Raw genomic sequence first — 71,910 nt, forward strand, 5'->3', positions numbered from 1 at the left:
TAACAACCTCTGAGAAAATTGTCATTCAAGTATGAAGAAAGGTAAAATACAGATTTTTCCCCTCCTGAGAACATATTCTACTTTGGAAATGGGCCTTTTAAAAGACTGTTTCTCTTTGACTATCAATCTAGCAATCAAGCTGTTTGGTATTTTCCCAAAGGAGTTGAAAATTGATGTCCATGCAAACAGCTGCACATGGATGTTCTAGCAGCCTTATGCATAACTGCCAAAACTTGGAAGCAACCTCGATGTCCTTCAGTAGTGTGTGTGTGCGTGCTAAGTCATTTCAGTCGTGCCTGACTGTGCAACCCTGTGGGCTGTAGCCCGCCAGCCTCCTCTGTCCATGGGGTGCTCCAGGCAAGAATACTGCAGTGGGCTGCCATGCCCTCCTCCAGGTCCTTCTAGTAGATGAATGGATAAATAAAGTGCAGTACCTGCAGCCAATGGGATATTATTCCGCACTAAAAGGAAATGAGTTATCAGGTCATGAAGACACATGGAGGAAGCTTAAATGTGTGTTACTAAATGAAAGAAGCCAGTCTGCAAAGGCTATCTACTTTGTGAGTCCAACTATCTGTCATTTTGGAAAAGGCAAAACTATGCCAACAATAAAAAGATCAGTAGTTATCAGGGTTTGGGAGGGATGAACGCGTGGAGCACAGAGGATTTTTAGGGCAGAGAAACTACCCAATATGATACTATAATGATAATACATATCATTATTATATATCTGTCCAAACTAATAGAATATATGGCACCAAGAGTGAACCCTAAAGTAAACAATGGGGCTTGGTGTGGTTATGATATGTCAATGTAAATTTATCAAGTGAAACAAATGTACCACTCTGCAGGGCTATTGATAGTGGAGGAGGCGCTGCAGGTGTGGGGACTCGGGGTTTACGGATAATCTCTGCCCTTTCCTCTTAACTCTGCTGTGGGCTTAAAACTGCTCTAAGAAATAGTCTTTATAAACAAAAAACCAAACATTAAAAGATGATTTCTCTCAGGAGAAGCAGACCACGCCCTTCAGGCAGGGGTAGAGCATGGGTATAGTATACCTTTTCCTTCTAATGAGCTGTGGGGGTGGGGCATGCAGGACCCAGGACCCAGGGAGAAGGGTGTGGGTGACCCAAGAGAAGGGTTGGCCTGTTCCTGGCTGGGCACAGTTCCTGATGGCACAGGTGTCCCTGCTGAACGGGGTCCAATGTGGTAGCCACTAGCCACAAAGAGTTACTTAAATTTACATTAATGAAAACAAAACCTGACAATTCAGTGCTCGCCAGCCCTATTTCGAGTGCTTAGCAACCTATGTAGCTAATGGCTACTGTACTGGACCACACAGATTCAGAACATTTCCATCATCTCAGAAGGTTCTACTGGAGAGCGCAGCTCTAGACTCGAGGCAGAACGGGACACTGACCTGGGGATGGAGTAAAATCACAAACCCAGAAAGCGAGTGGTCCACGCCCCCCAGCCCCAGATCCTGAGTGACATCTGAGCGCAGGACACTGCTCCTACTGGGGCGATATCAAAAGGCGGGGGCCCACGCGGGGCGGGGTGGGGAAAGGCCTTGCCAGGCGTGTTAACTGAATCAGTGCTTGAAGAGCAACTTCTCTTTTGCAACTCTTGCTGGTCTGACAGGCTCCTGCAGAATTACATCACTTCCTAAAAAACAGGCAAACACCTCTCCTTCAAGTTAGCACCGACCCAAACAAGCAGGAAACAGGAAATGTTCACGTTTCAGTGGGACTGAAACTGCGCGCAGCAGCATCACGATGCCGGGGCGCGCGCCCCCCGAGGCTCCGCGCGCCGCCCTTTTCCTCGCCGTGGTCCTCGCGTCCCTTCCCACCCGCCCGGCGCAGGGTAAGCACCCCTCGGCTTTCCACTCCCGGCTAGGAGGACGAGGAAGGCTTGTCTGGTACCCGAGGCTACAGAACTCTGCCGGGGAGCGTAACACTTAGAAAAACCTAAGCCTTACTGTGAAAAAAGTGGAGGAAAGTCTAGCTGTCTTTTTGTGGGGGGAGGAGGGTGGAGGGACTTGGCTTCGTTCTCTGCCGGCTGATCCAGCTGCAGCTCGCTCCTGGAATTTAAGCTCCCCGCAGTCTTTGTTTTCCAAGATGTAATTTACCGGTCCCAGTCATTTACCGGCTTTAATGGGCATATAAAGAAAATGATCAACTCTTTGGCAGTTCCTGGAAAAGACCGTTTCAATCAGCTGAAACAGAGAAATCATGAATTAACTTTTAGTAATGTGAGCCGAGAAGTCTGCTGGTTCCAAAAAGTCCTGGAAAAACTGGGCTATGGAAATTTAGGACTGGAAAGTAGACTAAAGAAACACCATAAGTTTAAAAAAAAAAAAAAAAGTAAGCAGGAAATTGTCTGAGGAATCCCCAGGCATCCATTCCAACTTGTAAGGGCTTTCATCAGCTTTCCTTTGATCTTGTTACCTTGGGAGAGATTTTCTTTGCGTTGATTGTGACTAATGAAGCTTTGTTTTTAAAAAGTTATGTGATTGTAGTGAATCAAAGGTATCAGAAAAGACAAAGCGTTAAATCTCATGCTGTTGAGCTAAGAGAAGCAGTTGCCAGTTGCTACAACCAGCGGAGTCCCCTGCTTCTTACCCTTGTATGGATTTGCTCTTGGGTAAACGAACTGGTTGCAGGTGCTTCCTGTCAGTGGACACCTCCTGCTGCTAGCGTAGAACAGTATTGGACCCACAAGGAAGGTTCTCAAGCTGAGGTTCTTTAAATAGGATGTGGGGAGGGGCATCAGACACTACCTACCAGACAAGTAACCTCCTGGAGATTAGAAGTCAGCACACAACCACCCCACCCTACCAATCTCCCTTTCCCTGGGTGTTCCCGGCGTGGTCTCTAGGGTTCCAGGTGGAGACTGGAAAGGCCAGCCATTCCAACTGGAGAGATATTTGGTTGAAATTGAGGGTCATGTTCAAAATGAGTTTGGGGGACACTGTGTTTTTTAATGCATAAAGTTTTGGAGCAGGTGTGCTGTGCGCTTAGTCTCTCAGTCCTGTTCGAGTCTTTGTGACCCCATGGACTTAGCCCACCAGGCTCCTCTGTCCATGAGGATTCTCCAGGCAGGAATACTGTGGTGGGTTGCCGTGCCCTCCTCTGGGGGAATCTTCCCAACCCAGGGATCAAACTCAGGTCTCACTCATCACAGGCAGATTCTTTACTGTGTGAGCCACTCCCTTCCCCATTTGGAGCAGGAAGGGAGCTTAAAGATGATGCTCAAACTGCACTGAGTGTTTACTGTGCTGGACGTGCAGCTGTACTGGGGTACAGATGAAGAAACAGAGGAGAAAGGTAAGACCCACCGCCAATCAGCTTTCCTGACGTGGACTCCAGGGTCTTTCCTCTGCAGCCAAGGAATCCACCATGCCCTCTGCTAAAACCTCTGGGCCACATTCCTTTCCCTGACAGGCATCCCTCAGCACCCATGGGAGCAGGGCCCAGCTATCGTTCTTCCCCGCTTTTAACTCTCACTGCTACCACACTTGCCTCAAACAGGCTCCTGAGAGTGATGTTTAACCTTAGCTGAGTACTTTTCTTGAGCACCTGAAAATGATGGGATCAAAGTGTCTGCAGTCCAGGAGCTGCCAAAGGGCTAGTGAAGAGACTCAGTGCAAGGCCTCCCTCTGGGCTCTGTATGTGATCAGTGGCCCTTCCCTTCACAGAGGTGGCTCCTCACTCGTGGCCCCTGGCCTCTCCCTGCAATCTCCTTTCCACAGCATCTCCTTGAGTCTCTCCTGCTCCCCCGCCGCAGCCCCTCAGTCACACGAAATGGAGCGTGTGTTCCAGGCCTCTGTGGCTTTGGCTACAAGTGATGACAGGTTCCTTTTTTTTTTTTTTTTTCTTACAAGTGGATGCCTATGTAACCTTAAAAGGCTCAGACGGAATGTAACCTCCTTGCTGGTGTCTGTCTCACTGCCCCTTCTGTGGCACCCTGCCTGTTGTGCCCCCATAGACCTGCTGCTGCTGCTGCTAACCACTTAGAATCATACCCAGGCCTCCCTCCAGGCTGTGAGCACCTCCAGGAAAAGAAAATTCCCTTTTGTTCATCTTTGATTTCCTCAAATCTTGTAAGGGGTCAGCATAAATTAGGAACCCGGTGGTTGTTGAGAAATAGTGAAATCATCCTAGAGTGGGTGTGAGACTGATCACTAAAACCGATGAGCTCCTGAAGGCAGGTAATGTTAGGATGTCAGGAGAAGGACGAGGTGAAAAGCTGCATTTGAGGGGAGCACGGGGCTTGTCTAGGTCAGCCCACCCTCACTGGGCTCTGTCTCCATTCTCAGTGCCTGAAAATGCAAAAATGCCCACTTGCAAGCAGCTGGATAATCAGAGCTTATTACTTTGAGATTAGCCGAGGGAAAGGCTGTTCTTAATTAAGGACTGAATGAATATACATTGTAAAATTAAGATATACATCCTTTTGAGGGGCTTCCCTGTGGCTCAGCAGTAAAGACTCTGCCTGCCAGTACAGGAGACGTGGGTTCAATTCCTGGGTTGGGAGGATCCCCTGGAGGAGGAAATGGCAACCCCCTCCAGTATTCTTGCCTGGAGAATTCCATGGACAGAGGAGCCTGGTGGCTACAGTCTATGGGGTTGCAAAGAATCAGGCACAACTTAGTGACTAAACAACAACAACATATCCTTTTGGGCTAACGGTGTCTAAGTGTCACATGCGTGCATGCTAAGTCGCTTCAGTTTTGTCCAGGTGATTTTCCCGACCCAGGGATCAAACGTGCTTCTCTTGTGCTTCCTGCATTGCAGACAGGTTCTTTACCGCTAGCACCACCTGGGAAGCCAAGTGTCATAGTTATATCTAAGTATTTCCTTGAATTCTTCAAAAAATATCACGGAGGTGTTTGGTAGAAGAATGCAGTCTACCCAACAGGCTGACTCCTCTTTGCAAGCATAACCCAGGTTTATCTCAAATCACAGGGGCGACATTACCTAATACCTGCAGTTACCTGAGACCAGCATCATTACTGCTGAGTCAGCATCTTTAAATCTTTTGCTTTATATAGCTATAGAGCCTGGTACAGAATGGATTACTATCTCAAGAGAAGTCATCCGCTTAGAAGTCACCAGGGGAGAAATGAGAAAATAGCTTTTCTGGGATTTTGACCAAACAGATGAGAACAGTTACAGTATAGCTCTGGGCCTAGGGATCTTGGCCCGTGTCGGATGCTAAGAAAGCTCAGAATGAAGGCAGCGTTCTGCCTGTGGGAGGGAGGCCACCTTGTTCCTTATCCTGCGTCCTGCCAGTGTGAGCGTAACACTATCAGAAAGTTCAGAGCAACTTCCCAGTTACCAAAAGCATGGGATTTATCAGCTGCTAAAAGCAGAGTGGTCTGTGGAAAAAAAAGAACTGAGAGGCGTGAGGCAGGAAGAAGGCAGCTATCAATGTTCTGATGGCCAAAGGTAAACACTGGGTTTGATGGAGAGGACTGGGAGGTTTTCTGGGCTGTTTCAGAAGAGTAAGGATCATGTAATGATTGGATGAACCTTGAGAAGGGGAGAAAGAATAGAAGAAAGTACTAGTTGCATAAATGAAACTAAACTTTCTGAAACTGCTCTTATTTCAGTGACTGTGGGGCTGCCATGTGCTATTTCCCGGGACAGTCCCAGTGCTAATAATGACGATGGCCAGTAGAGATAGCGCTCAGTATATGCCTGTTCTGAACACTGTACATATACCAGCTCATTTGAGTCCTTTAATGAATGTTATATAGTGTATACTATTATTGCTGTTTTTCAGAGGAGAAAACTGAGGCACAGAGGGGTTAAGTGACTTGCCCAAGGTCACACAGCTAAGTAGTGTATCTGAATAAGATTTAGCCTCATGAGTCCATGCTCTAGCAAGACGCCATATTGCCTCTGGTTTTGAGGCTCTGCCAGGCTGTGTGTGTAACTTTCAGGTTTGGAGAAATCTGTCTCTGGTGCCTTCCTGCCTGTAGGTGCGTCACATCAGCTGTTGTCTGGGCTCTAAGACTGTCACACTTGTGGCCGTGTGTGTTTGGTTGGACTGGAGGCGGGCTCACGGGAAAAGGGACAGAGGAGTTCGGTTGAACTTTGGCCTGTGGAAGGGAAGGGAGGGGCCGAAGGGTACAGGGTAAGCAACAGAGAATCTGAAGTGAGTACAGTTAAGACCAGAAGCAGGAAAAGCAGAATGTTGAAGGCACAGGGTAAGAGGCTGCAGGGTGTGGGAGCAGGAGAGGAAGCGCAGCCTTCATCCGGCGCCAGGTGGAGTCACGGGGGAGAAACCTGCTGAGATCTGACTCCCAGGAGCCAGACAGCCCTCGGGGGCAAAGAGAGGAAAAGCAGGCAGAGAGAGATTGATTAAGGCTTAAAGCCCTTCTGTGTCTGAAGGCAGACCCAGGAGACCAGCGGAGGGCAGGACCTTGGCTGGGATGGGCCCAGTTCTGTAAAGCAACAATGCAGCCTGTGATCTGCCTGCCTGTGTGTGCTTTGCACCACCCTCAGCTGCTGGCAAAGGTGTGGAGAAGCAGGAGCCCTGCGCTGCCCGTGGGAGGGTAGATTAATGCAGTCATCTCGTGTCGCCTGCTGCTGAAGCTTTTCATTCCAAGAAAATTCGAGAATATAGAATATTCATAAATATGTGTATATATATATAGTCTTGGCTTTATTTTTTATATTCTTTATTCCTTCTTTTATGTCTTTTAAACATATTATTAACTATTTGACCATTTTGGTCTGAAGTTTATGTAGATCTAATCTTGTATCTGTCAACTCTCATCATGATGGAAATCTGGGGGGCCCTGAGGGCAAAACCCAGCACGCAGAGCTGGGCCCACCCTATTTAACAGAACTTCAACTTTTCTGATCCATCATCAAACTACTGTAAATACTTTCCCAGCACAACCACAGTCCTGTCACCACAAAATAGGGTTTGGAAAAACTCAGACAGGGATGTGCTTGGGGCTTGAGGAGAGTGGGGATTTGGACCTGAGGCTTAAACCCCAGCCCTGGGGTGTGGAGGGAGCAGCCCCCAGGGGTCGGCCTCCAAGAGCTGTGTGAGGTGCCAAAAGCTCATTAAAGGGGCAAGCCAGTAACCAGAAGCAGGTGACCAAAGTGAGCAAAGAGACTGCCAAGGAGCACGAAGCAGACAGAACCAAATTCACAGCCGGGCCATGGGCCAGGGGTCCACAGTGTCAGGATGATGGTGAGGTCAGCCTAGGGGAAGCACTCCTGACTTTGACCTTTGCCAGAATCATTGCAGCTGCTTTTCTTTTTTTCTTTATTTTTTACAACCATGACCTGGTGTTTAAGCTTTAACTTTTGACCCAGTGGGTGGACTGGAACCCCTGAAAGCACTATAGAACCTCTGATATCCCTATGGGGTTCTGGGAAGTCCCCATAGGTAGGTAGGTATGGCTGTGAATTTAAATTTCCTCTACAAGCTGCTGTTTTGCTTTCTCCATGTTTTCTGGGCCCTGGGGATTGCCTTGCTCTCTTGTGATTTCTTTGTACATTCAAAAAGTTTCTTATATAGTCAGTCCCCTACGTACAAACCTTCAAGTTGCAAACTTTCAAAGATGCAAACTTGAGTTCTGTCATCGTCAGGCATGAGTGAAGTTGCAGCTTGCTTTCCGTCTCCCACTGCTGACAATCCTTCAGCTCTACCATCTTCCACCTCCTCTCCCTCCTCAAATCTGCCTGTTCACTGGATACCAGCTCCTGTATGCCAGCTGTTGTACTGTAATGTGAGATTAAAACCGTTTTCTTTATTCTGTGTTTGTTTTTTATGTATTATTTGTGTGAGAAAATATTATAAACCTATTACAGTAAGTGCTATATAGCTGTTTGTGTTAGTTGGGTACCTCAGCTAACTTTGTTGGACTTATGAACAGATAGGACTTATCAATGTGCTATTATCAATGAACAAGAATGCTCTTGTTTATATGTAGGGGACTTACTGTATTTCATTTGTATCTCTAGGTGTTGCATATTGGGAGAATTTTTCAGGTTACGTACTATATGAGATTATTGGAAATGGAAACTTTTCCATACAACCATTCTAGAGAACTATTTGGAAACATTTAGCCAACTGAAAATGTTCATACCCTTACAGCTTCAGCAACCCACTCCTAGGCATATACCCCAGACCACTCACAAAAGTATAGCAAAGAAGTATGGCTAAGAATGTGGAGTGTAGCCTTGTTGATAAAAATGGAAAAAACAGAAACAGTCTCAATATCTATTAAAAGAAAAATATAAAGAACTTTATATAGAATGAGATATCATAGAGTAGGTAAATTTAATAAACTGTAGCCAAATGTATAAAGATAAATCAGTCTCAAATGTAGTGTTGACCAAAAAAAAAGAAAAGTTGCAGATTATTATGCACAGAATAATTATATTTCTTTAAAGTTTTAAAAACACTCCAAATTCTGCTTCTATGGCTTAGGGACACAGGCATATTTGAAAAGTATGGGATTGATACAGGCTGACTTGAGGAGAGCAGTTAACTTGAATGAGATCAGGGGAAGGAGGGCTCCAACTATATCTACAATGTTGTGTTCCTTTCAGAAAAAGCATGGTGGTCCGGGGGCAGCAAACCAGGTCTCATGGCTCCAGTTCAGCAATCTTCCTGTTTTTTTCCAACCCTCGAGCTAAGGCTGGTTTTCATATTTTTAATGGTTATATAAAAACAGATAATAGCCTCTATTTGGCCTCTTGGCCCACAAGGTCTAAAACCTTCGCTCTCTGGCCCACTAAGAAAAAGTTTGCCAACCCCTGTTCTCGTCATTATGGGGAAATAGAAGAGAATCGGGGTGGGTCCCCTGTTATTTATTATACTTGTTTCTGTTCTCTTCGGTAGGTGAATGTTCATCATGAAAAGTGAGCTCTTTTCCAGTTCTCCGGGGTCCCTGCTGGCTGTCCGCCCTGTTTTCTTTCCATGGCTTCCAGTCTCTTTGAAAGACAGCCAGCACGTCTTCATTTTCTCCCTCTTCCTTCGTCTTCCAGCCCCCTGTGATGCGGCTGCCACGGCAACACGACACTCAGCCGCTCTGCCCGAGTCAGCAGAGCCTCCTGAGAGCTGAACCCAAAGGGCCCGTTTCCGTCTTTATCTTCGGTTTCTCTCTGTAGCCCTTTGACGTAATTAATCAATTATTGAAACCCTCCTCTTCCTTGGCTCTTATGAGGTCATTTTCTTCTTGGTCTCCTGTGAGTCTGGTTGTTCCTTTCAGGTTTGGGGTTGAGATCTTTCTCTTCCACCTGTTCCTTTCATCTTTTTCTTTTCTCTTCTCACTCTTTCCATCATTTCAGGGCCATGTCTTCCATTTTCTTGGCTTCCATCTCAGTCCTTGGCTGATGACTTGCCCCGTATCACTTCCAGTCAGGTCTGAAGGCCCAGCCCCAGTCCTGCATCTTGATCATCTGTCCTCCTTGGAGGTGTCCCAGGGGCCTTGGGCTCAGCCTGGCCAAAACAGAACTCTTCCTCTGCTCCCTGCTGGTTTAGGCCCTTCTTAGCTCTCACCTAGGGTACGTCATCAACTTCTTAACCAGTCTTCTTGGCTTTGTCTCCTGTCCAACTGCATTTCTTATAACCTCCAGAGTGATGGTTGTCTAACAGAAATGTGATGATTTTTCTCTTGTACTTATCCCTTCAGTGGTTTTGCATTTCCTTTGGATAGACTCCAGTCTCCCTGGCGTCATCACAAGGCCCTTAGTAAGCTTGTGCTGAGCTCCTTTCCTGCTGGACCCTTCCCACTGCACATCCCGTGATACATGTACTTGAATGTGCCAAGCTCTGTTGGGCCACGGAGTCTTTCCACGGGGGCATTTCCAGCTGCAATGCCTTTGCAGCCATCATTGCTTGATGAATCCTGAGATTCAATTCAGTGATCACTTCCTCTGTGAAGGTCTCCTGAATCCCCCACCCCTAATGCAATGAGTGTCTTCTCCTCCCCAGTCCTCATGATGTTCTGTACCCAAACCTGTTACAGCTTTTATGAAAGTGTCATGTGACTATTAATTTGGATGCCGTTGTCCCTACTTACCCACCGCTTCTCCAGGAAATGGTCTCATTCACCTTTATGTCCCAGAATAGGGCCTGGTGCCTAGCAGGGACATGAATGACATGAGATTTATTCAGTGGCCCAAGACATACTTGTGTTTCTGACAAAGTTATAATCATTTCAGTAATACAATGTGGTGAAAACTGGATGCATGTGATTTTTTTGTTAATCCAGTTTTATTTTATTCTGAAATGTTAACTCTCTCAAATCATTTGGTCCGGAAATAGTTCAGTTCTGGCTCCTCAAACCAAAGAGGCCACAGCCATTCCTCCTCCTCCCGCGGAGAAAGCTACGTGGCTGCATCCGTGAGTAGTTTCGAGAACGTCTTCTGTCCACCTCCCTCTCAGAATATGGAGGGAAGTTCAGGAGAGAAGCATTGAGTGGCATGACAATTTGCAGAAAATCCAAGTAGTTACAGAAGTACTTTTGGAAAAAAAAATGGAGAATATAAGTTTCATAGACATGAAATTTCAAGCCAGTAAGAACTGATTTGAAAACTTGAAAAAAAGAATTGTAACATAAAAAGGATGGAAGAGTCTGTTCAGGTGCTGAGGACATCACAGAAGGACTTCCTGAGAAGTTAAAGAGGTGCTTGGAAAGGAGAGCTGTCCACCAGAGTAGGGTCTGATGGGCGGTAGTATTTTTTTTTTTTCCCATAAAACAAAACCAATTAATCTAGTTTGTTTTAGAAATCTGAATTTTTTATATATTTCTTTATTTTATATGAATTAAAACCATCTTTATTATTTCCTATTTCCCCATTCCATTGTGATTTTCAGAAACAGGAGCCCAGTAATTAATAGGGTTTGCTGATCCCCCCCCAACATCACTGTTTATTAATTTAAAATCTATTTATTCTTTTCTAAAAATTTAAGCCTAGTGGTAAAAAAAAATTCACCTGCACTGCAGGAGATCTGGATTCAGTCCCTGGGTTGGGAAGATCCCTGGTGAAGGGCATGGCACCCCACTGAAGTATTCTTGCCTGGAGAATCCCATGGACAGATGAGCCTGGCAGGCTACAGTCCAGGTGGTCACACAGAGTTGGACACGACTGAAGCGACTTCACTTTCACTTTTCACTTTCATGCATTGGAGAAGGAACTGGCAACCCACTCCAGTGTTCTTGCCTGGAGAATCCCAGGGGCTGGGGAGCCTGGTGGGCTGCTGTTTATGGGGTCGCACAGAGTCGGATACGACTGAAGTGACTTAGCAGCAGAAGTAGCAGCAGAAGCGACTTAACAAGCATGCAAGATGGCCAGAAGGCTTCCCAGGTGGTGCTAGTGGTAAAGAACCCACCTGCCAATGCAGGAGACAAAAGAGACTCTGGTTTGATCCCTGGGTTGGGAAGATCCCCAGGAGGAGGGCACGGCAACCCACTCCAGTATTCTTGCCTGGAGAATCCCATGGACAGAGGAGCCTGGCGGGCTACAGTCCATGGGGTCACATAGAAATGAACATGACTGAGGCGACTTAGCTTGCATGCACGCAAGATGGCCAGATTTAGCAAATAATATAAAACACTCAGATAGATATAAATTTTAAATAAACAAAAAAATTTTAGTATACCTATACCCCATGTAATTTATTGTAAGTATACATATAAATATTACATATTTTAAAAAAATTATTTGTTGTTTACCTGATATTCAAATTGAACAGGTGTCCCATATTTTATCTAGTAACTCTATTTATGATTAGATGATCTTTTGCCAAGCAAAGACCACTCCTATTTTGGTGCATCACTAAACCCAGAGACATATTGACTATGTAGCCAGTTAACAAATATTAGAAGAATATTTAAACTGAGTCCTAGATCATTCATTCAAATAACAAGGAATTATCACTAAAAAAAAAAAAATTAAAACAAAAAACCTTGGTGATGAAGTGGAAGAAATCAGGACTACAAGGGTGATCAACTTTAAAGCATATTTTGACATAATTAGTCTCATTAAAAACAAAGTGAGAAAAAATTCATGGGGTATATTAATAAATGCAGAAAAGAGGTGGACAGAAGAGAGTGAGGCTAGCACATCAGAAGGGCAACCAGCAGTATTAAAATTCTGAGGGGGCTTCTCTGGTGGCTCTGTGCAAAGAACCCATTTGCCAGTGTGGGAGACACAGGTTCGATCCCTGGTCTGGGAAGATCCCTCATCTGCAGAGCAACTAAGCCCGTGTGCTCCAGAGCCCAGGGGTCACAACTTCTGAAGCCTGCCTGCCCTGGAGCCCGTGCTCCAAAACCAAAGAAGCTACCGCAGTGAAAAGCTGCAGCACCGCTAGAAACAGTAGCCCCTGCTCTCTGCAACCAGAGAAAAGCCCACGCAACAACAAAGACCCAGCATAGCCGAAAATAAATCAATAAGATTCTAAGGAAAGACAGGTAGAATTGTAATAAAAATAGTAATTATGTCCAACCTGAATACTTTTCCATCACTTAAGAATCTTTTTAAAATTTTTAAAAATACTTTTCACACTGCTATATATAAAATAGATTATAAGGACCTACTGTAGAGCACAGGGAACTCTGCTCTGTATAACCTATATGGGAAAAAAATCTGTAATGCTCTGTAATAACCTATATGGGAAAGAAATCTGAAAAAGAGTAGGTATATGTCCATGGATAACTGACCCACTCTGCCGTACACCTAAAACTAACACAGCATTGTAAACCAACCATACTCCAATATAAAGTATTTTTTAAGTACTTTTGTATCTATCATTCCACTGATGATAGGAAGAAACTTTAAATGTTAGCAGTGTATTCTGTGTCATATAAATATATACATTTCTTTAAACTGCCAGGTACTGACAGGCCAGGATAAGATTCCAGTGTATGAAAGGTACTCAGATGGTCAGAAATGCAGCTTCCCAGGTGAGTAACTTCAAGCCAGAGACAGCCTTAAGGTCTGGACACGTCTGCTTAGATACAAGTAAGCTTTCTTTAAAAAAAAGACACCAAATAAAAAGTTTAAAATGGAAAAGACATCTGAGCGCTGTGGGCCCTGTGGTGGGCATGTTTTCTGTTGATTCTCTTTTTTGCATTTTGTTGGAGTAGAGTTGATTTACATGTTGTGTTAGTTTCAGATGTACAGCTAAGCGATCCAGTTATACATATATTCATTCTTTTTCAGATGCTTTTCTCATATAGTTTATCACAGAATATCAAGTAGAGTTCCCTGTGCTATACAGTAGGGCCTTGTTGATTATCTGTCTTATGCATAGTCGCGTGCATATGTTTATGCCAAGCTCCCGATTTATCCCTCACCCACCCTCACTTTCCCCTTTGGTAACCATGTTTGTTTTCAAAATCTGTAAGTCTGCTTCTGTTTCGTAAAAAAAAAAAAAAAAAAAGTTCATTTGTGATACAAAATTAGTTTCCACATATGAGTAGGCATGTTGTGTATGTAGTCGTATGATAGGATGTTGTAACCTGAGGGTAGATCGCAATTGCAGGGCTGCTTCTCAAAGCAGCGGGGTAGGTAAATCACAGCCCAGCTTCACAGGCGCTGTCCCAGAGCAGACTAGTGTATGAAGGCCTTCATCAGATGGCCTCCTCAGAATCAGCACAAGAGACACTGCTTTCTTCCACGTGAGGTACTGTGACCTTTGGTCATCTGATGGCTGAAGAGAAAGGGTATAGGAAACACGGACACTGCTTTGCCCAGACTTTGGTGCTTACAATCTGCCACCTCTGCTGCTGCTGCGGCACTTCAGTCGTGTCCGACTCTGTGCGACCCCATAGACGGCAGCCCACCAGGCTCCCCCACCCCGGGATTCTCCAGGCAAGAACACTGGAGTGGGTATTCTGCCACTAACCTTCGCTGATTTTGCACTGAGTCTGTTCAACCAACTGTTTATTCTTCTTCAAGCATCATGTCAGATAAAACATCCTGAGTGAATATTTTCACTTATTAAAAGTTGTCCAGTATGTAGTGAACAGAGCTTACAGAGGAATTAATAGTCCCTCCACCCCTAGTCCTGCTCCCCAGAGAGGGTTCAGTCACTCGGACTTTATGGGGGGAACCCTAAGACACACCTGATTCCAAAACCAAAACCAACCAACAGAAAGAAAACCCCAAAAGCTAGAAACATGAAATCTCATTATTAGAGGTTCTTGTCTTTTCACTCAGTTCCTCTCATTTCCCAGTATTTTTTTAAAAAATTCAGATGCGTTTCTGAGAAAACTGCTGTAGATCCCTTTTCTGTCTTTGACTAAGAACACCCTGTGTGTGTTCCTAGAAGGGGGTTGATTGAAGAAGAAGATACCCAACTCTTGATAAAAAGGCGTGATGCCTGTCTAGCACTTTGCCTCCGACTCATCTGGCCTTTCTCCTAAACAACTATTCAATGAATGGCAGCCACCCGGCAGACAGGGCTCCCTGTGCTGCAGAGAGATGGGGGGCGATGGTGGAGGAGAAAGCCAATAAACGAACAGGTACAGGGGAAAAACCACTTCAGATAATAAACAGTTCACAGTACTATTTCAAAACCAAGTGAACTAGAGAAGGGACTTGCCCTTGAGAACGTGCCTCATGCTCCCAGTGGCATGGTGTCCCAGGGCAGCCTCTGGTCCACGCCAGAGCCCTGACATCAAGGACGTGGTCTGTCTGCTTGGCATCAGTAACCCCTGCATCAGCATAGCCATCCTCCCCCGCAGCCCGGCTGGGGCCTGGGGCGTCTGGTAATGTTGTTTGTTCCTGTTTTATTCCCATTTTGCCCCGACCACATCACAGTCAGATGTCACAGATGCTGAACAACTGATTAAAAAAAAAAAGATACCAGAGCTGAAGAGACAGACTGTTTGACAAGTACATACACAGGTATTTTTATTGTTAAGGTGTAGTCAATTTACATTATTAGTTTCAGGTGTACAGCATAATGGTTCAGTATTTTTATAGATTATACTCCAAGTTATTACAAGATAATGGGCTTCCCTGATAGCTCAGTTGGTAAAGAATCCGCCTGCAATGCAGGAGACCCCAGTTGGATTCCTGGGTTAGGAAGATCCACTGGAGAAGGGATGGGCTACCCACTCCAGTATTCTTGGCCTTCCCTGTGGCTCAGCTGGTAAAGAATCTGCCTGCTGCTGGAGACTTGGGTTTGATCTCTAGGTTGGGAAGATCCCCTGGAGAAGAGAAAGGCTACCCATTCCAGTATTCTGGCCTGGAGAATTCCATGGACTGTATAGTCCATAGGGTCGCAAAGAGTTGGACACGACTGAGCCACTTTTCCTTTCTTCACTTTCAATGGCTGTAATTCCCTGTGTTGTACAATATGTCTGTACTGCTTATCTATTTTATACAGTAGTCTGCCTCTCTTAGCCCCATATCTCTAATTTGTCCCTCCCCACTTCGGTCTCCTCACCTGTAACCACTAGTTTGTTTTCTGTATCTGTAAATCTATTTCTGTTTAGATTCCACGTATAAGCGATATCATACAGCACTCTAGTCTGACTTATTTCACTACGCATCATATTCTCTCGGTCCATCCATGCTGCCGCAGAAGGCGGAATTTCATGCTTTCACGGCTGAGTGGCACCCCACTGTCTACATGTCCCACATCTTCACCTGTTTGTCTGTTGATGGACACTTGGATTGCTTCCGTATCTTGGCTGTTGTAAATAGTGCTGCTGTGACGATTGGGATACATGCATCTTTTTAAATTAGTATTTTCAGAATATATACCTGGAGTAGGATTGCTGGGTCATACGGTAGTTCTATTTTTAGTTTTTTGAGAATATTTCATATTGTTCTCCACAGTGGCTGCATCAACGTACGTTCCCACCAACAGTGTAGGAGGGTTCCCTTTTCTCCACACCCTTGTCGTCATTTGTTATTTGTAGACTTTTTGATGATGGCCATACTGACAGGTGTGAGGTAATATCTCATTGTGGTTTTGATTAGCATTTCCCTAATAATTAGTGATATTGAGCATCTTTTCTTGTGCCTGTTGGTCATTGTATGTCTTCTTTGGAAAAATATCTTAAGGTCCACTGCCCATTTTCTGATTGGGTTATTTGTTTTTTTTGATATTGAGTTGCATGAGCTGTTTATATATTTTGGATATTAATCTCTTGTCAGTCATATCATTTGCAAATATTTTTGCACATTCTGTAGATTGTCTTTTTGTTTTGTAGGTGGTTTCCTTTGCTGTGCAAAAACTTTTCAGTAATTAGGTCCTATTTGTTTATTTTTATTTCTTTTGCCTTGGGAGACAGATCTATAAATATATTGTGGTGTATTCTGAAATCTGGGAGGGTTTGCTTCCAGCATTGTTCTTTTTCTTCAGGATTTCTTTCATGATTCTGGGTCTTTTATGGTTCCATATGAATTGTAGGATTAGTTGTTCTAGTTCTGTGAAAAATGTCATGGATATTTTGATAGGAATTGCATTAAACCTGTAGATTATTTTGGGTAGTGTGGCCATTTTAATAGTATTAATTCTTCCAATCCAAGAGTATGGGATATCTTTCCATTTTTTTGTATCGTCTTCAATTTCTTTTCATCAGTGTTTTATAGTTTTCAGTGTATAGGTCTTTCACCTCCTTGGTTAAGTTTATTCCAAGGTATTTAATTCTTTCTGATACAATTTTAAACAGGATTTTAGAAAACTTTCTCTTTCTGATAGTTCATTATTAGTGTATAGAAATACAACAGTTTTCTATATATTCATCTTGTATCCTGAAACTTTGCTGAATTAATTCATTAGTTCTAATAGTTTGGAACTGGAGGCTTTAGGGTTTTTATATAAAGTATCATGTGATCTGCAAGTAGTGACAGTTTTATTCTTTCCTTCCAATTTCAATGCCAGAGTACACCTTATTAATTTTGCTCCCAAAGACGTCTTTCTCTGTAGGGTTCTCCCGTCATCTTTGAAGCGAATAGACTGTCTTCATGAATAACAGCAAATTAAAGTTAATTGAATTATGATTTAACTCAGTAATTTTCAACCCAGCATAAATACTTAATGGACTCACCTACGGAGCTTTAATAACATACCGTTGCCCAGGCCACGACCTCGGATGTCCTCAGGAACCGGTTTTGAGTGGACCTTAAACAGCACCAGGCACTGTCAGTGTGCAGAGCGCCGTGAGCAGCCATGGGTGTGACTGACAGCTAAACGCAACCCCATGAGGTTGTCTGCGCCACTCAAACCATGGTCCTCAAGGTATGGCCCCTAGACCAGCAGCATGAGCGTTTTATTAGAGGTGAAAGTTCCTGGTCCCATCCCAGACCTGCTGAATCAGAAGCCCTGGGGACAATGTCTAGCCGTGTGTGTTGGGGGGTGGGGGCACTCTCCTGGTGATTCTGGTACACACTAATGTAGGTGGACTGCAGTGTGGGGAGTCCAGCGGTTACTTTTGCTTGAGGTGAGGTTTTAAGCTCCGGCATGATCTCTCTTGTTCATGCCTCGCAGTCACATATGAGGCATGATTGTCCCAGCTCTCTCTAGTATATCCAGGCCAGAGGCTCTCAGAGGGTCAAGGCTTCAGCGATGCTTTGTAAACGATCATGTTCTTATGACACAGTGGGCAGCTGCCGGGAGCTGGGAATCCACTCCCTACCCCGATTCTCCTCCGGTTCACCAAGAAGGAACATAGAGAAAGAGGTGTAGGCTGGGGAAGGTCAGGAGTGGACAGGGTTTGGAGCCATGGTCCTCAAGCTTGGCTGCACACTGGAGTCTGTAAAGGATTCTGAGACCTGGGTTCAGACCGAATACCACAGGTATTCGGATGTACTGACTTGGGCTGGGCTGAAAGGTCCCCAGGTGACTCTAATACTCAACCGAGGCTGAGAAGCTGGAGGGTGTCTTAGTTTGGTTTGATCCTGCCTTCCTATGAATCTGGCTCTTTTCCATAGACAGAGGTACAGGGTTAATGGAAAGTGGGTAGGCTTCTTTGGCTTGGTTTTCTTGAGCATCCTGAAACCCTAAATCAAGTTTCTCCACTGAGCAGGACAGCATTTGACTACCTGATACCTGCTCTGTGGGTGTGTGTGTGGGTGTGTGTTTCATTTCACTACCTGAATTATAAGATGGTTTCAACCATCTGCGTGTTGGAATCAATGTAAGTGAAAGAATGGGGCATCTGACTGAGGTCCAGTATGCTTCCTGACATTCTGAGTTTAATAATATTCTCTCGCCAGTGTTATATTTTACATTGTAATATGAGTGTGCCAACCTTTCAGTGGCTATATAACACTTTCGTTTAAACTTTAAACATGAGAGCTTGATTGTGCATTTGTTCCACTTTCAAAAGGAGAAGTTAGTGAGTTTGCTTCACCAGGAAGCAGAGTCACTTCCACTTGGGGACAAGGTGTGGGGCGGCAACAAGGGGGCGAGGTGCCTGCTTGGTTGCCAAGCTGCCAGGCTCACCTCGGGCATTTCCTCCCTTTGCCCATGTATGAGGATCCCTCCCAGAGTCCTCACCAGATGTCTGAGACACACATCCCAGCTGTGTTTGTATGGATATTATAGTCTTTTGTGACTCTGTGCACTGTCCAGTTATCTGGTAATTTTAGGATTAAAAGTAAAATGAATATTGCAGCTTAATTTCATTGCTCGAATGACCATTCCCATCATCTCCTGTTAATGCTCCATTTTGTGAGCAGAGAGAGAGATGGTGAAAAGATCGCTCTGGGGAGGCTTTGCATGGGAGGCCCCTGGAAGAGGAGAGTCCTAGCAGACCCGCGCTGAGTCCCCCCCGCCCCGCCCCCCCAGCGCTGGCCAGGTTCAAGGTCACATCCGCAGCCCTGCCCACAGCCCTTCTGGTTTCAACAGCAAGTCCCGTTCTTTCTTCCGCTTTCTTCTCTTCTGCACTTTGCCGGCGGCTGCCACTATCCCTTCTCAGGCTTGAACCTCTCTTTTTTTTCTGCAGCTTCTTCAGTTTTACACCCTGCCCCCACCCCCAGGCCACACCCCTCTTTTCTGAAATATGTCCTCTTGTAGATAGAAAGACAATAATAAAATAGAGAAGTTATACCGGACAGATGAGTCTCCTGGGGAACAGAGAACAGATCAGTCTAGAATGGGAAAACAGACTGGGCGGAGGATGAATAGCGACCTTCCAAGGCCAGTGTGAAGGAGGCCCCTGTGGGATACACAGCATCTTCGCAGCTGGGATGCCTCTACCCTTCATGTGATCACTGTGGGGTGGGCTGGGCTGGTGGCCCCCTTTGGGGCCTTTTAGGAAAGGTACAACTGGAAGAGAAAGAGGCTTTTTCCAGGCCCCACGATGCAAGAAGACATCCATCCAGTCGGCACTCAGCACAGGAACCCGCCCTGTACATTATGCAGGTGACGCGCTGCAGACTCACTTCCGGAAAGAGTGTGGGTTCGTCCATAGTGGAGGTGGACCTCTGAGTTTCTAAAATGTTGTACTTTCACCAAGAAGCATGGGATGGTAGGATGGCTTCCATGGGAACTCACCACTGACGGTTATGGGCCTGACCTAGTGTTTCCTAGAAAAGGCAAGGCGCAGGGGGCTGTCTGGGCCACACAGTGATCCACTGGTTTAGGAGCTGCTCTCAGCCCGCAGGTCACAGGGGGAACCGCTGTCATGCTTGGGAGAAATTCCCAACCTGCCCTCCTTGGCTCCACTCCCACCCTGCTCTTGTGACCTCGGGATCCTCTCTGGTCTCCACCTCTGTCCCCCGTGTGACTTACTCCTGGCTAGGGACTTGATCGGAGAAGGCAATGGCACCCCACTCCAGTACTCTTGCCTGGAAAATCCCATGGACGGAGGAGCCTGGTAGGCTGCAGTCCATGGGGTCACTAAGAGTCAGGCACGACTGAGCGACTTCACTTTCACTTTTCACTTTCATGCATTGGAGAAGGCAATGGCAACCCACTCCAGTGTTCTTGCCTGGAGAATCCCAGGGACAGAGGAGCCTAGTGGGCTGCCGTCTATGGGGTCACACAGAGTCAGACACGACTGAAGCGACTTAGCAGCAGCAGGGACTTGATAAGTGGCCTGCCCCAGGTTTTCAGCTCCGCCTTTGAGGACATTTGATGCTCTTGGCACAAACTCTTGGGCTGATCCCCAATGTTTTCAACTTTCCCATCAGAGATGCCCTGGGTACCAGCCCTTTCCCAATGTAGTTTCTGCCAGTCCTCATTGTGTGGGCACTGGGCTGGTGTTGTTGTGGAGTAGATGTTCGGGCAGACCCCCAGGAGTAGTTTGACGCTGCACGCTCGCCTCTCCCCGCTCTGGAGATGGCGCTGCTCACGAGCAAACTGGCAGGTGTGCCGGCGCGACTGTGGCCACGGGAAACACAAACTTCCAAACACAAAGAAAGGACCCGAGTCTCCGTCAACAGGAATAGATGGCGATACAGCAAATAATGGGAGGAAAAGGCAACTCTCTGTATACAGACATGGAATAATCCTCAAAATCTAATTTTAAGTGAAAAAAAAAAAAAAAACAAGGGGCAGCACACTATATAAAGTTTGCTACCATTTGTGTTAAAAAAGGAAACAGGAAATGATACTTATACTAGTATATGCAGAGTTTTCTGGAAGGCGGCAGGAAAGAGCGGTTCCCTCTGGGGAAAACTGAGGAAAGGGTGTCGTGAAGCGTCCTCTCTGAACATAGCGCTGTGGTCGCAGCGCCTGTCAAAAAGTCAAACCGAAGACAAGATAAATGCTTCCGAATCAACACAGAGATGCGGAACTGGAGGGGACCTTGGGGAGATAGAGACACGCCTAGAACATTGAGCCAATCCTGAGTTGTACAGATTAGAACATTTAGCCATTAAGGGGATTTACCAAATCCCCATAATTGCTGAGTGAGTAGAGCCCCACTGTCTTTGGCAACCGCGCTCAAGGGAGGGCAGCCTCACAGCCCTGCGGTCACCTGCGCCCCTGCGTCCTCAGACGCACTGTTTACAGTGACCAAGACGTGGAGACAGCCTCCACGCCCGTCACTGATGAGCGCGTAAAGAAGACGTGGACTATCACTCAGGCACGAAAAAGACGGTGCCATTTTCAGCAGCATAGGTGAACCTATAATGAAGATTATTTATTGCCTTAAGTGAAATAAATCAGAGAGAGGAAGACAAATATTTTATAATATCACTTACACATGGACTATAAAATATGACACAAATGGACCTACGTACAAAGAGAAACAGACACAGACTTATGGTTGCCAAGGGTTATGGTTGCACAGACTTATGATTGCCAAGGGGGAGAAGGGTAGGGGAGGGAAGGAAGGATTCGGAGTTTGGGATTAACAGATGCAAAGCATTATACATAGAATGGATAAACAATAAAGTCCTACTACATTGAATATCCAATTATAAGCCATAATGGAAAAGAATATTCAGTTCAGTTCAGTTCAGTCACTCAGTCATGTCCGACTCTTTGCAACCCCATGGACCACAGCACACCAGGCCTCCCTGCCCATCACCAACTCCCGGAGTTTACTCAAACTCATGTCCATTGAGTCAGTGATGCCATCCAACCATCTCATCCTTTGTTGTCCCCTTCTCCTCCCGCCTTCAATCTTGCCCAGCATCAGGGTCTTTTCAAATGAGTCAGTTCTTCACATCCGGTAGCCAAAGTATTGGAATTTCAGCTTCAACATCAGTCCTTCCAATGAATACTCAGGACTGATTTCCTTTACGACGGACTGGTTGGGTCTCCTTGCAGTCCAAGGGACTCTCAAGAGTCTTCTCCAACACCACAGTTCAAAAGCATCAATTCTTCAGTGCTCAGCTTTCTTCACAGTCCAACTCTCACATTCATACATGACTACTGGAAAAACCATAGGCTTGACTAGATGGACCTTTGTTGGCAAAGTAATGTCTCTGCTTTTTAATATGCTATCTAGGTTGGTCATAGCTTGTCTTCCAAGGAGCAAGTGTCTTAATTTCATGGCTGCAGTCACCATCTGCAGTGATTTTGGAGTCCCACCCCCCACCGAAAAAAAAAGGTCTGTCACTGTCTTCATTGTTTCCCCATCTATTTCCCATGAAGTGATGGGACTGGATGCCATGATCTTAGTTTTGTGAATGTTGAACTTTAAGCCAACTTTTTCACTCTCCTCTTTCACTTTCATCAAGAGGCTTTTTAGTTCTTCTTTGCTTTCTGCCATAAGCATGATATCATCTGTGTATCTGAGGTTATTGATATTTCTCCCAGCCATCTTGATTCCAGCTTGTGCTTCATGCAGCCCAGCGTCTCTCATGATGTACTCTGCATATAAGTTAAATAAGCACAGTGACAGTATATAGCCTTGGTTTACTCTTTTCTCAATTTGGAACCAGTCTGTTGTTCCATGTCCAGTTCTAACTGTTGCTTCTTGACCTGCATACAGGTTTCTCAGGAGGCAGGTCAGGTGGTCTGGGATTCCCATCTCTTTCAGAATTTTCCAGTTTGTCATGATCCACACAGTCAAAGGCTTTGGCATAGTCAATAAAGCAGAAGTAGATGTTTTTCTGGAATTCTCTTGCTTTATCGATGATCCAATGGCAATTTGATCTCTGGCTTCTGCCTAAATCCAGCTTGAACACAGTTCATGTACTGATGAAGCCTGGCTTGGAAAATTTTGAGCATTACTTTGCTAGCGTTTGAGATGAGTCCAATTGGGCGGTAGTTTAAGTATTCTTTGGCATTGCCTTTCTTTGGGATTGGAATGAAAACCGACCTTTTCCAGTCCTATGGCCACTGTTGAATTTTCCAAATTTGCTGGCATTCTGAGTGCAGCACTTCACAGCATCATCTTTTAGAATTTGAAATAGCTCAACTGGAATTCCATTACCTCCACTAGCTTTGTTTGTAGTGATGCTTCCTAAGGCCCACTTGACTTCACATTCAAGGCTGTCTGGCTTGATCTAGGTGAGTGATCACACCATTGTGGTTATCTGGGTCGTGAAGATATTTTTTGTACAGTTCTTCTGTGTTTTCTTGCCACCTCTTCTTAATATCTTCTGTTTCTGTTAGGTCCATACCATTTCTGTCCTTTATTGAGCCCATCTTTGCATGAAATGTTCCCTTGGTATCTCTAGTTTTCTTGAAGCGATCTCTAGTCTTTCCCATTCTATTGTTTTCCTCTGTTTCTTTGCTTTGATCACCGAGGAAGGCTTTCTTATCTCCCCTTGCTATTCTTTGTACTTCAATAACAGTTAAAAAAAAAAAAATCCTGTGTATCAGTAGAACTGCCAGTGTAAATATCAGGGTTATGCCACAGGGCGAGACATTTGAGACTGTTTCTTCGTTTGTATTGTGAACAATGAACTTGGGAAGATTGTTAGATGGTGCATATTTATCCTGGTACCAGAATACTCTATCAACATCTAATAAATAACTGTTATTTATTATTTGAAGCTATTGTTTGGGGAGGGAAGGGTATGAGGAAGGTTGTCACAGGCATGTGTGAAGATGAAGACTTGCAGGGTAAAGAAAAAGCACACACAGAGAACCCTTGACTCATTTATTTAAATAATCGCTAAAGAAGCAGAGAGAGTAAATGATGGTTAAATGGAAAACATGTTAGAGTGTGTGTGGGGTGCTGGGGGGGAAATCACCCCAGAATGTCACTAAGAGCCACTTGTCACAGCATTGTCACTTGTGCTAAGAAAGAAATGTGCACAACCCAGGACCACCTGCGAGCTTCTCCATTTCTCTTTCATGCCTGATTGTCCAACACCGTCATTATTCTTGCTAGCTTATTTCTTTTCCAATTCTCTCTTCTGGGGCAGGTGTGACTGAGAGTGCTGTGTGTGCTACTGGGAACTAGTCCACCTTCCGTGGAGAGGCTGGAAGCATCCTGTCCTCTGGGCAGTTCTGCTCACAGCCGCCTGGCCCCAGGAGCCCAGTGAGAGCCCTCCCCTCCCTCTTTGTGCCAGAAATCTGCCTTCGTGTGGGCTGAGGGGCAAGAACGTGAGGCTCCCTCTCTTGGTCACCACTTCATCATTTGTAATCATCCCATTCCTGCCTGATGGGAAGGAAAGTACCATGTGAGGTTCCAAGCTCAAGTTCTTCTGTCGGCCCTCCGGGGTTTAAATCTTCACTCCTCCATGATAACTTTGTGGGTGTGGGCTACTTGTGTAACTTCCCTGCCCCAGCTGCTATCTGAAAAAATCATGGGAACAAAATGAGATAATCTGCCACAAGGCAGAGCACAAGACTTGGCTTTCAGTAAATTATTTGTAAAAGTTAGCATGAAATAGTAGCAGTAGCAATGGCAGAAGTAAATAAACAAAATAAATAAGAAGGAGGTATTGGAGGTATTGGAGGTATTGGAGGGTATTGGAGGGTATTGGAGGAGTATTGGAGGAGTATTGGAGGTATTGGAGGAATTGGTATTGGAGGAAGATCCTCAGCACGGACGTCAAGGAATGGGGCTGTGGTCACCAACCACATGTGTATATGTGCCACTGTCCCTGTGGCCAACCATTCCCCTCGCGGCATACTGTCTTTGCTGGCCTAGGTTACCAATGAAGAATGATGTTCGATTCGATAGTTCTGTGAGCAGAGTGATACGTCAAATCTTTTAACAAATACATTATTGACTTACCTTATTTCAAAGACATAAATGTAGAATGAGGTCACTTAACTGTGAGGGCAGAAGTCAATAAATGGTAGATTTTTTTGAGTCCTGCTTTTGGTGTATACACATGAGGAATACCAGTTACTTAGCAGTTTGTAATTGATTCTGATTGTTTGGGGTGGCATTGACTGATATGATTACCAAGTGGATCCCCTGGTCGTGGGGAAATTGAAGTGTTTATATAACCGAAAAATTAGACTGGGATCAAACAAATATTTTTATATTTGACATGTGGAGAGCTAAGGCCTAAGCTGGCCATGCTGTGGCCCGTCGGTCATTCTCTGGGAGGTGGCCTAACCTGCAGTACTGGGCGTGGCTTCAGGCAGTGGACATCTTCATTTGAAGAGTACCTTTCACCTTAGGAAGAACTTTCATATAAATTATCTCATTGTTGTAGCCTCAGCTAATATGCCCTTTCTCACAATTGGCCCCACCTGAATGATGGGCAGCGCTGCAGCACCACGATGGGAGGAAACCCTGACCGTGGTCACGACAGAGCCAGGCGAGGAAGGATTTCTTCAAATAATCCCCTAGCTACTAGTCCTTTCCTGTCCTGTGATGAACCAAAGGATGGTTTTCCAGCACAATCCAAAGTCCCAACAGAATAAACCTATTAATAGGGCAGGTTCTCAAGAGTCATATTATTCAGTACATTTAAATGTTGGTGCAGTTTCCTTAGTTTCTAAGGGAACATCCCCTTGAGAATTTCACTTTACAAGAAAAATACACATGGTATTTTTAAAAACATTTATTTGTTTATTTTTGTCCGTGTTGGGTCTTTGCTCCTGCAAGGGCTTTCTCTAGCTGCGGAGAGCAGGGACTATACTCTCTAGTTGGGGTGCACAGGTCTCATTGGGCGGCTTCTCTCATTGCGGAGCACAGGCTCTAGGGCACGAGGACATCAGTAGCTGTGGAAGTGGGCTCAACAGTTGCATCACCAGGGCTCTAGCTCAGGAGTTGTGGCTTAGTTGCTCCTTGGCATGTGAGAAACTTCCTGGATCAGGGATCGAACCCGTGTCTCCTGCATTGGCGGGTGGATTCTCTACCCCTGAGCCACCAATGAAACCCCCACGCATTGTATTTTTATCTAGATCATTTCAGGATTTCTGTGAGATCATTTCAGAGGCAGACTCAGTTCTCTGCAGAACTGAGGCCTGACATTGACATTTGATCAGTCACCCCAATTTGAAAAAATTCATTTCCGTTGGTAGGAAACCTTCTATTAAAACAAAAATATTAGGACACAGTCCATTCCCTTTACCTCGAAGTGTTATGTGGTGAGTGCTTAACTCTCAGAAAGTTGGAATTTAGATTTATTCAGAAATATTATTAGGATACCCTATAGGATATCCTGGAATATTGTGCTAGACACTGCAAAGCTTCTCAATGCCCTTTGCTGAAGTGCATCTGAACCGCCTGCCTTTGTGGGAGGTTTATCTCTGGGTTCTGGTTCCACGTTGAATGTACTCCCAGCTTGAGCTCCATTTATGTTCGATCAATACTCTGTGTCATGCTGAACTGGAAGCCCAAATCCAGTGGATCAAGTTTCTCACTGGATGCATGGAGGGTAAGTTTCAGATCATTGAAAACATACCGTACTAGCTTGGTCTCCATGACAGTCTCAATTTTGTTTGTGTTTCCACAGGAGAGGAGGACACAGAACTGTCAGGAGACGCGCTCCCAGGCACGGGAGGCCTGGATGAAGAGTCAGAGGCTCTAAGCGCACTTGCTTCAGTGACCACAGAACCTTACATCACCAGTATAAATGCTACCCTAATTGAGGAAGACACAGAACACTTAGAGTTTATATTAATGGTGTTGATCCCAGTGCTTTTACTGTCTCTCCTACTTCTATCAGCGATACTCCTTGTAATATACCATAAAAGAAAAAGGAATAAACAAGGTAAATATTTTGCCTGTTCTCATTTCTAGACAACTGCTCATGAACTGTGTTCATGAATAATTGATAAAACACAATACTTTCTGCTTCCACACAGAGCCCTCTAGCCAAGGATCTCAGAGTGTTTTACAGACACGTGAGTATTATTCTAACACCTGCCTGGAGATGGGATGGGGTGGGAAAAGAAACTGAGATGTTTTTAAGTGAAGCAACTACATAAAATAATGAGTGATGACTTGTTTCAGTGACATTTTCCAGAGTTTAGAAATGTCATATACCTTTCTATTTAAAAACAGAAAGAGAGAATGCCTTCAGCCTAAACTGAAAATTGAAATACACAGCTTCCATCTCTGTATTTAACCTGGATGAGGGCCTTGTGTAATTTGGGCCAGTGTTGGTCAGTGTACCCAGCTGTGGATGTGACTGGTGATAGAGGCAAAGTCTGATGCTGTAAGGAGCAATATTGCATAGGAACCTGGAATGTTAGGTCCATGAATCAAGGTAAATTGGAAGTGGTCAGACAGGAGACGGCTGGAGTGAATGTTGACATTCTAGGAATCAGTGAACTAAAATGGACTGGAATGGGTGAATTTAACTCAGATGACCATTATATTTACTACTGTGGGCAAGAATCCCTTAGAAGAAATGGAGTAGCCATCATGGTCAACAAAAGAGTCCGAAATGCAGTACTTGGGTGCAATCTCAAAAACGACAGAATGATCTCTGTTCATTTCCAAGGCAAACCATTCAATATCATGGTAATCCAAGTCTACGTCTTTACCAGAGGAGCCTGGTAGGCTACAGTCCATGGGATCACAAAGAGTCCGACACGACTTCACTTTCATTTTCACGCCCCGACCAGTAATGCTGAAGAAGCTGAAGTGGAACGGTTCTATGAAGACCTACAAGACCTTCTAGAACTAACACCCAAAAAAGTTGTCCTTTTCATTATAGGGGACTGGAATGCAAAAGTAGGAAGTCAAGAAACACTTGGAGTAACAGGCAAATTTGGCCTTGGAGTACAGAATGAAGCAGGGCAAAGGCTAATAGAATTTTGCCAAGAAAAAGCACTGGTCAGAGCAAACACCCTCTTCCAACAACACAAGAGAAGACTCTACACATGGACATTACCAGATGGTCAACACTGAAATCAGACTGATTATATCCTTTGCAGTCAAAGATGGAGAAGCTCTATACAGTCAACAAAAACAAGACTGGGAGCTGACTGTGGCTCAGATCATGAACTCCTTACTGCAAAATTCAGACTTAAATTGAAGAAAGTCAGGAAAACCACTAGCGCATTCAGGTATGACCTAAATCAAATCCCTTACGATTATACAGTGGAAGTGAGAAATAGACTGAAGGGATTAGATCTGATATAATGCCTGAAGAACTATGGACAGAGATTTATGACATTGTACAGAAGACAGGGATCAAGACCATCCCCAAGAAAAAGCAATGCAAAAAAGCAAAATGGCTATCTCAGGAGGTCTTACAAATAGCTGAGAAAAGAAGAGAAGCAAAAAGCAAAGGAGAAATGGAAAGATATACCCATTTGAATGCAGAGTTCCAAAGAATAGCAAGCAGAGATAAGAAAGCCTTCCTCAGTGATCAGTGCAAATAAATAGAGGAAAACAATAGAATGGGAAAGACTAGAGATCTCTTCAAAAAAATTAGAGATACCTAGGGAACATTTCATGCAAAGAAGGGCTTAATAAAGGACAGAAATGGCATGGACCTAATAGAATCAGAAGATATTAAGAAGAGGTGGCAAGAATACATAGAAGAACTGTACAAAAAAGATCTTCATGACCAAGATAATCACGAAGGTGTGATCACTCACCTAGAGCCAGACATCCTGGAATATGAAGTCAAGTGGGCCTTAAGAAGCATCACTACAAACAAAGCTAGCAGAGGTGATGGAATTCCAGTTGAGCTATTTCAAATCCTAAAAGATGATGCTGTGAAAGTGCTGCACTCAATATGCCAGCAAATTTGGAAAACTCAGCAGTGGCCACAGGACTGGAAAAGGTCAGTTTTCATTCCAATCCCAAAGAAAGGCAATGCTAAAGAATGTTCAGAATAAAAAAAAAAAAAAAGAATGTTCAAACTACCGCACAATTGCACTCATCTCACACGCTAGTAAAGTAATGCTCAACATTCTCCAAGCCAGGCTTCAACAGTACATGAACTGTGAACTTCCAGATGTTCAAGCTGGTTTTAGAAAAGGCAGAGGAATCAGAGGTCAAATTGCCAAAATCCATTGGATCATCAAAAAAGCAAGAGAGTTCCAGAAAAACATCTATTTCTGCTTTATTGACTATGCCAAAGCCTTTGACTGTGTGGATCATGACAAACTGTGGAAAACTCTGAAAGAGATGGGAATACCAGACCACCTGACCTGCCTCCTGAGAAACCTGTATGCAGGTCAGGAAGCAACAGTTAGAACTGGACATGGAACAACAGATGGTTCCAAATAGGAAAAGGAGTATGTCAAGGCTATATATTGTCACCCTGCTTATTTAACTTATATGCAGAGTACATCATGAGAAACGCTGGGCTGCATGAAGCGCAAACTGGAGTCAAGATTGCTGGGAGAAATATCAATAACCTCAGATATGCAGATGACACCACCCTTATGGCAGAAAGTGAAGAGGAACTCAAAAGCCTCTTGATGAAAGTGAAAGAGGAGAGTGTAAAAGTTGGCTTAAAGCTCAACATTCAGAAAACTAAGATCATGTCATCCGGTCCCATCACTTCATGGCAAATAGATGGGGAAACAGTGGAAATAGTGACAGACTTTATTTTTTGGGGCTCCAGAATCACTGCAAATGGTGACTGCAGCCATGAAATTAAAAGACACTTGCTCCTTGGAAGACAAGCTATGACCAACCTAGATAGCATATTAAAAAGCGGAGGTATTACTTTGCCAACAAAGGTCCATCTAGTCAAAGCTATGGTTTTTCCAGTAGTCATGTGTGGATGTGAGAGTTGGACTGTGAAGAAAGCTGAGTGCTGAAGAATTGATGCTTTTGAACTGTGGAGCTGGAGAAGACTCTTGAGAGTCCCTTGGACTGCAAGGAGATCTAACCAGTCCATCCTAAAGGAAATCAGTCCTGAGTATTCATTGGAAGGACTGATGCTGAAGCTGAAACTAATACTTTGGCTACCTGATGTGAAGAACTGACTCATTTGAAAAGACCAGATTAAAGGCAGGAGGAGATTGAGCAAGATTGAAGGCAGGAGGAGAGGGGGACGACAGAGGATGAGATGGTTAGATGGCATCACTGACTCAATGGACATGAGTTTGAGTAAACTCCAGGAGTTCGTGTTGGGCAGGGAGGCCTGGCCTGCTGCAGTCCATGGGGTTGCAAAGAGTCGGACACGACTGAGCGACTGAACTGAACTGAACTGAACTGGTCAGTATAACACTTTCTGACCTTTGGCGGAGACGGTCAGGCTGGTGAAGCCTGATTGGGGGCCTGGTGGCCAGGCTGGCATCCTGGAGTCATCACCATGAGAAGAGGATTCTTCCTTCCGTGTTTTGTCACAGGTACTGTTTTCTCTACCGTGCCACACACCCATTTGATCTTGAAAAGGCCATGGTTCTTAGTCCTATGAAAGCTATGCTAACTTTTAAAATGAAATTCCTAATCGGCTAAAGATGTAAATAGTAAACCAATAGTAAATAGTAAACCATCAGTAGTAAACCAATCTGATAGATCATTCCCTGGGTCAGTGATACACTCTGAGAAGATTCACTTCCAATGCCAGGACTTTCAAATACAAGGTTTGGGATGTTCTGGGTCCAAAGCCAACTTGGGTTCTTTTGGCTAATGCTGCTAAAAATGACTCCAATTAGATTTTCAAGTTGAAGCCTTTAGGCATTCCAAAAAATCACTCAAGGTTGATAAGATGTATATTTATACGTGCATACAAAACTTACTTTTTGTCTTTCACATCCACTAACAGGCGACCCCTGTCTTTGAGGGCATGCCTTAGGCCTGCAGGTCCCCACCCCATCCTTGTACCAGGAGAAGCTTTAAGCTCTTGCAGAGCTGTAAATGGTCATTTTCCATTATGCCAACAGGTAGGGCAAACGTGAACTGGGAAGGAAGCACTGAAGTACATTACCTTTCATGGCAAGGACTGATGTAATAGACTCCAAGAAAGTAGGAAATACACGTTTCTCCACTGCTTGCAATTTCAGGGTGACCTAATAACAGTGATCACGTGGGAGCTCTTTTGTAAGCCAGAGAAAAAGAAAAAGCAAACAGAGATGCCTGGATCTTTTTTTTTCAAATTAAGGAAAGTAGGACTTCCCAGGTGGTCCAGTGGCTAAGAGTCCATGCTCCAATGCATGGGGCCCTGGTTCTATCCCTGGTCAGGGAATTAGAGCCTCATGCTGTAACTAAGACCCAGCACAGCCAAATAAAAACAAAAACAAAAAATAAAGTAGGGAAAGTAGAATTTCCTGCCCAAACCATAGGCTACAGCTAGTCTTACCTAACAGAATCCTGGGGTTGGGGGAGTTTGGGGTTGACTAGTCAAATGGTCATACTCTAAGGCACTAAATCCAGAAAGGGATTTTTCACTGAACTTCATCTTGAGACGCTCAAGATTCAAAAGCCATTCACAGGTGAGCACTGACCCTGGACAGGGTCCGGGTGTGTGTGCCGCTCCCTTCCCTAAGGCCTCTGTACCTGGTTGATGCTGTGACTTCTGTCTGGAATTTCCTTCTTGGCTGCTTGGCAGACTGCCGCCCCAGTCTACAATGCACAGTTCTAAGGTTTTTATGAAGAGCTGGGTACTCAGACCCCAGGCAAAATTAATCACCACCTCTTGACTGTGTTCACACTTATTTGCACAGTCGTGAACACTCACCAGCTGGTGACTTGCCTTTTTCTGGGCCTCTCTTTCTTACTAGGTGATGTTCTCTTTAAGGTCCAAAAGAACCAGGAACTCGTCTTACTCGTCTTGTGGAGTGTGGCAGGAAGGTTATAGGGACGGATTCGGGAATACTCTGCTTAATTGGCTTTTCTATTTCCTCATTTTGTAACCTCTGGTTCAGTTTCCTCATCTGTTAAATGGGCAAAACTTAGTACCACCTCATAGAGTTGTTGGGAGAATTAAGTGGATTCATTTATGTAAAGCAGTTAGGAAAAAGCAGTACCCGGCATATTGTAAGTGGAAGCTAATTATTTTTACCCCTTTATCTCGCAGAGTGCCTTGCCCAACACATTACTAGCTGCTCAATACATGTGTATTGCAGAGATGAGTTGATGAAAGAATGTGAGAACTTTTTTTAGAGAACACATTCTCAGAGGTAAAAGTAAATTTGCACATTATTCTTAACACAAATTGGCACATTGTTTTTACTTTAAATGTGCCTCACCTTAAGAAAACACAAATGGAAAACTTAGAATTTCAAAGCAGTTGCTTATCACCAAAGTTCTAGGTCAAGAGAGCTGTATTTGAATATCTTCTTTTACTCACCATTCCTTTAATATAGATACAGATGGTTAACAATGAATCTCTCTTCAGACAGCTAAAACATTCACAAACATTGCCCACCAAAATCCACCCATTCATATTTAACATTATAATACAAAGCAGTAAAAGGAGACTATTTAAATGAACAGATTTTGATTTAAATATATTTTTTATTTATCTTTCCAGGAAAAATAAAACTGTCATACTGGGTCAGACCAGCATGTTGCTTGGAAAGTTCTCAAAGGAACATTTTGTGGCAGGTCAGAGAGGATGTCCTGTGCTTAGGCATAGACTACAGCGTGATGTATTCTTCCGCACCAAGAAATGTCTTGAAATTTGACAGCTGGGGAGCATTTGGCCAACATTTTTGGAAAGAATACTTCACCTGCAGGGGAATTACCCGTTTTTCTTTGTCCCCACCTGTTCCGTGTCCAGGAAAAGGGAAGGCTATGGAGTGACTCGATGTACAATGGCCCTTCTCCCCAGACTCGCAAGCATTAGATCTGCAGTTGTTATTATTTAATATTTATTAGGTGTCTTGATGGGCTGCTTCTCTGGGAAAGAGCTGCAGGGGAAACAGCTGGCAGTAAAGCATCGCTTTAAACAGGCTGTGGCTCCAGGACACCTGGCTCGGCTCACTCTCCAGAAAGACACTCGCGTTGAGCACGGAAGCCAGATAAGCAAGATGGTCTCCTGCTGCGCTCCGGCCCCCGGCCCCCGCCTTGCGCTGCTCCCGTCGGCTGCGCCGGGAGAGCAGCCGGGAGGGGGCCCCGGGGGCCAAGGGGGCGTCCTGTGGGAGGAGGAGGTGTCCTGACGGAGGAGGGCAGGAAATGGCAGGGCTGTAGGAGGCAAAATGGAATCAAGTGCAGGTGGGGGGCTGTGTGAGAGCCTCGGGGGCGCACAGGGAGTAGGTGGCTGTTATAAAGAGATGAAGCCAGGTGGAGTGGAGCGGGCAGGGCCTGATTGCCGGGGACGGGTAATTGGTCTCCCTCCCGGTTTAATGCTCTGCTCGGGGGCGCCCTCCCAGATGTTTTCGCGTTGCCATGGCGGCCGGGGCAGGGGTAATGGCCGTGGAGCAGGGGAGATGAAGCCACAGGAGGCTTTTTGCTCTGTTTGAATACTGATTACAGGAGCTTCGCATTCGGTGCATCTGGAGCACTTTTGTAATGGGTTTTTAAACTTTTCCATCATCTGCACGCAGGTCTAGCTCCAGCTCACAGCGAAGCCTGCAGGCACCCAGATTAGAAAGATAAATCCATCCCCTCGAGAGTCGGGCTGTGGGGCCTTGTTCTGAAAGAAATTAGTAAGGGGCTATTAAGCAGGGAAAGAGGGGGAGCAGGGAGGCGGTAGTGACAAAACAGGGGCATTTTTGTGGGTCACCTGTGAAGGAGGTTCGGTATAGGAGCTTTATTTATAGTAAAATCCTTTAAGGAAAGAGCCTGTAAATGTTAGATGAAAAATGCATGTATATAAAAATAAGGTGAAGTGTCCAGAGGAGTCCGGTGTCTGCAGGAAGCTTCAGATACTTGCCCAAGAGTGGGAGGACACACGCTACAGCCCCTCAAAGGGAAGCAGTGATGGCGTGAAACTGGCAACCGTGCCCAGCTTCCTGGGGTTAGTGGTGCCATTAAAGCTTGCCAGCCCACAGGAAATTACAGCGGCTCCTGGCTGCCAGGAGCTCAGTTCCAGGTGTCTGCTGCTTGTGCTGCCTCGCTGGGGGCCTCCCCTCTGCCCACCAGACAAAGGAGGCCTCTGATGGCTGAGAATCAAGACCATTTGACTATTCAGTGGATCTCTGTAAAGCAGTGTGCTTCTCAGTGGTTTTTCACATCATAAGAGGTGCAGTGGGGCTGTGCTGTCCACTCACTGGCCATCACTGCCTCGTTTCTCTGGGTGCATCTGTTCCCCTGCCAAGGAAAAGAGAGGCTGAACTGGGGCACTGGGCTCTAATTCTTGCCACATGTTCATCTGGAATCTGATCCGCAAACAAGCCATTTTGCAGACTGTCACCTGACGCATCTCAACTAAAGCAACCAACAGCAAGCTTGTTGGAAGTTTCACTATTATGAGATGCTAAATCCAAAACGTTGGGCATGAATTTAAACCCAGAGTTGGACGATCCAGATGAAGACTTGTTCATTTATTCAGTTCACATGGGGTGTTTGTCGGGTACAGTGCAAGCTGAATGAGGGGGGATGTCTCAATGAACAAGGCAGACATGATCCCGCCCTTTAGGAGCTATGTATGGTCTAGTGGGAGAGACAGACAATGAAGAGTTAACCAGAGAACCTGATTGAAGGCAAATTGTGGCGGACACTATGAAGGGGCAAAGAGAAGCTGAGCTGGCAAAGATGTGCCCTGTTTCAGACAGAGGAGATGGAGGAGGCCTCTCTGAGGAAAGCTGATGTAATGGGGCAAAGGACTCTTGTGCCTGCCATACAGGAAGCCAGGCTCTGACAGTGGGAGTCTGCAGCAAAGGAAGGATTTATTACAGGTTGCCATGAAAGTGGGTAGGAGAGAAGCCTCAGATCCACTCCAATTTGGTGGTTGAGTTTGGGGTGTTTTTAAAGGAGAAGAACAAAGAGGCTGCCATTAATCATCAACTGTGACATTTCTTAATCATGATTTTGGGAGTCAGGATATCTCTGGTTTATGATTCTCTGGCCAGGTGGGCCATGGCTGGGGGTCCGTGAGCTTCTCTTGTCCTGGAGAGACAACCTGAGTTTGTGCTTTAATGATGACATATTCACAGCCATTTTACTCATCGGACGCTGGTTGATTAATGTTTAGTTAGCCCAGGATTGAGGTCAGAGGGAACAAGAAAGGAAGAGAGATTAATCAACTGGCAGGGGTCCTTCTGTCTTGGGGGGTTGGTTTCACTGAGACCAGAAGGCTGTGAGGGGTACAGCCGTACAAAGAGCAGGGGTGAGAGGAGGGTACCGAGGGGAGCCTGGGATGGATGTCCCACATCCTACTCCGTGACAAGGGGACAGGGTCACAGAGTTCAGTTTGCTGTGTCACAAGGAGATGAGAGAGCAGTTGTTTAAATGCTCTCAGAGGATCACTAGATCTAAAAGAAAGATTTCACATAAACAGGACCTCATTTCAAAATGGCAATCTGCCCTTGATTGACGTAGAAGTTAACTATAGCCCCTTTCAAAATGTAATCTCTTGGAAGTCATTTCCCCGCTTTGTAGAGGAGATTTCAGCTGATGTGGAAATAACAAGTTGTTACACATACTGAACACTAACATGACTTTTATATTTGCTGTCTTTTAGATGAACTGGGAAGTGAAAACGTGAAAGTGTAAGTCCCCCCCGCCCCCAGCCCATGTCCAGTTCAGCTTTGGGGTGGACCACGATGTTGGTGGGGCGCGGGTGGTGGTGAGCAGATCAAAGGGCCAGATTTTCAAGAGTTCTGGTTTTGACAGCCCTGGCGGGGCCCTCCTGCTTCCCTAACCCCAAGAGAATGTGCCGGAGTCCCACACGTCACCACAGGACAGGGGATCTGATGGGGGAGAAGGTCCTCTGTTCAGAAAAGAACCTTTTTCTGACCGCTATCAATTCCAAATGCATCGGTGATTGAGTATTCTGACCCTGGGTGTATTTCAAGGACATCAGTTCATTTATTCTGATTAAAACATTGATCACCAGGGAAGAGATTTTAGTTGGTATTAAAGGAGGGGAACCCTAGTAGAAGCCCAGAGTTTGTATGTTGAGAAGAAGATCCTGGTGGGGGGTGGGGCAGGAAGAGGAATGGAGGTGGCAGGAGGGGATGGGGGGGGAGGACTCTGCCTGGAGGAGTGGCTTGGGGCGCTGTCACCCTCGTCTCTGCCTCCCCCCACACTCCCCTGTGCTTGTTTGGACCCTAGGCTGGCCTCCTCTGCAGGGGGGCAGCCAGTGGATCAGAGCAGGTGGGCCCCTCCCCCAATCCTACCTACATTAACTGGGGCCTCTTCCTTCCCTGGGGAGATCTGAACCCCAGCCAGGGAGGGCCCTGGATTTCTGAGCACAAGGGCTCCATTTCTTCTAGGCAGGAAAGCCTGGAAAGGGAAGGGCGAGGTGGTGAAAGTGGCCCATCCATCAGCCTCCTGACCTGGAGTGCTGATCAAAAACTCCCAAAGATAGGGAAGTGAAATTGAGCAAGGCTAAAATAAAATGCTAAATGTGGCAACTCCCTGGAGGAGCCTCAGACTCATCTCAATACCTTCAGGGGAGCCAGCTCTCCTGGGCTTCCTCTCAGCCCATCATCAGTAATGGACGAAGGTTTATTTTCGTTTTTGCTTTTTTTCCTGTTAGAGTTTGGCCCTCTTGAATACAGCAAACGCCTAGATTACCCTGGAGCCTAAGACGTTGAATCAAGTTCACCTTCCTCACAGTCAACAGCCTAGGCTGTCCTCAAACAAAATTTAGCACATCACAAAACATGTTGGTTTTGTCTTTTGTCTTGTCTTTCCAACAAGCTCTTGACTTTCTCTCTCTAGCCCTATTTTTGAGGAAGACACACCCTCTGTGATGGAAATAGAAATGGAAGAGCTTGATAAGTGGATGAACAGCATGAACCGAAACGGTATGTGGTGTGGAATAACCGAAGGTGGCTTTTTCTGTGCTCTGGTAAGAGGAGGCTGCCCCCTCTTCATAACTATGCCGTTGGATCCTGGGTGGGACCCTGTGAGCCCACCTACCTTACTTCCAGTACATGCAAGGAGTTAGCTGGGGCCTGACCATCCCTAAACACATAGTTTAATTATTGCATCAGTTGTTGCCACTTATTGTATTTTTGCACATGTTTTTCAAATGGACTTTTTCAAGAAGAAAATGGACTGTTTTTTTTTTCAAGTGAGGAAATCTCTTGAGACCAAACTCTCTGGAAAAAGTTAGCATCCAGCATTACCCGAAGTATTATAGAATTTAGAGATCTGTGATTTTAATGTGTGTATAGATGTAAAACTTTATCAAACATAGTTTACATAGATCTGAGCTATAGGCACTAGCCATCTATGTCTATTTAACTTAAAATTTTAAAAACTAAAAGTTTAAACCTGCATACCTTAGTCACTCTAGCCACCTGTGGCCAATGGCCATTATATTAGACTGTGCAAATCTAGAACGCTCCCTTCATTGTAGAAAGTGCTACTGGACTTTGCTAGCAGAGATAGTAATATGAATATCCCATTATAACTTAATTTCCAGTTGATATCTGACAGTAATTGTAGTATATGTTCCTTGCTGGTGGTAGTTTAGTGCTAAATCATGTCCGAGTCTTGCAACTCCATGGACTGTAGCCCACCAGGCTCCTCTGTCCGTGGGATTTCCCAGGCAAGAATACTGGAGTTGGTAGCCATTTCCTTTGCCAGGAGATCTTCCAGACCCAGGGATTGAGCCCTGGTCTCCTGCATTGCAGGCGGATTCTTTACCACTGAGCCCCCAGGGAAGCCCATACGTTCCTTACAAACATTTATTTAAAAAAAAAAAGCCGGGGATCTATCAGATTCAACAGTTGACAATGGAGTTCTCAAAAACCAGATACTTGTTATCGGAATTTTTGTACCAGAGGCTCATCAAGGTGAACATTCCAAAAGATGAAAACTACTTAACTAACATGGACAATTTTGGGGAAGAGTGGCTTGGTAAAGCATTTGAGGATAGGGGTGAGTCACTGAGATAATCCTTAGAGTAGTTTCCTTTTGTGGCTTTTAGTTTATAAAAGTAATGTACATACACAGCAGAATTTGGAAAATGCAAAAAAAAAAAAAAAAAAGGTAGAATGAAGAAAAAATTTCCACCACCCAGAGATAATCTCAATATTTTGGTATAATTCCTTTTTTGTGGCTGAGATTGCAATACAAATCATGGTCCTGTTACAATCACTAAAGCCATTTCCATTTGATAACTAAAGAAGAGAGTTGTTTGGACGCATTGGTGATAGATCCAGCAGATTTCCCTCCCTTGAAAACAGCAGGCATGTAACGGGAAAAAATTCTGATGGCTTTAAGAAGGTCTGCTGTTCCCCACTTTACCTGCTGCTTGCTCCTGACTGAAATCATTCTGCAGACACAGCAGAACCTCGGTGAAGCTGTTTTATTCCAGCGTCTATCCTGAACAGTGCAGATTCTAGTCTTTGGAGCCCCTGGGGGTTGTTCGGCGGCTGAACAGCCAAGCAGTGATGAATTGTGCCCTTTTCCGCTGAGGCCAGAGACATGCTGAAGTCTTGCCTCTGCACCATTAGTGTTTTTTCCATTTCAAGAGCCTTGCCATGATTAATCTTTTAACCTCTGAAATTCCCTGGTGAGGCTATTTCTGCACAAGTAACGGATCAGAGAGATATGATGTTCAACGGCACAAGTCTTGTGGATAAAAAGTAGAATTTCGGTGACTAATAATGAGCCTGGTTTTCTTCTGTCCTAGCTGACTTTGAATGTTTACCTACTTTAGAGGAAGAAAAGGAACCAAACCACAACAACCCAAGGTACTTCTTATTTCTACCACATATGTGAGTGGGGGAGGGGGGTTGGAGGCCACAGCTGAGGACTTTCACTCCCCTTCTCTGTGCCTATAAATTTTATGTGACCATTTTCATGGCCGTACATTGGTGTCTTGTGGAGAAATGGAAGTGTGAGTTATGGAAAACAGAAAAGTACAAAGTAAATATCTTAGTGATTCTTTATCTTTAGAAATAAATTAGTACGTATGTTTTCTTGCCCTTCTAAAGAGACACTGTTGAGTAGACTTCTGCTTTAGTCCTAAAAGTTCCTGGTTATAACAAACTGCAGGTTTGTTTATCTTGGATGAATAGATGTTTGGTCAGGAAAACAGATGGAGGTGACAATCTCAGCAGGGTAACTGCACAAGAGTGAGTAAAAATGAACATATAACAAACAGAAGAAAAGAAACCCCCCTTAGATTGGATCATTCTCAGCATTAGTGGCTCAGTCGTGTCCAACTCTTTGTGACCCCACGGACTGTAGTCCCCTGGGCTCCTCTCTCCTTGGGATTCTCCAGGTAAGAGTACTGGCTGCTGCTGCTAAGTCGCTTCAGTCGTGTCCAACTCTGTGTGACGCCATAGACGGCAGCCCACCAGGCTCCTCCTTCCCTGGGATTCTCTAGGCAAGAACCCTGGAGTGGGTTGCCATTTCCTTCTCCAATGCAGGAAAGTGAAAAGTGAAAGTGAAGTCGCTCAGTCGTGTCCGACTCTTAGTGACCCTGTGGACTGCAGCCTACCAGGCTCCTCTGTCCATGGGATTTTCCCGGCAAGAGTACTGGAGTGGGGTGCCATTGCCTTCTCCAGTGGGTTGCTATTCCTTCCTTCAAGGGATCTTCCCGGCTGAGGGATCAAACCCATGTCTCCCACATTGAAGGTGGATTCTTTACCATCTGAGCCACCAGGGGAGAGAAATTAAATGAGAATTTTAAAACTCCAATACTGTGGCCACCTGATGCGAAGAACTGACTCCCTGGTAAAGACCCTGATGTTGGGAAAGATTGAAGGCGGGAGGAGAAGGGGACGACAGAGGATGAGATGGTTGGATGGCATCACCAACTCAATGGACGTGAGTTTAAGTAAACTCCGGGTGTTGGTGATGGACAGGGAAGCCTGGCGTGCTGCAGTCCATGGCGTCACGGAGTCAGACAAGACTGAGCGACTGAACTGAACAAAAACCCATATTCTGTTCTACCACTAGGTGGCTCTGCTCGATAGAAAATTTTAGTGCACCAGGGCAGGCGTGTTCTTCAGCCCACCACAATTTTGTTTAAATTGTATTCTCTTTTGTGAGGATAGAAATGATCATTGTTTGCGTGTTTTTGATCAGAGAATTTTCAGTCAGGACTTGGGCCGTGCTGGTAGGAAATAGGATTGATGATTCAGCAAGTCAGGGACTTGCTCTGTAGAACACGGCTGTGATTTGGTGGGGTGGGGGCAATGAATTGTTGATGGGGTGACTCTAAGATGACCAGTGAGCAGGGAACTTGACTGAGCGCATAACTGAGATGTCAGACTTCCATAAATAAATTTTCAAAGCAGCATAAATACCCACCCCGTCTCCCTCCAGGTTAACCAGAGAGCCTACACTAGTCACCTGAATTGGGTCCAGAGTGCAGTCACTTTTCATAAGCAGTTCCTGAAGCCAGCATGTTGCAGGGAAAGACTGGTTACTAGACACTTATTGAGGCAGTCAGATGTTTGACTTGTTCTGCTTCTTCCGCTAAACCTTGCCTGGGAAGTCAGGCCACTGCAGTCTTAGTGGGTCAAACCTCCGCCCTGATGCAGAATCTACATCTTGTTGTAGAGGTCAGTCATTGTTACCTCTGTAGGTGCTTGCATATTAAAACTCATCAATGGTTCAGGGAAGAGTTTATCCTATTTAAATGAGTTATCAGACATTAACAAGCAGATGAAAGAAAATATGCTAGTGAGATTGTCACAAAGCACATTACCAAGAAATATTTTCCTTGCATTTTTACCTAAAATGAACATCTATGTGTGTCCAGTATAGGGCCCAGATCACCATTAAACCCCTGTAAGTATCTTAGTATTCAATCTCTGATGGGCGCCCTCTAAAGATGTGAAATGTCATTGGTTTTTATATACCTGCCTCTTCTTCTTTGAAATTATTGGCAACAGAGGAGAGACTTAATGTTAGAAATTGTATGATGGTAAAAGCTTTTTAGAAGTAAAACTTCTTTGAAATATTGAGAGGCTGGTCTCTGAAATAAGTTCTACCACATTTCGCCTGTAAGGCAAAAAGCCTTAACCTATTTGGAGAGCTAGTTTATACTCAATTATTGTTTTTAAAGGGAATGTCTACATTCCTCTTCTGGTCCAGTGCTTTCTGTTTTAATTCACAAGACAGCTCTCAGGCCGTCACTTCATTCTTTCTTGTTGAAGCCAGGACCAGAGTTATAGAACCGAAAGTGGCAAGTCCCCAGTCTTTGGTGTTGGAGACACTGTCTGATTACTCCAAAGGGTATCTTGATATTGCAAAGCAAATTTAGTTTTTATTCACTAAAACTCATAAGAGTGCAAAGCACTTAGAACAAACCTTGGTACAAACTTAGCTCTCAGTTAATATTAGTTATTCTTATTTATTATTAAAAAGTTAGAATTGATGTACATAAACTCATTGCCTTTTGGGTGAACGAGCCTGTGTCCCAAGGTCAAGGCTCATCTACTACCTGAAGCATTATTCTTGCCCCTGGTTTCCATGGAGACTTCTTTTTGGAGCTTGCCAATCCTGAGAAATCATGAATTTATTTAATCCCCTAGGAAAGATCTGGAGACTAAGTTCCCCATCCACTATCAGCATAGGTTCCATTCATGTTGATGATTTCAGAATAGCCATCTTAGAAGTTTGGAGGGTCTGAAAGGGTACATATTTTGGATTATCTCATAGTTTGTATAATCTTTCTTTTCCATCATGATTTTATTTACATCTCTCTTTTTTTTAAGTTGTCTTCATTACATTGATAATTGATGAAACATTTATTTGGAATATCTAATCCAGGACAGAAAGAAGGTCCTTTTTTACTGACACGTTGTGAATCATTAGAGATATAGGTGGCAAGTGCGTTGATCTTTTGGCTTAGATTAGACAGCTGGTTTTAAGACCTGATTTGGATGCTCATTTGTTCTTTGTACTGAGACAAGTCACCTGAATTTTGTAAGGTTCGATCTTCTCATCTTGAAAAACAGATATAATGCCGCCTGTCCTCCTAGTTTCACAGGATCTTAAGAGAGAAAAAAACATTTTGGAAGTTTCAAAGCACCATGCAAATGAAATGATTTCTTTTATGCTCTGGCAATAGTTCTCTCCATCCCTTCCAGTCAGCCTTTTTTTTTTTTTTTAATCTTCTATTTTGAGCAAATTTAGGTTCACAGCAAAATCGAGCAGAAGTACAGAGAAATCCCATACACCCTGGTCCCCACATACACAGCCCTCCCCACTGTTGATACCCCAACCAGAGTGGGACCTTTCTTACAGTTAGCCTCTTTTGAGACACCGTTACCTCCAAAGTTCCCCAGTGGTTTCTTCCTTTACCATCTAAGCAATACCCAGGTGATTCTACTGCTTCAGAAAATGCAGTTCAGTTCAGTTCAGTTGCTCAGTCGTGTCCAACTCTTTGTGACCCCATGGACTGCAGCACCAGAGTTTACCCAAACTCATGTCCATTGAGTCGGTGATGCCATCCAACCATCTTATCCTCTGTCGTCCCCTTCTTCTCCTGCCCTCAATCTTGCCCAGCATCAGGGTCTTTTCAAATGAGTCAGTTCTTTGCGTCAGGTGGCCAAAGTATTGGAGTTTCAACTTCAGCATCAGTCCTTCCAATGAACACCCAGGACTGGTCTCCTTTAGGATGGGCTGGTTGGATTTCCTTGCAGTCCAAGGGACTCTCAAGGGTCTTCTCTAACACCACAGTTCAAAAGCATCAATTTTTCGGCGTTCAGCTTTCTTTATAGTCCAACTCTCACATCCATACATGATTACTGGAAAAACCATAGCCTTGACTAGACGAACGTTTGTTGGCAAAGTAATGTCTCTGCTTTTGAATATGCTATCCAGGTTGGTCGTTAACTTTCCATCCAAGGAGTAAGCATCTTTTAATTTCATGGCTGCAGTCACCATCTGCAGTGATTTTGGAGCCCCCCAAAAATAAAGTCTGACACTGTTTGCACTGTTTCCCCATCTATTTGCCATGAAGTGATGGGACTGGATGCCATGATCTTCGTTTTCTGAATGTTGAGCTTTAAGCCAACTTTTTCACTCTCCTCTTTCACCTTCTTCAAGAGGCTCTTTAGTCCTTCTTCACTTCCTGCCATAACGGTGGTGTTATCTGCATATCTGAGGTTATTGATATTTCTGCTGGCAATCTTGATTCCAGCTTGTGCTTCCTCCAGCCCCGCATTTCTCATGATGTACTCTGCAGTAAGTCCCCCACATAAGAACAAGTTCCATGCCAAGAGTGCGTTCATAAGTCCAGTTTTCGTTCATAAGTCCAACAAGTTAGCCTAGCTACCCAACTAACACAATCACCTGTATACCACTGCTTTTGCATTTGCTTCTGGACATCCTAGGCCTGACATAAAGATCCTGTACACTGTGCTCTATATGGTCCTGTACAATGAAGTGCACAAAAGCACAGCCTCCTGTAGAGGTTGCACGTACATGACAGTATGCACTAGATATGTGAACTGACTTATGTGATTAGACATTTGAATGTGTGCTTGCATCTTTGAAAGTTTGCATCTTAAAGCTTTGTATGTAGGGGATTTGCTGTATATAGAAATCACTGGAGATTGAAGTGAATGGAAAGCACACTTTTCCATCCTGCTTAGATTAGCAGGAGGACTTCGGGAGTCCATTTACTTGATGCTAGGGAGGCACCGTGACACAGAGCCTCTGTTATCCATAAAGTCCACTGTGCTCCTGGGAAAAAGGAGTTGATCTGGTCACCATCCTACACTTAATGCAGTACATTGTGCATTAAAGACTTCAACCCTTCAACCTTCTCTTGTTTGGGTCCGTAATCTCAGGCCTTTCAGAGCTTTTCCCGTTACTTTGCCTTGTCCTCCCTGGGTGGACATTTTCTTTAAGCTGTGGAATCTAAAATTTCACACAGGATTTTGGTAAGGGCTGCTGCTGCTGCTACTGCTGCTGCTAAGTCGCTTCAGTCGTGTCCGACTCTCTGCGACCCCATAGAGAGATGTACAAAGTATAATGGGAATTTTGCAGTATGGTTTTCATGTTTTCAAAAAAATCAGTGGGTAAAGACAGCAAAGGAATTGTGGGGGAAGGAGGATTCTAGCTCCTTATTTCCCACCTTAGCCTGTTCTCCTGGAGTTCATACTTGTTGTGTGCCGGGCCATGTACAAGGAACTGGAAACAGCATCAGTGGAACAGTATCCAAGGCGTGGGCAGGCAGAGCAGAGGTCTGCGCTGGAGTTGAAGAGAATTTCATCACTGACATTGTTCAGCCTTGCCAGTGCATGGTAAAAACACAAACAGATCCACTGAGTTGGTTTTATTGTTTAAACTCTCTGTAAAGAGTTCACTCCCTTATTGTCTACCCCCATCCTTACCATACCTTTTTTAATACCTCTGGATAGTGGCAAAAGCAAGATAGAATTCCTTTCATCCTGGTGCTTTTAGTCTGGACAGCCTCTTCCTTCTTTCTGAGGCCTTTGTAACCAGACAATTTCCTGAAAGCTTGGTGTTTCTGTCTCTGTAAGCTTAAGTGAATAATCACAGAGAAGGAATTGCAAATATTAGCCAAGTGCCTGTCTTCTTTCCCTTTATGCCTGTTGGCCACAGTGATGATTTTACGTTGAGTAACAGCATTGGGAAAGATTAGGGGGAAATTAGATTTGGTTTCATCCAAGCAGATTTATAATTTTGAAATTACAATAGTAACAAAATAATAAGACATTTATTCTAGATGCCAGATGCCTAGGTACTACTTCCTAGGAAATTAACTAAGTCAGAAGGGGTAAGTAACAATATTCTGGTTTTGAAATAATTCTATTATTCATTTTATGATTCATGTCTGAGCTCAATAATGTTGTAAAAATGTATCACTTCAGTATTTCTCAGGAAAATCCAGGTTAGCTTAATAGCGAATTTTTTAAATTTTTCCTGTTTCTTCCCTTCTCTTTGTTTTTCTTTCTTCTTTCTTTCTTTTTTTTTTTTTGAGAAAGTACAATCATGGATGTAGTTTTTCACGATATATTTATTGAGTGCCTAATATTTGCCTGGCACAGTCCACATCATGCCAAGACAACCAGCTAAAAATGAAATAATCCATTTGAATAAACCTGGAACTTCGAGAGATTAAGTAATTTGTCCAAGTTTACCCAGGAAGTTTATGATGAAGCTCTATCTAGAGAAGAATTTCTTTGAAAATTGCATTTTCATTTTCTTTGATTAGTTAAAAGAGATATTCCAAAAATGAAAAGACAAATTAGAGTTTTTTTTAAAAGAACCTTTAGCAGCAAGAAAGCCAGCCACCACGAGACTGATCTATGAAAGTCTTTGGTGGCCAACGAATCCATCGTGCAGTCATTGACAAGACTGAACCATGAATTGCAAGAAAGCAGCAGTTTTGTGTGAACTCTTTTGGGCTCTCCACTGCAGTAAATCTCTGTGGCCACTTCCAATTACTTTATGGGTTTCTTTCCTCTTTTTCTCTCTAGTCCCAAAAGTCATTTAAAAGTCAACAAGTATTAAACGTTAAGTATATTAAGTGCCAACTGATTTCCCTCAAATCCAAGCTAAGTACCATGAGGGGTTCAAAGTAGCAGTTTATAATCCTGCAGTATGCTAACCTCAAATGAGATGGCTAACCTGCAGGGGTGTGTGTATATGTGTATCTTATATGTGTGTGTGGTGGGTGAGAGGAGATGTACTAAATTCAATCAACCACAGCCTTGCTTGAACAGTAGCCCAGATTGTGTCTACACTGTGGGCATGATCTATGTGTCTTGGACCAGTTCTAGGTCTGGCTCTGATGTCAGCCAGATGCGTGTCTCTATAATTCCACCCGGGCCAAGCCTCTTATGGGAAGGAGTAAGGACGTGCTACTGATGAAAAGGAAGAGAGCATGAGCTAACTGTTACATGATTTCGTGCTAAATTGAACTCTGCTGCTGCTAAGTTGCTTCAGTCGTGTCCGAAAATTGAACTCTGGACTCCCTAAACCAAATGAGAGAGCATCATAACTCGAGAAAGGTTTAGCATAGGTTTATTGCATCTTGGGAGATAGAACATTGGCTGCTGTCAGAAAGAGGGACTGTTACAAGATAAACTGGTCAGAAGAGCAGAGATGGCTTAACAGATCCTGACTGCAAAGAAGGGACAGTTAGGAAACGAGGTGTCAGAACTGCGCTTCCTCATTTGACTGGTGGCGTTCCATTAAATGCTTTCTTAAAAATCACCAGATGATGCTTTTTAATCAATTCAATTGGTTTGTAGAGTTTGGAGACCTGTTACTGTATAGCTTTTGGGAAAGCTGTCCCACATTCTTAAAATACCTATCTAACACTCCGAGAAAAATCACTCACTCATGCTGCTGTCACAGATAAGTGACTAAAACCATACGAATTACCATCAAGGCAAGCAATAGAGGTTTGAAGCAGGATCACTGGTTTTGTCTGTTGCAATTCCGTGGCAGTCTGCCAAGATATTTTTAACAAGGAACTCTAGGATTTGCCAGAACTGAAAAACGCCTGGGCTGATTCGATCATTTCACAGAGATGATAAATAGCCACAGAAACAGCAGGGAACACATTTAAAGGAATGAGCAGGAGAGAGAATAATGCCTCCAGGCTCGGGGGTGGGGGGGCCAGGTCCAGGTTGCTGACGCGCTAACAGGCTGGATGGCTCTCACACCACCTGCAGCAGTCCCGTGTGAGAGTTGTGACCCTAGGAATGACCTGATGCCCCGCAGCTGAAGCAACTTGTATCCCCACTGGGACTGTCTCTGGTGTGGTGCGCCTGGAACGCTGTCACAGTGCCCAGATCCATAAGCATGTAAGCTCCACATGTAAATATCACGCATGGAGTCTTGTGCTCTCTGATGCTTTAAATGAATGGGTTCTGGTTGGTAGACAGTCTCACATGCTAAGTCTTCATGATCCTTGTGGAGTGTTCTAAATAAACCATGTTGAAGTACATTCTCTTCAGAAATTGCAAGTTTGGGGGCATCCCTGGTGGCTCAGTGGTAAAGAACCTTCTTGTCAATGCAGGAGACACAGGTTTGAATCCTGGTCTGGGAAGACCCCACATGCCACAAAGCAACTAAATCAGTGTGCCACAACTCCTGAGCCTGTACTGGGGAGCTTGTGCGCCATAACGACTAACCCCGAGTGCCACAACTGCTGAAGCCCTTTGCCCCGTAGCCCGTGCTCTGCAACGGGAGGAGCCGTTGCAGTGAGAAGCCCATGCACTGCAGAGAGTAGCCCCTGCCTGCCTCAGTTAGAGAAAAACCCCCACAGCGATGAAGGCCAGCAAAACCCAAATAAGTAAATAAGATAAAATTGCGTTTTCAAAAAAGAAATTGAGTTTGTTTTGGAAGATAGTTTCTTAAAGCCTTTGGATATGTGAAACAACGTTCAAGGTCAGGTTTAATGGACGAGCATTCACTAGCGTAGAACCTTCACCATCGGAACATAGGCTCCTGTGTCTGGAGGTCAGGCCCTTGGTATTGAGCTTTACCTACATTTCCTCATTGACTTTTTTCCAATACCCTGCTAAGGTACATGGTATTATTAGGTATGTTTTGCAGACAAGATGAGATCAGAAAATTTGAGCTGAGGAATGTTGGCTTGCCCAAGGTCACACAGCCAAGGAAGTGGCTGAGCCCTGATTCAAGCTCTGGTCACCTGACCCTCTGCTCCAAAAGCCCCCGCGAGCATTGGCTCAACCAGGGAAGGGGCCCACAAAGAGGAACCCCCTGCAAAAGCTTAACCAAAAGATGTATGGGGTACTAGAAAAAGAAAGTGTTCAGATTTTTATGGAGGAACATAAAAGATTTAAACAAATAGAGACATACTGTGTCTGAATGAAAGACTCAACATTAAAAAAATCTACATTTAGATTCAACTTAGTGTCTTAAAGAGCCCAATGGGCATTTCATCTGGAAGGATACTTGGGCACAAATAGCCAGGGTAATTCTAAAAGAAGAAAAAAGACTAATCCTGTATAGGTGGGTGGATTTGCAGGGAAAATGTCCAATAGTTAAAACTGTGTACACTCAGAGCTAAATAAGAAGTTTTAGTGGAATAGAGTATTCAAAACAGCCTCAAGTATATGTAAACATTTAATATACTCTAAAAGTAGTGAATCATAGCAAGTGAGTATTCAATAACTAGTCTAAAGACAACTGACTAACATTTGGAGGGAAATTTTAGAACTCACACTTTAGATTAAAATAGACTTCAGATAAGTTTAAATGTAAAAAGAAAGGAAAAATTCAGAAAAATTATAGATAAATATTATTATAATTGTTAAGTGAGGACTGGCTGAAAAGTCAGAAACTGTACCAGAAAGGAATAGACTTAACTACATTAAAAAAAAAAAAAAGAATAAATGTGTCAAAATTGCAAAAACAGAATTTAACATACTTAAAATTTCCCAGCTCTTTGAATGATATTACTTTAAGATAAACAGATATTCTCAATTCTCTTTGTTTCTGTAGCCAGTCTTTTTAAAAATCATAAAGATTACTTTTTGAAAAATTTTAAAAAAGCACAATAAATAAAAGTAGGAGGAAAAAGACAAACTAGGAAAAAGCATGTACAGTATGTGTGAGGAAGAAAAATGACTGCTATTGCTAATACATAAATCAATAAGAAGGCAATTGTCCCATATGAGCAAAGAATGGTAATAAGCAATTTGGCAGAAGAAGAAGTTAAAATTACCAACAGAACCTTGAAAAAATCTTTAGTCTTCCTAGTAACACAAAAAAGTAACACAGGAGGACATTAAGGTAAATATTATATTATTTTCACCCATTAAGTTTACAAAACTGAAAATAATAATATTAAAGAGAATGTTGGGGAAAGGATATTTCCCTAAAGGAAAGTGTCAGGAGAAGGTAAATTTTTAGGGAAGGGGGTTGACAGTGGATTGGTTAAGCTTTAAAACTGCATATATTTTAACCTAGAAATTCCTCTTAGATGTTTATACAAGGCTAACAACTGGAAGCATGCAAAGATGTAGCAATTTTTATAATAAATGAAAACTAAAAATTGGAAATAGTTTAAATGTTTAACAATAAGGATATGCCTAATTTTTTTTTTAATCTAGTGTGCTCTGTAGTCACGAAAAGATATGGTATATTTATTAGCCAGGAAAGAGGTCTATAGATGAATGAGAGTGAAAAAAGCAGATTATGTTTCAATATGCATAATATTCCATTTTTGTATAAGAATATGTATATCATTATCACAGAAAAAAATTTTGAAAAGTAAACACCAAAATATTAATTGTAGTGAGATTGTTAGTACTTTTATATTGTTTATTTGTATCTTCTATTTTCAACAATGAATATGGATTGGTTTTATAGTAATGTATTAGTTATAAAAATATGGTTAATTTAAAAAATCACTTTTCTTGTAACTGCTGGACACAGATCAATCTTGTGGACAAAAGAGGGATTGTGTCCCTTGCTATATAGCCTTGTGTTTTGGTCTGCTTAGAGTAGCTGAAATGTCAAGATAAGGCACAAAAGAAAAACATGCAATCCAGAGACTTATGCTCTGTAGAGATGAACTCCTGCATCATAGAAATATTATCTTGCTACCACCCAATTTCCAAGAAATGAGGTCTCCTTGCCTAGTTTAAGATGTGTGCAGGGTGACTTGTGAAATGGGTGTTACGTCTGCTCTTCAGATAAAGAATGTCTTCATTTTCAATCAGGTTTCCATGAAATAAGTCTTTCTACAGAAGTTGTCCTTTTCTCCACATCCACCTTCCCCCTTCTTTCCCATCGATCAGCCCTCCTGGTCACAAGCTTCTTCCCTGCCTTCACTACACAGACGCAGACACAAGTAGACATGTCTTCCCTTCCCTTTCTTGGTTAGATCTGTGTATCCATCTGTCTGTCTGTCATCTAACAAGTTGCCCCTTGTTAGATGGGGCACTTCCACTGACCTTTTGGAAACACCTGGTGAGCACTGAACAGGTGAGCATTGAAGTAGGAGTCTGGGGAGCCCGATCATTCGCAGCCTCCCACACCTCTGAGCAAAGGTGACACGGGCTCTTGATGGTCACCGTTCAGACACAGGTCACTTCAAGTAGAGACGTGCTAGAATTTGGTTGAAGGGACACAAAAGTTAGAAAAAGAAGGGGGTGAGGAGGTCGAATGGTCTGCTTTCCAGGAGACTTGGGTGGAAGCATGGTCTCACTGGGAAAGAGCTGCAGAGCCAGACATGTGGCCAAGGTAGCCACGTTAGAATCACAGGCAGAAATGCACCTGCCGGTACGGCCATGTGCAGATACCACGTCCGTCGCTCACGCCTGCTCACACCCAAGACGCCTGGTGATTGAATTCTAAATGGCACCGAGAAGGCCCCTCCAGATCCTCTGTGGATGTGAGCAAAACGGGCTTTTGAAACCATGCCAGGACCACAAGCTCTGAGAGAAAATAACACATGGAAATTTTTTTTTGTAAAGGAAGAAAAAGGCAGTTTGGCATCTATTCATAGAAATGGGATTAGATTTAATTAAAGGGGGAACCCCAGCTCCATCTGGTTCTCTCTGTGTCAGCCCTGGGGAGGGATATTACTGCAAGAGCTAGGGATTATGTCTTGGCTTTTCTAGATTTCCTCCTCAGGGTTCAAATATAAAATCCAAACCAATCTTTGTTTGGGAAATTGTAATCTGGACACCGTTGGCTCCCTGACTGTTTATATTCTCTTGAGTCACCTCCATAGCTGAGTGACCAGCTCTCAGGAACTTCTTGGAAATATACTGTTGTTCTCTTTTTCACAGTGACAATGAATCCTGAAACTGAATGGTGCTAATGCTTTCCAAGAGAAGCAGCCCCGGAGGAAGCCCGCTGGGCCTGCCAACAGAGGATGAAGAGGATCCGAATTTAATTAACTTCAAATCAATGTAAACACAAGAACCTTTTGCTGTTGCTTCCAACGCCCACTCTTCCATCGCCCAGTGCATCACCTTTACTTGGAAGAATGCTTGATTGAGAAGTGCTGGGCAAAGGCCTGGGTGCCATCCATCGCTGAGGGTGGGGGAGCCACGAGGTGCAGTCAGCGCTCATCACGGGGTGTTCCCTCCGCTCAGCCGACCTCTAGGGACTGGACTACCACTCTGGCTATGCTGAGTCCCTGTTACCTTTCTGCTTCATTCCTTGAGTACAAAACTGGAAACTCTTATCTGTGGTTTCCTTCTGGGTCACTTTATGACCTAAATAGCTGGATAATTTCTTCTGATTAGTCAAGTCCTTTGATAGGTCAGTCACGTTCAGCAGGAACTTTGCTCAAGGTGAGTTATGTCATGGAAAAGACAGCAAACAAAGCAAGTGTTTCAATGTGTACACCATCCCAGGGGGGTGGTAAGCTTGTTCCTGCCTGCCGTGAGACGCAGCGTGAGATACACAGTCAAAGGGATGCTGTTTGGTGATGTGTGGACTGTAAGTTGGCCAGGTGACAGAGAAATGGGAATTTTCCATGAAAGAGCGACTGTTTTCCTTCTCAGCTAAAATCAGCTGCTTGTTTCCACTTCCCCATGGCTCTTCCTTGTCCTCGCCACACCTCCCTGGCGAGTGGTGTGTGGGTAGATGGGAGCAGCTGGGCCTCTTCCGTCACCTTCTGTGTCCCGGAGATCTTTAAGGTCATCTGGAACAAGCAGAACGGCATCAGGCTCTCTCTGTGCGGGTGGCGGGGACCTCTCCTCGCACTCAGGACCTCTCCTGCACCCGGGACAGGTCTGGTGTGCTCAACGCCACTCCCCAGGAGGCCAACACCCGTCCATCAGAGATGACATTCTACATGATACTTGTTGACATCCTCCTGCTAGAAGTGACGGCGCAAAATCAGAGGGGCCTATTTATCACTCCCACTCACGTAAAATCAATCTCCATTTAATCCTTAATTTTCCAGTTCTGACCTTTAAAGCAATCGAGCAAATTAGGACTCCTCAGCTCTTCCACAGCACCCAATATTTTATTCCAGGAAAGAAACAAAGAATGAAAACGGTCTTTTACTCCCCACCCATAAACTGAGGCGGGGGCGGGGTGGGCTGGCTGAGGGTCACCAAATATTTGCTGCTGAATTTGGGGTCTTGTGTTTGAAAGGCTGCCGTAATGCATGAAACAAACTGCCCTCACCCGTTTCAGAATCCCTTACCTTCTGAACTCTGCCCACAATTTTAAAGGCAGAATTCCAGGCTAAGGAGATCTTTCTGCTCCACTGAAAAATAGAACTATCTGGCTGTGTTTAACCACTGCTCTTACGCCACCCCGGGACTGTGCAGAGCTTTGGCAAAAAAACAGTCTTCATGGTACAGAACCACAACAGATATGTCTGTTGTATTCTTTTTAGCACATCCGAATACGGCATTTTTGTTTTGCATATTTTCTAAAGTCTTTTTCTGATGTGAACCATTTTTCAAAGTCTTTAGTGAATTTGTTACAACATTGCTTCTGTTTTATGCTTTTGGTTGGGGGGCCTGGTTGGCCAAGAGGCATGTGAAATCTTAGTTCCCAACCAGGGATCAAACCTGCAACCCCTGCGTTGGAAGGCAAAGTCTTAACCACTGGACTGCCAGGGAAGTCCCCTGTTTTGCATATTCATTTTCAACTTGTCGTCCACAGTGACTCTCAGATATTTATGCCAGAATTGCCATTTTACCAAATCGTCATTTCGGCCTGTTTCATTTCTTTGTTTCTCATCAACATGTTGACTCTCTGAAGAGTCTCTTCTCTCTCTAGCTAGCTGTGTAAGATTTTTGCTGAACACTTAGGTAGGCAAACATCACCCAACCCTATCAAATAATGGATGTTGGCAGTTCAGAGAAGGACAGGGGTTCTTGGAATCTCACTTGAAGCAGTATTTCATAATATGGTAAAAATATTCTTATTCAGTGTGTGAAATTACTTCAAATTCCAGAAGAAGCCAGCTTCAGCAATATGTCATTGAATTTATATCTGAAAAATGTACTAACCCCTCTAATTGCACAATGTGCAAAGCACTTTAAAAAATACAGTTTATTCTGGCAAGATATATGACGTCAGTATGGGTCAGAACAGCCCAGGGTCGCTTCTAGTGCTCTGTATATTTTATTTACTATCCAATCAAAAGGCATAGGTTATGGTCCTTCTGAGAACTGTTTTTTAACCCAAACTAAATTTTTATGTTTTAGATTATTGTTAGTAAAAATCTTAATAATTTGCCCTAATTAGGTGGCCAGTTAGAGCATAATGTGGCTTTAGAATATTTTCAAGATGTTTACATGTTATTGCAGTTTTGAACATGTTAAGCAAGTTAGGTTAACAGCAGCCTCGTTGAACTCCTCAGGAAACTTGTGGTAATAAACGTATGAAAACCTCAGTCTGAACTCAGTGGCGTGACTCCTTTCTCTGGGAAGGCCATTGCTACCCACACTGAGCACACAGCTCACGTCAGTCTTGACATCCAAGAGGTGATGGGCCCCTCTCATCACCCTCCCAGCTCTGACAATGTAGAGGGGCACTTTAAAAAATACATCTGTCTCGTTGTTTGTTTTGGTTGTTTAAACTCTCAGTTTTCACCATCTCTGGAAGAAGGCCCTTATGTTGAGTAAACATAAAGTGTACACATTAGTTTCAACTCTATCAGAATTGTACAAATTCTGAATATAGTAGAGTGAGAAGATGTAGCTTCACACTGGGAAGATGGCTAAAATCCTCACTGAGAGGAAAACACTGACCTTTCTACTGAAGTACATTTACACATGCTGCTTTTTCACACTCAGGATGAAATCTGGGTTTTAGATCTACAATAAGCAATCCAGAGTAGCTTCATAGACTATATTTCTTCTATCTTCAGTCAGTTCAGTCACTCAGTCGTGTCCAACTCTTTGCGACCCCATGAATCGCAGCATACCAGGCCTCCCTGTCCATCACCAACTCCCAGAGTTCACTCAAACTCACATCCATTGAGTTGGTGATGCCATCCAGCCATCTCATCCTCTGTCATCCCCTTCTCCTCCTGCCCCCAATCCCTCCCAGCATCAGAGTCTTTTCCAATGAGTCAACTCTTTGCATGAGGTGGCCAAAGTACTGGAGTTTCAGCTTTAGCATCATTCCTTCCAAAGAACACCCAGGGCTGATCTCCTTTAGAATGGACTGGTTGGATCTCCTTGCAGTCCAAGGGACTCTCAAGAGTCTTCTCCAACACCACAGTTCAAAAGCATCAATTCTTCGGCGCTCAGCTTTCTTCTATCTTATGATAACCAGAAGATCATGGTATATTAATGTGGCATGGAAGTAATCAAATTGGTTGTTAATAATTACATAACCCTACCAACCAATTGCCTGAATGATTTATTTTTTTGAACAGCTCTTTGACACTGTCTTGTCTGACACCTTAATTTTACTTTCCTCTTAGTCCTTTTGGGGGTGGTTATTTTTAAATATCTGGTGGGAGGTTTCTGGTTTGTTTTGTCTTTTTCTAAATAATATATCATGTTCATGAGATAGCAATACATACAAGTATATAAAATAAACCTTTTTAATCAACTCAATAGATGCTCTAAGCCCTTTTTGAAATTATATTTTAAGAAGTTAAATTCTTAAAGCAAAGTGTTAACAGTCACATGAAGGCTTTAACTCATTGTTCTACAAGATCAGAAATATATGTTGAACTATTTATAACAAGCAAAAGCGGATGGGGCCCCATGCCAATTGGACTCCAGGTGGAGAAGGCTCAGGTAATCATCCTCCTTCGTTCCCATCACATTATTGTCACTGGCCTTTGTTGTCTGCATGCTAAGTTGCTTCAGTCGTGTCCAACTCTTTGCAACCCCATGGACTGTAGCCCACCAGGCTCCTCTGTCCATGGGATTCTCCAGGCAAAAATACTGGAGTGGGTTGCCCTTTCCTACTCCAGAGGATCTTCCTGACCCAAGGATCGAACCCATGTCTCCTGTGTTTCCTGCATCGCAGGCAGATCCTTTACCCGCTGAGCCACGTGGGAAGCCATTATAGGTAAATAACTGGACTTGTTTTTAACAAAAAGCCTATTTACATTTTTTACTTCTTTGGTCTGCATGGACTCAGTTAATAGTCTCTAGATACTGCAAACAGTAAGTGCTGTCTCTTCCAGTGTAAAGACCAGTAGATCAACAGTAGAGATTGATCTCTGTATTCCTCTGACTTAGGTGAAATCCCTGAAATTACAAATAACTAAGGAACGTGGGAGAATTGCTTGTTTAATAAATGTCAGTTTTCAGGAAGAGCAGGAATGATAGTGATTCAACAAGTTAAAAAACAATCTGATAGACTAGCAATATTTACGGAGAAGGCAATGGCAACCCACTCCAGTACTCTTGCCTGGAAAATCCCATGGACAGAGGAGCCTGGTAGGCTGCAGTCCATGGGGTTGCTAAGGGTCGGACATGACTGAAGTGACTTAGCTCTCACTTTTCACTTTCATGCATTGGGGAAGGAAATGGCAACCCACTCCAGTGTTCTTGCCTGGAGAATCCCAGGGACGGGGGAGTCTGGTGGGCTGCAGTCTATAGGGTCGCACAGAGTCAGATATGACTGATGAGACTTAGCAGCAGCAGCAGGAATAATTAATATATGTGTATCCTGCTTTTAAAATTAAAAATGAGATTAATGTAAAAAAAATTCTGTTGGATGCTCTCACAAGCCGTGTAAAGTATTTTCTCAAGAGGTCAATAAGATCATCATATGCCATATTTATCAGTTGGCGTTTGTCCCAGCAATATGTAAGTTCTACCTTGTAAGCCTCATATAAGAAATGGACCCATTACTACTGAACAGAACTGATTTGCAAAGCTATCAAGATTTTACAACTGATTGAGGGTTTCAGGCTTTTTCTCCCACTTTGCATGCTGAGAATATTTTATAATATTTTTTCATTATGGCTTTACAAACATCAGGTATACATAGTTAAATATGTATGTATAGGTTATTCTACCCTCAGCTGCATAGTTTTTGATAAAAATAAGTACATACGTGTGTATAATCCAAATTGCTCATTTAGCAGTGGTATACTGAGAAGTATTTCTAAATTTAATTGAAAAGCACAACAAGATAGAAGGAAAGACTATTTTCTATTTTAATTTATATATAATTAATGTATACCAATATTTAGAATAAACATTTATTTACAATGAGATATTTACTAAAATGTGATGACTAAGTGTAAAGAGGTGAATTATGCCTCTTTCTAAAGGAAAATCCTTTTAACTTCTATGACTATTAAAAAGGATTCTTACCTTCATAATCATATTCTTTTCCTCCATATACATCTTAAAATAAAGGAAGCCATATCAATTCAAAAAGTTCTTATAGACTTGAACCTGTTTTACCTGAAATTGTCTAGACTAAAAATTAATTGGATTCTCTGAGTATCTAAAAGGTATTATCACACACTTTTGTCTTTTTCTTTCTGACAAAATATTTTTAAATTGAAAGTTTATCTATGGGAATGTAATTTTTAAGAGAGTATTTTTAGTAAAAATGGAGAAATTCTAGAGATAAAACCGTCTGTTTTTCCTGATTGCTCACTTTTCTTCATCCCTTTAATTCTAATTGTGACAGAGCGGGGCTGACTGGCAGGTTCATAATGTGTACATAACATGAAGACTTCCTTGAATGAGGGTGCATTCTTGCAGGTCACAAAAACTAGTCAGTATGTTGACAAATGCTGAGCAAAGGTTGCTCCTCATGGTCTCACCCAAAGTAAGACATGGTCAGTTATGACATTGCTGCTAAGTCACTTCAGTCGTGTCCGACTCTGTACGACCCCATAGACGGCAGCCCACCAGGCTCCCCTGTCCCTGGGATTCTCCAGGCAAGAACACTGGAGTGGGTTGCCATTTCCTTCTCCAATACATGAAAGTGAAAAGTGAAAGTGCAGTCGCTCAGTCGTGTCCGACTCGTAGCGACCCCATGGACTGTAGCCAACCAGGCTCCTCCATCCATGGGATTTTCCAGGCAAGAGTACTGGAGTGGGGTGCCATTGCCTCAGCCTCTAAAGTTGGCTGGCATGTGAATTTCCAACCTGCTTTAACCAAAATGACTGAGCAGCTGAAGTGGTGGGACAAATCAGCCTGGAAATGACTTGGCCCCAAAGAGCACACAGTTTCACAGAGTTAGGGAAAGGATGGTAAGAGAGAACATACCAGCTTGACTCTGTACTCCTTCATGTGTGAAGGAAAAAAAAAAGATCTTGTCAAAAATAATTTTATTCATCTGTAGAATTAGAGGCTGGACTTAATTCCTCTCTGATACACAGGTGCCTCAGCTCTGGGATTCTCTTCTTTGCCCTCTGGGCAGGGGTTTTCATGGAGAAAAGAAATACAAGTTTTATTAACAAAAGAGTAAATACTTTATTTAAGGTGATGATACAAGTGCAAAATACAAATTGTTTCTTCTCCAGCCAGCACTGAATGTCGGTGAAGCCAGCTTAGCCGTTTGTTTTGAAACTCTGTGGATCTGTTCAGAAATGTCCCCATCTTGTTCCAAGTGGTGACTGGTAACTTTTCACCAGGTGTGAGTGTACCCACCCCTGCTCCATCCCAGATGGCCCTCCATCCTTCCTGTGTGCTTATAGTGCCCAGCTTCCACCTCAGCGAGCTGGGATAGCTATCCCTGAGGAAGCAGTCACACAGACTTATGTCCAGATTTGTGTTCTGAGCAGGGCTGAAGTGAGCAAGGAGAACTCAGTGGGCTGGGGATGGCGGCGGGGGGAAATGTGAGGGAGTTCTTAGGGAGTTCTCTGGTTAAACAGGAGAAACCAAGATTAGTGGTGAGGATCAAAAGGGCAAGAGAGAAAACCAAAACAACCCAGACAGCAGAAGGGCAGGAGAGGAGTCACAGTCTGGGACACAGATGGGAGGCCGCCGTCAGAAGCGGGCCGGAAAGGGTGGGGTGAGGCGAAGGGTCCGGGTGAGCCCACGGTGACCCCGCAGCTGCCTCTGCTGACCCTGGAAGTGCGGAGCAGTGGCCGGCCTGGCCTGACGCGGGGAGCACTCCCTTCGTCAGAGCTGCCCATCCTTCCTGCTGAGCGTTCCAGAGAGACAGCATCCACAGCGGATCCTGGAAGAGGGCTCGTGTTCCCGCCACGCAGGGCGCAACCCCTGATTTCTGTCAGAGCTGACGGGCCAGCTGAGGGAGAAGGCAGGTCACCTGCTTCTCTGCCCAGATCGAGAGTGGTGACGTGAGGAGTGGACAGGGTAGGGCCCAGAAATAAATGAAGATGCTTCTCCTGGAAAGAAAGAAAGATACTTTTCCTAGTTTCCTTAAATGCTGGTGTGTTTGTTTAAGTGAGACTCTTGGTTCCAGTAAGAAGATGTCCCACTCAGCAAGAAGCAGACGGACTCCAGATCCAAACTGGGGAAAGGCAGGAAGACAGGCCGGTGTTGCTGCGATGAGGCACACCAGCAGGGGGCTCCAGCACGTCCAGGCTTCTAGTTTCCTGTCTTTCCTTCATTCTGAGGCCAACTTTCTCCACAGCTAGTGGCTCCAGGGCTCATCCTTCCATTTTTACCATCAAGTAGAAAGGAGTCTCTTTCCTTGCATCTGATTAAGAAAAGTCCTCTAGAAGGAATTAGACTGGACTGCTGGAGTTTTATGTCTAACCTTGTGAAAATGGGGGTTGGAACTGACTGGGATGGACAATTTTTCTCTTACGGGGCTTGGAGTGTGTGCATGTGTGTACATGTACCGGTTGGTTGGTTGAATGAGTGGATGAGTAGGGGGGTGGTTGACTGGTGACTTGGTTGGTTGGGGAAAAGAGGATGTGGGGGAGGCAGTTTCCAAGGGGAATCCGAGTTGTGTGACCAGACCGGGGCATTCCGGCCCAGCCAAGGACGCGGTTATTCACCCTAGTTGCGTTCCTCTTTCCTGATCCACTTACCCATGCAGAGTCAGAGCTCCAGAACCATCCAGGTTCTCATGGGATTTACTGATGCTTTTCACATTCTTTGGGCATTTAAAATATTTTCTAAATGTTTTGCAGCAAATATCCATTGCCTTTATAATATAAGGTTTTGTTTTTTAAAGAACAGAACGGGTAAGTTTTCAGTAATCAAGGCAGAAATATTAAGAACCAAAATATAGAAAAATCCTAATTTTAGGTTGATGTTCTTGCAGTATGTCTTTTGAAACTTAGTTGTAAAGCTGACAATATATTTAGGTGTACGTGACCAGGACTATTTCTTTTCTAGGTAGGAGAAAGGATACTGAAGAACATACAAACATAAAAAGTAAGAGGCCCTCAAAGCTTTGCTCCATAAGCAGAATATATAGATTTTTCTACATGTAATGCAGGCAGTTTATTTTACCCCTTTCTCTTCAAAGACAATGAGAGAAGCAGGAAATCTGGAAGTCTGTTGTGGATGAAGTCACCGTTTATGACAGGATCAGAGAAGGTTAAAGCAGTTGTCAGGACCCTGATAAACTAAATAAGACAGAACAGAAAATACCTTCTCTCCGCATAATGCATAATATCTAATTACTCAGGTTCTTTTCATTTTCCTGCCCTAAGGATTATTTAACATTAAAGAAGATTTTTGAATAAAGAGCAAAAATATTTTCCATTTAAAATTCTCTTTCTCATGTACTTTTGTCACTGTCCAATTTTCCACAATGAATACATGCAACTTTGACAGAGGAAAAAGCTATTGAAAATAAAGTCCAGTTAAAATCTGCTTTCTAAGAAAGAAGAAGTGAGAAGAGGGCTGGGGTGTACCTCGGTGGGATGTTCATGGGGTGACTCCCTAGAGACAGCCAGCAGGAGTGAGTTTTCCTTAAAAGGGCAGGCACACTTACCAGCTCCTGTTGGAGAGTTTAAAAGGGTCAGTGAGAGGGGAAGCCAGTCAGAAATTTTGGACAGAGAAAATATTGGAAGTCTTCCCTGAAGATGCCACTGGGATTCATTTATTCAGCAAACATGTATTGAGTGTCTATTATGAGAGGGTAGGTAGAGCAGCAAGATGAGGCCCAGAGCCGCTGGAGCCAACTGCCTGGGTTGGAATGCTGGCCGTGTGCCTCTGGGCAGGTCACTTAGCATCCCTGTGCTCCTGTCGCTTCATGAGACTTTGGGAAGACCGCACTAGTTGATCCACATGAGTGCTCTGGACGGCGAATGCCTGCTGCTGAGTGTTAAGAATTGTATATTGCTGGCTGGTACACTTACGGTCTCTGTCCTTAAGGAGGAGGCTGAAACAACACAAACCGGGGGTCTATGAAGCAACATGAAAGACCTGCCAGGTTCATTTTGTCAGGTCACAGAATTGCTGGGAGGCTCCCCAGCTGAATAGCTTGTGCGAAATCGTGCTGCCCAGGGCTCCTGCCCCAGGCACCCTTTTGTAGGTCACTGGGTCACAGAAAGCAGGTCTTATGAAGGGCGTTTCATTCTAAGTCAGCATGACAGGGTGATGATGAAGACTTTTACTGAGCATTTCCTCTGTAACAGGTACTTTTCTAAGTGTTCGTGGGAGTTAACTCCCTCACCTGCTCAGGCAGGTATATTATTACTGCCATTTTACAGACGGCACAGAAAGAGGAGATAACTTGCTCGTGGTCACACAGGTGGTATATGGTAGAGCTGGGATTTGAACCCAGGTCATCCATCTCCAAAATTAGCCTGTATGTCACCATGGTCACCCTGTAGATGTACCGTTTTTATTGACTTCATAGGAATTTTGCAAGTGTGATGCCGGCTGCTATTTGCCCACTTCCTTGAGTTTCATTCATCTGTTCCTTCAGCTGACGTTCACTGAGCTCCTTGCTCTAAGTGGGGCACAGTGTGACCTATTAGGTGCAGAACAGAAGCCAGAATCCTCCCATCAAGCTGTTTCAGGAGATAAGGCTTGTGCCCAAAGGCGGAAAGTGACGCGTTTCTGGTGAGGAGCAGCGGATCAGGGCTCAGTGACACAGGAGCAAAGATGGTTTGGGGATGGCAGAGCAGGAAACACCTCAGCTCACTCAGCGCAGAATCTTGAAGGACAGAAGGTTTTAACAGATGGTCATTCAAGAACACGTCATTGCGGTCAATGAAAATTTCTTGGTTTGACAAATGTATCATGGTCATGTATCATTTCCTCATGTGGAAGCTCTTTATAGTATCTTTGCAACTTTTCTGAAAGTTGAAGTTTTTTTTCAAACTAAAAGGAAAGTTATTTAAAAAGTAATAGCAGTAGATTATGAAAGTGTATAATAAGTTTTTGGATACACTGAATGTCCATTGAATACCCTTTACACATGAGACAGTGAATTTCCATATGATACATTCCATATGATACATTTCCATATGATACATTTGCAGAGCAGTGCCAAGATTACATCTGTACTGTAACATTTTAATCAACATATAGCGAACTATGACTTTGATGTATGACTGCTGTTGCTGCTGCTGCTGCTAAGTCGCTTCAGTCGTGTCCGACTCTGTGCGACCCCATAGACGGCAGCCCACCAGGCCCCACCATCCCTGGGATTCTCCAGGCAAGAACACTGGAGTGAGTTGCCATTTCCTCCTCCAATGCATGAAAGTGAAAAGCGAAAGTGAAGTTTGGAGAAGGCAATGGCACCCCACTCCAGTACTCTTGCCTGGAAAATCCCATGGATGGAGGAGCCTGGTAGGCTGCAGTCCATGGGGTTGCTAAGAGTCGGACACGACTGGGTGACTTCACTTTCGCTTTTCGAATGTATGACTACTAACTTGCTAAATTAACACCACACAATTTTACCTATCAGGCAGTAATATCTATACTAACTTCATAATTATTTAAATGTCCTAGTAAAATCTTCATGTTGACTTATCAAATTATTTTTAATTTTTGTTTAAAAGCACATTTTGCATCTTCAGTGTATTATATCCCATACATTATCATATAGGCAATCTTAGGAGTATGTAACAACTTAGATATAATGGGTGTTTAATAAATAGCTTAATAAATTTAATAAATAGGCTGAGTCAGTTTCAAAAAGTTCAGGAAGAGAAGCAGGTACTAGGGAGCATGTGGTGCAGCAGAAGGAATTAAGAGAAGAACTAGGAAGGACACCACCAGCATGGTCAGGTCAATGTCCTCCCTTTCTTTGCCTTTAAAACCCTGTGGATGGCTTCCTGTGAGAATGAGGCTCTAAGTCCTCGTCATGCCTGCTTCCTGCCTTGCCTCTTGGGTCCCTTGAGGCTTCTAGTGCCTCAGCCAACAGCCTTCTTTCCACTCGTGGACTAGAGGCTGCTCTTTCTTCCCTGGGCCCCATCCCCTTCCCTGCTTGTTGTCACATTAGGTCCCATGCATCCTTCAGGTTTCAGCTCAGTTGAAACCTTCCCTGGCCCCCACTCTGTGTTGTCAGCACACTTTTTTTTGGCAGCACTTGCTTGTTTGTGTGATTAGTCAACTAACGCTTGCTTTGATGATAAGCGCCATGAGAACAGATAAATGTTTGCCCTTGATTGTACACATCATAAGAACAGATAAATATCTGTTTGACTTACTCTCGTACCCCAGCACTGAGCATCTCTTGAGATAATATGCCCTCAAAACATGAGATCAGTGAATGGAGAAACTACCAGATTTGATAACTGATTAAGAGGAATGCAGGCTTTTGAACACTAAAGACAGAAAACGTGGAGCTGCCGTCTGCTATGAAAGGGAGCACAGGATAAAAGGCTTCCAGGAGTCACTTATGAACCCAGCATTGTACATATTGATTTGGAGGGCCTGAAGGTCATGAATTTGTCCAGCAGGACATAGCAAATTTAACACTTAAGAGAAATATTACAGCTAAGGAAAGGATGAAGAGTTTGTAGGTATATTAGTGAGAATTAGTTTAGAACAGCAAATAACTCCAAAAGAATAGCAAAAAAATCCAAAAGACAGAGACTTAAACTTGAAAGGACTTCTTTTTGTCTCCCCTAAAACAGTCTGTAGGTAGGAAGTCCCAGGCTGTTCTGGTGGCTGCATGGTCCCTGGGCCTGCTTTCTCCCTCTCTTCTCTGTGCCACCGTTCTTAGTGTGTGGATCCGATCCTCAAAGTTGCCTTTGGCCCCAGATGTCTGCTGGGGCTCCAGTCATCAAAGCTGTCTTTCTGGCAGCAGGAAGGAAGGAGGAGGAGGTGAAACAGACACCCCTGAAAGCCCAATCCACTTCCTTCTCACTGGTCAAAGCTTAGACAAGAGGTGACTCTTGCTTTAAGTTAAGCTGGGGATGTAGCCTTTGAGATGTGTGCATTGCTACCTTGAAGAAAGTCAGTGATTCTTTTACTAAGAATAATAATGGTTCTCAGGTGAGTGAGGGCTGATTGTACCACAGCCAGGAGGAGACAGTCGAGAGAAATGTGGTTTCATAAATACTCCCCCTGCTGAAAGGCACAAGTCTCCAGTAACAGAGGTATGGGATGTTAGCACAACAGGGAAACTCGGGAATCACCTGGTCAGTACCCGCAGGTTGCTGTTGCAGAGACTTGACCCCGAGAGATGAGGAGACTTAGCCAACATCACACAGCAAGTGGAAGGCAGGGCTGGGCAGAACCAGAGTTCCTGGAGGAAGTCAGGGAACATTAGACAGGGAGTTTGTGGCAGCTCCATCTGAACCCACCCGAATAAGGGCTCACTTTACACAATTTTACAGTCACTCAAGGGAGACCTGGTAGGGGGTGGGCTTGGATCTGCATCTCAGCTGTGTGACCTTCTCTGAGCCTCAGACCCTCTGCTGTGTGAAGGCAGAATGGCACACGCAGGCACCCCATAATTGGCAGTCATTACTATTGTTATCATTAGAAAGCAGTAAATCTTTTTGGAATCATGGAATGAATTGGTGAACAAATAAAACATGAATGAATGAAATGAGAACAGCCAGCCAGCCCTCTGAGATGATTTCACTGTAAAGCTGGATAGGTAGCTCCTCATGAATGAGTGAAATTAGTTGGCTGGTTCGCCGTCCATCTGAGATATCTCTAGTGTAAAGCTGGGTAGGGAGCGTCTTGGGTGCCCCAGCGCCCCATCCCATCCTTCCGGTTCTCCATGTCTGTCCCCCTGCCGTCTGTGTGCCTTTGGGTCCACCGCAGCCTGCCTGCCAAACCGGGCCACGCCCCTTGTGACACTGATCCCCTTCCAAACACACCAGTCCTATAAAAGCTGCCTCCACACCTTGATTTAATTTTCCTGTTTTCGCCTTCACATATCTCCTCTCCCACTATTTCATCTTCACCTCAACCCCCTCTCCCACTCATCGGGCAATATATTTTGAGTGTTTCCATGGGGCTGAGCTCAGGATTGTGGGCCAGTATAAAGAAGACACCAGTCACAGACTCTGGCCTTGAATTATTTCCAGTATGATGACAAATGCCTCTCAGACATCGTGACTTGGAGGTAAGATGCAGACACCTGTACTGTAGCCGTGTCTTCCTCACCATCCCTCTTCATCGCTGACATTTCTCAACTCTGTCTTGATCTGTTTGCCGCTTAACACCGTTTTGTGTTATCATTAGTAATTCTTATCAAACTTAAAATGCTGGGAAATAGTTATATTTGTGGTCTTTTCTTTTCTATGTTAAGAAAAAAAAAAAAAAAAACCACTTCATCAATTCAATATCAACACTCCAGGTAAAATAGCATTAAATTACCAGGTGAAACATGCAACATCCAGAAACACTGTAAGTGAGATCCTCATTAAAATTAATTTGTTTTCATTGAGCATATACCGGATTGGAGTTTTATTTGGAAACACAGAATTTATATCTGTTGTAAAATATGGCAATAAGTCTCCTGTGGCTGTAGCCAGGACTGTGTGCCAGCTGGAGCGGAAGCAGAACTCTGGTGTTAGCTTGTCTGGGGAGGCTTCGCATCCAGAGAGCCCGAAGCCCTCTCTGTGGTGAGAACAGCCCGAGTTTCCTCTCCCACCACTTCTGCATCTACCACTAACTAGCTGGGTGACTCTGGGACAGCCACTCCACTCCCCTGGCCTCAGTGTCCCCATCTGCAATCTCAAGACGCTAGATTCAACCATTTCCAAGTCGGCATTTCTCTCACTAAACAGTGCGCAAAAAGCATCTGAGCAGCTGCTTAAAAATTCCAAGTCCAGAGTCTTCATCCCTGAGGGAGTTTCGGCCCAGGAATCAGGGGTTTTAATAAGCATCCCAGATTATTTTCCAGGGGGTAGTCTGAGGGCCATGCTGCAGAACCACTGTAAGCTCTTACTGAGATCCAGCACTTCAGTGTGCTGGGTCTTCCTCAAAAGCATATTTCAAATAAATTCTCAAAGAAGAAGGAAGAGAAGACAGAGGAAGAAAAATGCAAGGGAATAAGAGAGGCCCCTATCATCCCTGAAAAGGAGCTCTGCAGCACAGGCGGCATGGTCCCAGACTGAGTGCTCCCCTCCCCGCCACGCACTGGGGGGGCTTCATCAGAGGGGGCCTCTTACATTGCCTACTGTTCCCACACTGCTCCGATGATGGGGTCTGCTTTGACATACTGGACATTTTTAGCAGCCCCTCACAGTGCCAAGCGATTCCCCCAAGACTTGAGGAGATAACAGCACGAGTGAGGCATGACCAACTGAGTCCAGGGAGAGGAGGTGTGTTCAGTGTTCCACCAGGAGGAAAACACAGGCATGAGTCCCTTGGCACCCAGGAGCAATCACCTTCAAAGACCAGCTCCCTTCATTAAGGATCTGAGAGGCAGCGGCTGCTGCTGCTGCTGCTAAGTCACTTCAGTCGTGTCTGAATCTGTGTGACCCCATAGACAGCAGCCCACCGGGCTCCCCCGTCCCTGGGATTCTCCAGGCAAGAACACTGGAGTGGGTTGCCATTGCCTTCTCCAATTCATGAAAGTGAAAAGTGAAAGTGAGTGTGAAGTCGTGTCCGACTCTTCTCAACCCCATGGACTGCAGCCTACCAGGCTCCTCCATCCATGGGATTTTCCAGGCAAGAGTACTGGAGTGGGTTTCCAATGCCTTCTCTGGAGAGGCAGTGGGGAGAGACCTAATTTCCCTTAATGAGGTCTTCTTATTGCTGATCTAGGGTGATAGGTACCACCAGGCACTTTGGGGCATTTAAATCAGGAACTGCTTAGAACAAGCATGGAAATAACAACAGTGGCTAGAACTCACTTTATGCCAGGGAAAATTCTAAGTAATCTACCTGCACTAACTCATGTAAGCCTTTCAGCAACCCCCTGCAAGAGGAATTATGACTGTGGTCATTTTCCAGAGATGGAGAGTCATGGCTACGAAATAGAAGACCCGGGATTCCAGGTAGGGCAGTCTGGCCTTGCAGCTGAAGTTCTCCACTTGGCTCTGCCCCTGTTCTGAGGAGTCTCAGCTCTCCCTTGCTGTAGCTCGTGACCCCAAGAGCTCCCTTTCTCAGCTTGCTCATCCTCATCTCTTTTCCCCATCTCATTTCTGTTCTGCAGGAGGGCTTCGCAGAGGGAGGACCAATCAAAGAGGAGTCCGTGCTCGGGAGGATAACAGAGGGCAGCCTCGTACCCTCCTGGGCAGCAAACATTCAGAAATCTGGGGCAAGCAGAGTCTGGTGCCTAGAGAAAATACAGGAGCAACACAGCCTCGAGGATCAGACTCTTCGGGGTCCTACTATTAACACATAATTGCAAGAAAAGCTGGTGCAAGTCCCTCTCCAACCCTCTCCACTCGGCTCAGTCACTTTCAGAGTGAAGGTCTAGTTCATTTTCTTTTGAGGGTTGTACTTTTTTTCCCCCTAAGTAGGCTCTTCTTAGTCTTTGGGTGATTAGATGAAAAAGATAAAACGCCTCGTGCATGTAAAGTTTCCTCCCGCAGGAGGTGAGTGGCTGGGAGAGAGCCTCTGTAATGATGAGTCAACCTCTGGCTGGATTTGAAACATCTACAAAGATGCACAGGGTGAAGACTCAGGAAATAACCAGCTGACTGGCACTTCTGAACCCAGTTTCTACCACGGATTAGCTTTCCTAATTTTTTTTCCTCGTCGTTTTTCACTGCTGTGGCGCAAAGCAGCAGCCGGCTCACCGGCCTCATTAAAATGCAGATCTATACTTCCTCCTCTACCTGGAGTCCTGGGAGCCAGACTCTGCACAGAGGGGAGAAATGAGAGCAGGGCTAAAGAGGAACATATAAAAAATAAATGAGCCATTCATAAAAGTGAGTATTATTACCAAAAGGAGCCGTCTGCCAACATCTCTGTGTGTATATTAACTCTGGATGCTGAGCTCTGTAACAACACAGAATTAAGCCAATGCATCATCTTTTTAGCAGTTGCTCACTTGATCTACTATTAACTTTAAACAAACCAATTGTGAAATGAACGCTTGGCTCTGCCATAATGATGATGAGGCTTCACCCGGTACTATTTTTTATAATGTAAGCTTGAAAATTGTGAAAATAAATTCAGCTGTGCTTAGTACACGCTCACAGTTCTGCAAAGAAGCCAGACATTCGGATCAGGTTGGGGGTGGGGGTGGCCTTGTTTCACTCAAACAGCTTTATGAAGTCATTTGCACACATTCTAAAAACTGACTTTATTTTTCTTTAACTTAGCATATCTTTCCCTGAAAATCCGATATGCCAATATGTTGGGCTTTTTGCTGTCTCCATGAGCAACTGCAGATGGCTTTTTTTTCTTCACACTGAAAGATGTGCATGTTCGATGCTTGTCTTTTCTTCTAAGGCCTGTGAATCTACTGAGGTAAAAGTAGCAAAGAATCCCACCAAGAGCCTTCTTGTCATCAGCAAGGTCCCCAAGACAGTCTGAGCACCTGTTTCTTTTAATTTTTTTAAAAAATGTTTTTTACTGCCATATCGTTGCTTTGGGGCTTCCCAGATGGCGCAACGGTAAAGAATCTGCCTGCAATGCAGGAGACACAAGAGACTGGGGTTTCATCCCTGGGTCTGGAAGACACTCTAGGGAAGGCAATGGCAACCCACTCCAGCATTCTTGCCTGGAGAATCCCATGGACAGAGGAGCCTGGCGGGCTACAGTCCATGCTGTCGCAGAGAGTCGGACACGACTGAGCAACAGGATGTATGGACGTAGTTGCTTTACAATGCTGTGGTAGTTTCTGCTACACAGCAGAGTGAACCAGCTGTACGTACGCATGCATCCCCTCTTTTCTGGGTTTCCTTCCCATTCAGGTCACCACAGAGCACTGAGTGGCGTTCCCTGTCTGAGCACCTATTTCTTATGCAGTTGAATGAGTCTTTTATTGCTCTTTGCTTCTCAGTTGGAGCTGGGCTCAGGCCCCTCTGGCGAGCTGTGACTCTGAAGGAATAACAACAACTGATCCCCACCCGTGGCTGGTGGAATCAGGGTCGTGACTCTGCAGGCACCCCTCGTACATCTCTGCGGGCTACAAGCTCGCATCTGTCGCCTGCAGTTCTGAGAACAGTCCGCTGCAGACGCTGGCCGCAAGGGTCATTATGGTCGCTGATGTCCTCACCATCTGGAATGGTCACAGATGTCAGGACCCGAGCTGACTCACCGTGCTGAGGAGTCGGTTTGCTGTGGCACCTCCAACCAGGAGGGGCGAAGTTGCTTAGTGCTCCACAGGAAGCAAATGCCCGCCAGGTGAAAAGGAGGGGCCGCTGATTTGCTCTTGCCTGTTTGAAAATAAAGTGGCTTGGTATCTCCTGCTCAGCTGCATCTGATAACAGACCATACTTCCTGCCAGGAGCTGGGCTGTGTCCACAGTCAGAGGACCTGTCCTTCCTCTCTGTGGTGCCCTGAGGAGCTGCAATTCCCTGGTGGAGACTGAAACAGTCTGGTGTGGAGAGGCTGCACAAACAGATGAGGATACGATTTTTTAAGCAACACCCGCCCTGCTGCATTTGCCCTTAGCTTGTTCTGTGCAAATCCTGCCCTCACCAGAGACACCTGGTGGCTGGCACTCTCGGGCCCTGCAGAAAGCCCCATCGGCAGCTGGATGCTCGGAGGGGGTCACTCATCCTGCACTTCAGCTCTTACCTCCTGGCCACCCTTGATTTGGGACTTCCGACCTCTAGAGTTGTGAGCGAACACACTCAGTCTGTGGGCATTTGTATGGCAGCCCTAGGAAACTAAGCCCATGGGGGACCCTCAGATCTTACATGTCATGAGAAGCAGCCGGCAGACCAGAGCCCAGTGGACTCTCCTTATGACCGAGGCTTTCGTCGGCTCCTCCTTGAGATGCAGCACCAGATATCCTTAGAGTCTGTGCTATAAAAGGGGGTTGATTTCTTTGAATCAACTCCTTTTGTCACCATCAAGGATCCTGAGTCTAGGCTGAAATCTCACCTCTGTTCTTTCCGGGCTGGGGGGAGCAGGCATGCCATGACAATTTCTCCTGGAGGTGGCAGTGCGGGGAGTCTTTTTACACCGTGTCCTGTTCATTGCCATGTGGTAGCCACGTCGTCCTCTTCTCTGCTCGTCTTTCCAGCCTCCTTTTCTCCTTGGTCTTGCCTTCTGCAGGCACTTGCTCATTTCACCCACGATCCTGAGGACCCTGTTGTGAGGAAATTCACCAGCATCTTCAAAAGAAAAGTGAACACTGAAGTAGCATTTACACGTTATCCAATAAGCTCATTTAATCCTTACAACTAACCTGTTGCATGCCCCTTTCATAGACAATGAAATTGAGGCCCAGAGCAGCTAACCTGCCCAAGGTCATGACCATTGAATGACAGAGGAAGACTTAAATCCACAAAGTCTGACTCGAGAGTCCCATGCGTAACTCTGGGATAAACTACTTCCAAGGTGGGCAGCAGAGGAAAAAGTGGCACTGGAGCTGGTGCCCACATGCCACCTTCTCCTTCCCACACCCACCAGCCCTTTGGGGCCTCTGGTCCCACTTGAGACCAGAGCACGCCCTCATCATGTACAACTCCCCCTTGACCCAGAAGACACGCGAAGCTATCTGTAATTTCTTACAGCCACGGCCACGAGTGAGCTAAAATTAAGCCTAAATGGAAGCTGCAGAGAGTGATTCAGGATCTGCTGGCTCCCAGAACAAGCCTTGCCACCCGGCGCCCAGGTGGCCCCTACAGTGGAAGCCACCTCACTCCCTCCCCCAGAGGGGTGGGGCTGCAGAATATGCCTAAATATCTGAATATGTCTCAATATGTCCCATGAGAAGAAGGGGCTGCCCTTCCTGTCTGTCCACGCTGCCCTCCCACTTATGGCTCCTTCCTGAGGACCAGCCTCCTTCCCTGGCAATGACCAATTCCCCTCCCCACCCATGCCAAGAAAAGTCCTCTCTTTCCCCCCCAGGATAGAGTCTTACCCCAAGTTCTCAACAAGACCCCTGTCCTGACACAGCACAGTAAACCCACCATCAAGCATCCTCTGTACAACGGAGGGGGCAGGTTCTGGCCGTCGGGACTGCCACCTCTTGACCCTGGAACCTGTCAACACAGACACACTCTTACTCTAGCCATTTACTCCCTGCTATAATCAAAATGACATTCCTTTAAAGAAAGAAGATGAAAGGAGCTAAGTTTACTGGGGAGTATAAGGAACATTGGGCTTCCTGGGTGGTGCTACTGGTAAAGAACCCGCCCGCCAATGCAGGAGTTGCAAGAGACCCAGGTTCGATCCCTGGGTTGGGAAGATCCCCTGGAGGAGGAAATGGCAACCCACTCCAGGATTTTAGCCTGGAAAATCCCATGGACAGAGGAGCCTGGCGGGCTATGGTCTATAGGGTTGCAAAGAGTTGGACACGACTGAAGCAACTTCATGGGAAATAGATGGAGAAACAGTGGAAACAGTGTCAGACTTTATTTTTGGGGCTCCAAAATCACTGCAGATGGTGACTGCAGCCATGAAATTAAAAGTTATGACCAACCTAGAGAGCATATTCAAAAGCAGAGACATTACTTTGCCAACAAAGGTCCGTCTAGTCAAGGCTATGGTTTTTCCTGTGGTCATGTATGGATGTGAGAGTTGGACTGTGAAGAAGGCTGAGCACTGAAGAATTGATACTTTTGAACTGTGGTGTTGGAGAAGACTCTTGAGAGTCCCTTAGACTGCAAGGAGATCCAACCAGTCCATTCTGAAGGAGATCAGCCCTGGGATTTCTTTGGAAGGAATGATGCTAAAGCTGAAACTCCAGTACTTTGGCCACCTCATGCGAAGAGTTGACTCATTGGAAAAGACTCTGATGCTGGGAGGGATTGGGGGCAGGAGGAGAGGGGGATGACAGAGGATGAGATGGCTGGATGGCATCACCGACTCGATGGACGTGAGTCTGAGTGAAGTCCGGGAGTTGGTGATGGACAGGGAGGCCTGGCGTGCTGCGATTCATGGGGTCGCAAAGAGTCGGACATGACTGAGCGACTGACCTGAACTGAACTGAAGCAACTTAGCACATAAGGAATGTTTATTTCTTGCTTCAGGTGTTCCTGGCCACAGGGGACTCACGGTGGTGTCCAGTCAGCCCCACACCCTTAGGAAATGAAACTGCCAGTGACACAGCAGCGAAAGTCACCGCTTGGCTTCTGGGAAGCTGTCCCGACCCTAATTGCTGTATTTCATTTGTTCCCTACTGCCAAAAACGAGATCTGATTTCTGCCCGTGCCAATGACTCCAGTTGTTAACTCGATGCCAGGCTGTGGCACATGTGAAAATTACTGCAAATTCAGTGACGGCTCGGTGCTGTGCACACTGCAGAAGTGAAAGTATGGTTTTTGCTTCGGGAAAATCTGCAGAACACTTTCTTAAACCACTGCCTGCTGTGAAAGGGAGGGTTTTGTTCCTCCCCCAGTAGAAACCAATTTCTGATTTTGACATAAACAGAAGCTGTATGTTATGTGCTGAAAATGAAGTTATTTTTTAAATCACTTCTGGTTCAAAAAAGCAACTTGCTATCATGATCATGATTGTAGTTTAAGATCAAGTTCTTCAAAAGACAAATAAGATTTTTTCCAAATGTTATCACACTGAAATATTAAACATTAGAATCTCAATTTATCAACAGTTCATACTCAGGATATTAGGAAAGTAACTGACTCAGTTATAGGGCAGCCTCTAGCAGAATCTAGAAAGATGCTTAGGAAATGAAGGTTATTGGTTTTTAAGTTAAGGAAGGGAACTTAGTGATTCAACGTCTTATCTTAAAGATGAAGGGGAGGGACTTCCCTGGTGGTCCAGTGGTTAGGGCTCTGTTTCCACTGCAAGGGGCACAAGTTCAATTCCTGGTTGGGAACTAAGATCCTGAATGCTGCTAGATGTGGCCAATAAATAAATAAA

General features: G+C 44.6%; 1 protein-coding gene across 1 annotated transcript; it reads left to right on the forward strand.

Annotated features, from left to right (window-relative positions):
* Window positions 1-1,560: 1,560 nt before the first annotated feature.
* Window positions 1,561-53,075, forward strand: TMEM154 (transmembrane protein 154). Its single transcript, XM_055550307.1, has 7 exons — window positions 1,561-1,863; window positions 26,265-26,522; window positions 26,617-26,655; window positions 35,292-35,319; window positions 36,497-36,582; window positions 38,421-38,481; window positions 50,497-53,075. The coding sequence occupies exons 1-7, from the start codon at window positions 1,776-1,778 to the stop codon at window positions 50,510-50,512; spliced, it is 576 nt and encodes a 191-aa protein (XP_055406282.1). The 5' UTR covers window positions 1,561-1,775; the 3' UTR covers window positions 50,513-53,075.
* Window positions 53,076-71,910: the final 18,835 nt, after the last annotated feature.

The sequence above is a fragment of the Bubalus kerabau genome, chromosome 16, assembly GCF_029407905.1.
Source record: "Bubalus kerabau isolate K-KA32 ecotype Philippines breed swamp buffalo chromosome 16, PCC_UOA_SB_1v2, whole genome shotgun sequence".
NCBI lineage: Eukaryota > Metazoa > Chordata > Mammalia > Artiodactyla > Bovidae > Bubalus > Bubalus kerabau.

What these genes read in the sequence shown, in the direction of transcription:
- TMEM154 (XM_055550307.1), top strand. Translation starts at nt 1,776, where the DNA reads ATGCCGGGGCGCGCGCCCCCCGAGGCTCCGCGCGCCGCCCTTTTCCTC. An exon ending in TCCCACCCGCCCGGCGCAGG is followed by an intron (nt 1,864 to 26,264) that starts GTAAGCACCCCT and finishes GTGTTTCCACAG; the next exon opens with GAGAGGAGGACACAGAACTG. An exon ending in GAACAGCATGAACCGAAACG is followed by an intron (nt 36,583 to 38,420) that starts GTATGTGGTGTG and finishes CTTCTGTCCTAG; the next exon opens with CTGACTTTGAATGTTTACCT.